Source organism: Lactuca serriola, chromosome 3 (genome assembly GCF_051521515.1).
Source record: "Lactuca serriola cultivar US96UC23 chromosome 3, Lser_US96UC23_V15, whole genome shotgun sequence".
NCBI lineage: Eukaryota > Viridiplantae > Streptophyta > Magnoliopsida > Asterales > Asteraceae > Lactuca > Lactuca serriola.
The window spans coordinates 65,984,301-66,056,389 of NC_136410.1; the positions used below are offsets into that span (position 1 = coordinate 65,984,301).

Here is a 72,089-nt window from a genome sequence, read left to right on the forward strand (position 1 = left end):
TATCTAAATCGAGCAAGCATAAATGTTTTTATATTTCTTTGTTAGAGTTTTTTTTATATTTAATATTATATATATATATATATATGTGTGTGTGTGTGTGTATGTGTGTGTGTGTGTAGGGGGAGGGGGGGGGGGAGGGGGTTATGTGGTTCATTTCAAATAAACATAAATAAGTTGCAATTTTTTAAAATAAACAATTCTATTTCGCAATATAACCATAAAATAACAATGTATTTTGAAAGTACATTGTCAAACATTGGATTATACTTGCGTAGACTCGTTTTTGCACATGGTTAACTATATGTAGTTGTTTCCGGTGTCATAAGTAAAAAAAGTTTGAAGGTACTTTGTGGCGATGAAGGGCGTTCAACGAATAAAATATAAAATGTTGTCTACAAAGAGGTCCTTCAACGACTATATATGTTTACCAACCTCAGTGTATTTTATATACATTTCAATAATATCAATAACCCTGATTTTTTTATAATTATTCTGCAATATCTATATACATTTATATTTTATTTATGCGTTCCCCGCGTTTAACGCGGGTCATAATCTAGTTATTTTACATAATGAAATCTAATCTAAACTATTTCCATATGAATTTAAAAAATTTGTTTTGACCTGATACTCACTTACCTGGCGCATATCTAATCTAAACCACTTCATAATCAAACATACATTTAATTTAAGACAGTCTTAATTTAATACTAAATAAAACCATTAGCTTGTAATATAATTAAGTGATGCAAGATTTTGAATATTTCTGGCATATTTTTTTATGAATTGCCTGGTTTTCAGGGAGTGTGGGAACCATGAGGTCGCATTCCGGGGGTCCATAAATACTTGTAAAAGATAGGTAAAGAGTCATGTGACCAGGGTTTTGTTTTATTTTTTAAATTATAATTTATGAGACTTAAAAGTTATGAATTGAACTCTTATGAAAGATATGAATGTGTATATACTTTATGTCCACATAAATACTAAGGCTATTTCAGATATGAAGCTTATCGTCAAACATATTGTTACTTTGTTATCCAAAAGAGTTATCTTCTTTCCAAATTTTATTTTTTTTAATAAAAAAGTCATGGTCGTAAAAAATTCAAATCAGTTTTTTTGTTTGGTAATCTGTCTTTTTTTTTTTTTCATAAATTTTGTCAAAATATTATGACTTTTCTAAATGTAATAACACAATTATGCACAAAAAATTTCAAAAAATCCTAATATCTTGACTAAATTTAAGGAAAAGTTATTATATAGAAAATGACATATTACCGGGTAAGATATATGAAACCGGACAAAATTGTTGATTTGAACTTTTTACATGATAATCAGTCTTTTCGATTAAAAAAAATAAAATTTAAAACTTTTCCATAAACTACGCCAAAATAATATAACTTTTGAGATTTCTCTATCCAAATATATAAATTTTGACATTAATTAATAGAAGTATTTGGTTAATAAGAAAATAAAATGAAATTGGAATAGGTTTTTGGGTTAGAAGAAGTACAATTTTTTAAATCTTTTAAGGAAATGATATAACTTCAAGAAATAATTCTTTATTATATAGAATATATTAATAAGTTCCATAATAATGTTTTGATGGTATGATTGTATTTTGTTTGAAAGAAAATGTGCATATCTTCTCAATATATTTGGTTTGGCATTTTTCTTTTGACGTCACTTTCACTTTGTACGTAAATTTTGGAAAAAATCAACTTGCAACTTTTTGTTAATTTTTTAATATATTTATTTTTTCTCTATGAAGATAAAATAAAAGGAACCGGCATCTTTGCCCCTACTTTGATTTTAAGAGGAAAGACAAGGGTAAAAACATGGAATCAATTGGTAAAAGAGATCCGATATTCAAATAACAAAATGTAAGTTAGGCCAAAGCATGTTAACACCTTTTCTTTTCTATTTTCCAAGGTTTCAATGTAGCCTTTATTTCTTTTTTAATTCTTTTCGTTTTCAACGAGGAGACCTTGTGATAAACATGAAATATCATATAAATGTTTCTGACAAATTTGATCGAATTGTTGTAAATATGCTGTAAACAAACATGGAAATAAAGATGGTGAATACCGAAAGAGTTTTGATATACTAATAGAGTAATAGGTAATTAACAATTGTTTTTTTTTTAACAGCGGAATGATTTTATTGAGAAGTTAGCAAACTGCTAATAAAAAAAGAATTGCTAACAACAGGTTTTCTATTTCTAACCATTCCAACCAACTTACACTTATCTTACAATTCCTATAAACAAACTAAGAATATGAAGATTCAATCAATCTATCCACAAGCACATCAATTTTAGGCTTTTTTATCACAAAAAAAGTTATCATTTCTAAAATTTCATACCACCCATCACAACGTCATAATAATAGCTTCCAAGACCATACGCTTCATTTTGGAAATCCGAATAAAATCAATCTACACGCACACATCTCCCAAGTCATTGAAGTGTGTAATATGCATGTCACACCACTTCCCTATAAACACAAACAAACCCACCACTACTTCACAAATACACAAGAATATGAAAGATACTATATCAATACCTCTTGCCTCTAAATTAACATAAGAAGGAAGTCTATTCATATCACATCTCCAATAAAAAATAATAATAATAATAACTTTTCTTGCTATGAAACTATTCCATCACGTCACCATCAAGCCATTTGGCAACAAGTCATCATTAATAATCCTTCGGACCTCTCCTACCTTGAATACGTCCAAATCCGCCAACATCCCACACCCAAAAGTCTTCTTTATACGTAAGATGTACACCATTAATGACATTAAGCATCTCATTCAATTGAGTTTCTTCAATTCCTCCTCTAATCGGACATCGTCAATGCCAAAAATAGTTGTCATATAACCCAACCTTTCACTAACGTAACACGCTTGAATCAACTCCAAATGCCTATGAAATTGAGTTATAATTAAAATGGTTCCCTCCAGCCTAAGTATCTTTCCAAAACCTTGTTAACAACACATCTCCTAATTTCTTTTTATTCACCTCACGATTTATAGTGCCAAATTCGTCTAAGTTATTAATAGTACCAATGATCTTTCTCCATGCTCCTTTAGTAACAATCATATCATCATGTGTACCGAGGGCATCCTCAAAACCGTTCATTGCTTTTAACACTCGAACCCATAAAGCTTTGTTCTCGTTTAAAAAACGCCATTTTCTTCACAGTGTAAAGCTTTATTAAAAGCCTCCAACGTACCAATCTCCAAGCCACCTTTTTGTTTACTTGCAGTAACTCCCAGGGGCGGACCTAGGGGTGGTCCACGGTGGCAACGGCAACCCCTAACTTTTCCGGCCGCAGTGGAAAAATTTTCGAAAATTTTCAAAATTTTTATTTTTTCTACTACCGTGCAACCCCTAACTCTCCCGTGCAACCCCTACTGTAAAATCTTGCGTCCGCCCCTGGTAACTCCTTCCCAGTGAATCCTACAATCAGTTGAGTCAGTACCCAAAAAGAACATTGCCCGAATAGACTGCAAATATTTATTCACAATGTTTGGCATGCGAAAAATAGACAAGTAGTAAATACCTCAAGAGCCCTAAACCTTCCTCCAAATGAAACAACTATAGTTAAAATATAGAGATTTTTTTGACAAAAATAGCCATTTTTTAACTATTGTCCAAAAATTAGCCAAAAATCAAGATTTTTCATCAACAACCATGCATTTTGTAAAGCACCGTACGAGATGCTTATGGGCATTGCGTAAAATGCCAAAACGACGTCATTTTTGGTATTTCATGGTACCCATAAGCATTATGCATGGCACCCCTACAAATTGCAAAATGTTCATCCCCTACTATTTATATAAGAAAAACTTACTTAAATAGGCCTATTTTCCTTTTCAATATTACGATTTAAAAGTGTTTCTCAGTATTGTAAAATGAAAAGGGAAAAAAATGTATTCCCACTAAAAAGATTAGCTTAAATATGGACAACTAGACCCGGCTCACGGGGCACTTTAAAATTCCAAAAACGTTGTTTTGGCAAATGCATTGTTGGTGGAAAATCCATACTTTTTTGGTTAATTTTGGGGAAGGTATTAAGGAAAGCGACAATTTATCATTATTTCTGAATAATATGGTTGAAAAGTAAGGCGTAGATTCAATATTCAATTATTTGTTAAATAAAATATGTTTTAACAAAACGTATACGCATGCACATCTAACACGGATACAGATAGGACAAATTGTATAAAATAGCATCCATAAAAAAAAAAACGTACTTATATTTCTACCCTATTAGCTACGCGCTACAATTTCTTCACCAAAAATACCAATATAATTTAATTTTTATCCACAATGCCAACAGCTTATATTATTGTTTCTACTCATAATAGCAACATACTTGATATTTAACACCTATATTGGCAATGTATTTTATTTGTTACCTATTGTTATTATCAGTAAAAAGAAAACATAGAAGTTTATTCATATTTTTAGAATTGGAAGTATGTTGCAATTACGTGTAAAAAAGTATAAATATGTTTGTATTACTGGTAGAAATATTTTGCATTTTACAAGTTTGAAATTTGTATGCTGTTACATAAAATTACCATACCCTTTTACATTCATGCTCAAAACAAACATTACATACACACTCCATCCCGGATAATTTCAATTCCACAAATACTTGAAACTTCCATGGCTTAAAAAACAATACGATCTATTTTACACAACTAGAATTTTTTTCTATCAACAAATAACAATTCAAAAAAAAAACATGTGAAACCTCAGAGCTCCTCCTTCTATCATGACAAAATTGAAAATTTCATTACCCACAATTCTCTTCTTAATGTACAAATCCAACAAGCTCTGAATCCTTTTACTAAGAATCTCGTTTGCTAAAAATATGATAAATATATTATCATCAAACCAAAAACTTTTGATAAAACACTAGAGATAGTGAGAGAAGATGGTTTTTACCAGAGTAAAAAATGTTATCATATCTCACGAGGGATGTTGCTGATTTGTCCTTCTTCCAACATGTCTTTGTTGTTCAACTTGTAACTTATTCTTATGCGCATAATGATTGCTTTCTGCCATAATAAACAACATTCATATCATGTAAACAAACATTTTTTTAAAAAAAAACACACACACACACAAGCATTTCATTCCATGATGATTTATTTTATAGTTACCTTGCCATGTTGAGTGTTGGTAACTCGTAATTTTTGTGTTATTGAGTCATTACCACTTCCAGGAAGAGAGTTACTGCTAGCAGGTTCCAAATGCAACTGAAGAAACTGTCGATTGAATGGCATATTCATATCACACAATATGTATTCAGAGAACAAGTAAATTAAGAGCTGAATAAACATGAAAGATATGATTATTAAAGTAGTAAGTAAATGTAAATGTTACCTTTGGTACTGCTGCTTGGAAAACAAAATCTGAATAGACATTGGAAGACTTGTTTGTGAAGTTTGCTTCAATCTCGGTTGTTTGTGGATTCCCAGGTTGTTTAGTAAAGTTGAACATTAACCTTAAAGAGCTGCTCTCAAAAGCAACTAATGGTGGATAAGCAGGAGCATCGTTTTCTGTTACATTAAAAAACAATGGTTAGAATTTAAAAAATAACTTTTCTTTTACCAAAGTTTAGTATAAAATAATAAATAAATAAACGTACTAGGTGGTGGAGGGGTAGGACCAAATCCGTCTAATAAATCCACCATAGGTGAAGGTGATGAAAGGCTGCCTAATGGAGTAACTAAAGTTTTATTTTTATTATTATCTTGATTTATTGATAATATATCATCATGATGTGGCGTAGATGAACCATTTTGATGAGGAGGTGATCCGATTGATAGTAGATCCAGCAGAACATCTGTGCCACTTTTTTGAGCTTGGTTTGCATTTGTAACTGAATTTGAAACAAACAAAAGTAAATATGATTTCAATTTTCAACAAGAGAGAAACAAATTGATATGATTTGAAACTAAAGCTAACCTGGTTGTGATGAAGAAGGGGACATGCCAACATCAAGAAGATCTTGAAGAAAGTTGCCACCTGTCATCATGCTATTTGTATTTGGTGGAGGAGGTTCTTCTCCTCCTCCTAAATCAAGCAAGTCCACTAAAGGAGCAGCATTTGTTTTAACAACTCCATTAGGAAGACTACTACTTCCCATTGAAGTTGAAGGAATAGAAGTAGAACCATTTCTCCTTCCACTGAAACTTGCTTCATCAAGAACTGGCATCCTTTCAACCAGTGCAGACCTTCACATACCATTATTAATTACTTCACTTCAATCTTTTTTATATTAAATTATATAACTTAGTATCCGTAGTTCCATTATACCTTATATTCTGATGCTTTTCGATTATAGAATCAAATTCTATGGATCTTTGTTGCAGTTCAAGCAGAAGGCTTCCTTTAGATTGAACAACCATATCCTTTATTCTCCTAAAATTGAACACCCATGACATGTTATCAGAAACTTCATATAAAACTAAACTTGAGTGGTTTTAACGAATAACAATCAAACAAGCAAAACTTACTGTGAGCAAACAGGGAAACGGGATGACAGTTTCAACAAAGCAATCAAACACATAGCTCTGGTAGTAAGATCTGATGCATGGTGTTTGATTGCAAGTTCAACAACATCAACCGCATCATTTTCAGTTACCTGTTCATAAAACATTTAAGAATATATATATATATATATATATATATATATATATATATATATATATATATATATATATGCATAATATGTGATAAGAAAGAGAGAGATAAAGATTTAAGAAAACTTACAGTTATAGGTTCCTCAAGATCAAGCGTTCCAATACCGTTTACCAACATGTCACCATATTCCCCTATGCACCATACAGCCACCCGAACAAGTGTTTCCTGATTTTCAAATAATAAGGATATGTATATGTATATGTATATGTATATGTATATGTTTAAGTTGTAGATATAAAGTAGGAAAGTGAAGGTACCCGGTCAAGTGATGTTTGGACTGCCTTGTAGAGGGAGCGTACTGTATATCCATGGAGATTAGAAGCATTGGTTATTACAACAATAAGAGCATGCCATACTTCATCTTTTACATGGTTTCCAGCCTACTAACAATACAACATCAGATTAGTAGTAGTATTGTGAAAAACTACTTCTAATTCTAATCCAAAACATCCATTAGAGATTCAGTAGGGATCCAAAATTCCAAATAGGTGGAAGTGGAATGATAACTATTTGAGGTGCAGGAATCACTGAGCAAACTACCTCAAAAACTATAGTATAGTTTTGACCAAATCTTAAGTCAAACAAACATCATGAAGCACAAGTGACTGAAACTATGAGGCGAACAAAAATACCATGTGAATTATAATGAACATGGCTTTAAGTTGAGACAACCACCCTACATGGATTATGAATTATCATGAACAAAAATACCAGGTGAAATTGTTTATTTATGTAAAAAAAGAAAAATCAATTTATGCAACAATGTTTGTTTTTATATAAAATATGCAACAACGTTTCAAAATTGAACCAATTCAGGCAACAAAGTAATGAAAAACTGGTTAACCTGTTACCATTTTAATTTTTTATATTTTAACTACTTATACATACATGGACATTCCGCTTGTAAAAAAGGTTAATATTTTAAAAGACCTTATAAACTGTGTTTATTTTTTCCGGATTAAACCTCAACTTTATTTTTTCCTGAAAAAGACCTTGCATTTTTCCATGTTTTTTGATTTGACACTTTTAGCAGTTTTTTTTTCCGAAAAAACTTGTCAAATGCGAAGGTTTTTTAAATAAAGAAAATAAAAACTTGAGGGTTTCTTCGGAAAAAACAAAAAGTCGAGGGGTTTTTTTGGGAGAAAGTGAAAATGCAAGGTCTTTTTCAGGAAAAAAAAAGTTGAGGTTTAAACCAGGAAAAAAAAACAATATATAAGGTCTTTTATGATATTAACCCGTAAAAAATCCATCACCAAATATAAAAAAATAATAAAGAAAAAAAATAGCAGGATATCTTCCCAAAAACAACCAATTCTGCAAATATCCAATAACATGGTAGAACCATCAATATACAGAACCAATGGTGGTGGTCTTGCAAAACAGAGTGGAGTTGAGGAATTGACATGCCATAAATCATTTATTTTTGTCTGTTAAAATACAACTAAGCAGCTGATGTGTCAAAAAATGTAAAAACTTATGCCACATCATACACATAAGTCGTAACAGGTTGCATGAATTGGTCGTATTTTGAAATATCATTGCATATTTTGTATAAAAACAAACATCATAAATTAGGGAAAATGTGAAACAATGTTGTATAAATAAGTAACTAACACTAAACAAGAATCAGGAGTCCCTTATAAGTCTTTAATAGCATACTAATAACTTCCATTCCACCAAGGTTTTTATAACAATTTAGAGGTCACTAGCAATGCATGGAAAATGAAATTCATCATTTACAAGAACCTACTACCATAACACATACCTCAGAAAGAACCATGAGCATCTGATCAATGTACCAAATCTTGTCAGGGGAAATCCTACAACACCAAAGAAGAAATGTTATTGTGTGTATGATAAGTTGAAATCATCAAAATATTACATTCACCAAATCAAAAGGTAAAAATGAAACCTTCAACTTACTTTTCTACAATAGAGCAAATTTTTTCAGTAAGATCTCCCTTGAAGTCCTGGTCACTTACATGTAGATAATCAATTAACTCCTTGGTCAAAGGTTTTACATTGGTCTCATTCACCAAAAGGTATACAAGTTCAAGAGCTCTTTTACGAATTGAAGCATCTGAATCCTGAATCATAAAGAAGCATTCAGAAACCACAACAAACTATATAACTTGATTAATATTTCTTTTTGTTAAGAGAGAAATTTTACCTTTACACATTCCAAGATTGTTGCACGATGTCTCTGAACTGCTTGATCATCTACTGAAATTGCTTTCATCAGCATGTTCAATGCAACATATCTGCCATATAACAAATACCAATATTTTAGACCATAAAAAAGGGAATACTCATAACTCAATTACTCATAAGACATATTAAGACATAACTCACCTGATATTATTGTCACGATTAGACAAGAATCTTCCCAAAATATTGATTGCAAGAACACGTAAACAACTACTATCTTCAATGCTCATAATGGTTTCTACACATTCATAAAGTATTGCATTCCCTGCATTCTTGTTTGACTCGGTTTTTGTTGCCACCTACACAAGGAATTCATTAATCATTATAATTTTGAATTATATATCACAATAAGCTTTAAAAAAATAAAAGCTAACCTGGGCAAGAATATCATTCATGGAATCACTAGCATCAGCATCTCCATGGCCCAAAACACGCAAAAGGCGAAGCAGTCTTATATGAAGAAAAGGGTCTGCAATACCTGAAACGTCATATTCGGGAGCATATGGGCTGTTCACAACATCCTTCAAAACTTTCACCAACACCTCTGTGCATTTCTACACCAAGAAAAGAAGAAAGAAAATATATCTCATCACTAAAATTACTAATTTACCCATAAAGAATCACATGTCAAACAATTCTTAGCACATAGAGGATCTTTAACAAGAGCAAGTATATTTACCTCCCTGAAAAATTCAAGAGCCTCTTCATTAAGGTTACAAAGATCTGTACAGAGTTGGATTGCTGTTAAAAGAACCCCATGATGCTTTTCTTTAAGTAAGGAAACAACAGGGTTGACAAAATTTTCTGCAAGGTCGGGGACCTTCTTTACAATCCTTATTGAGCACAATGCTGCCTGTAAATTGTAGGAGCTTATGTGAGTATGATTCTTCATATGAAATGTGAGAATTAGATGAAACATCCTTAAGAGATCATGAAATGAAATGAATGTTAACATCAGCTTACTTTCTTACGAATATTTGGATCTCGAAATTGCAGCAATCTTTCAACTTCAGGTGCAAGATCACGAGCCATTTCTGCAGAACATATATTACCCAAAGCACAAAGAGCTAGTCCCACAATGTACTGATTGGTGTGGTTAAGATCTCTGCAGATGATGACAAAAAAAAAGATTCTCAGATTCAACCATGTTGCTTGAACACAAGATATAGGAAAGATAAGATTGAAGAAAGACAGGAGCATACTGCTTTAGTGAATTGGTGACAAGCATCAAAACTTCTTGTCTTTCATCAAGAAGCAACATAAGTCCCAGATATCCTATTCTCTTTTCAGGGAATCCAGGAGCTGCTATAAGTTTCAAGCATTCCATTTGGCCAAAATATGTGGGGTATCCTAACATGTGAATGAACATGAGCTTTGCCAAGTTACGGTGTCTGTAATCATTGTCATTATCACTAACGGATGCACGAATAGAAGCACATTCTTTTCTAATAACAGCACGCTCTTCTGCAGCAGTTTTGCAGGCTCGTATTGCCCTAATCATGTCCCTACAGTAGACCAATAATATTTCATTCACAGTTTCAGACCCAACTAAATAACAGCAAGCTACGCATGTGGTATGAAATGTAATCAAATCTGTTGCAGATGAAGGATAAACGAAAAAGATGGAAAATCTTGAAGTAGAGAGACATATGGTTTGCGAGGGATAGTTCATGATAGAGTCCATGGATTATCTTCATACCCAGATTAGGATCTTATGAGTATTGCAGTTGGTGATAGTGTCTTACTCATTTGTGTGACCCGAGAAATACATGGATGAATTCCATTAAATGTACACAAATCAAATGCCCCAACTATTACGAACGCGAACTAACTCTCAATATAGACAATTTGAGATCACCTTAATACAAATTAGGTCGAAATGAAGAACAACTAGTTCAAAATTGATCACAAGGAAAAGCTTTAAAACATAAGATCAGTTGTAAACAAGCAACTCACCTCAGACGCGTCCCAGACGAAAAGGGATTCATGATTGGGTCGGTTTTGAAACCGCAAGAGAGCTCGATCAGATCCAGAGATGTTTAATGCAAAAACGAACTATATAACCGGGTCGTAGACCGGTGACTGCAATTATATGTATGTTTGATCGAATCGAGATCTGGGGAATGGTCAATTACGAGGATCTGAAGAGGAATTTGAGATCTGTAGCCTATGGATGCTAATGCAAACGCGATGATGATGACCAAAAATCTTGATTTCTCTCCCTAAATTCTTCCACTTTCGCTTCGGTGGGAGAGATGTAAGCGAGTATGCATCTATCTTTGTTTTCCCTTTTTGAAAAGCGGAAGACAAAGTATAGAATACAAAGCACTTAAATCAATTACAAGTATGCAACAATGTCTCATTTTCTTTCTTTCCTTTCTAATTTAAGGTTTCATGCAAACCATTTCTAAATATTATTAAAAGATAACATTTAATTCATTAATTCACCAATGAAATAATTAGAGCATTTGATTGAATTTCAATCCTGAAGTTTCTACCCTTAGATCTATTTGATGACATCACCTTGACCAAAATATACATGCGTGTCAAATTGTAACTTACAGTCTTTCTTTCAACACGTCGAAAACTCTAATCTCCTTTGCATGCCATCAGCCGAAGTCGAACCACATCTCATGTGTCGCTTCCCTTTCTCTCTTGAGTTCCCAGCATTCGTTTGTTACCACCACCCTCCGTACACCGCCGCTACAACCTACAAGAAGGTAACCCACCATCCCTTCCCCATTAACCCTCATGTGCTTACCTGAAACTTCTTCCCTCTCAATGGTATGATCGACTCCATGTAAAACCCTAGCCGAAGACACTGTTGTTGAGGACTTGCTCCCTTCCCTCACCCTATAGACGATCGGTACCATCATTCTAGAATCAAATGAAATATTGTCATCGAAAAATCTTCTGTGTGATTATGGCTTTAGAGCGCTCTAATTGGCTTAGACAGAACATTATAATTTTCTCCTCTTTGAGTTGATTTTCTTGCTGAAAATTAAATCCGAAGAATGATTACTCATATTTAAACTCAATTTTTATTGTATGGATGATTGTAGCATATTGCAAAACCATCTCCCCAATCGTAACTTGGAATCTTCCTGAAATCCATATAGGTAAGCTCTTCAATTGGATTTACCACGCTTTTATTTTTTGAATCGATTAACCCCTTTGGGCTAAAAGAAACACCTGAATTAGGCGTGAGTGGAAATTTGTAGCTTCCCTTCACCGCCCATTCGATGAAATGCCTCATAGGTCTCGAGAAAAGTTGTAAGTGCATCAATGACAGAAAAATGATCATCCAAAAGCTAAACTTATTTTACGAATAATAAATTTCATTGAAAGCTACATATCTTACTCCTTTCCTCCAATTTAGTTTTATTGTTATTCTGATTGGAAATTATCTAAACAACGAATCCTTGCAAACGTCGGACAAAATGTGGTGTTTTGTTACTACTCTTGAAAAAAATCAAAGAGTTTACTGTTAATTGTGAAAAGCCCTTGCATTGCAAGAATATATATATATATATATATATATATATATATAATGTTACATAAGGGACCCTACACTATACATAAAGTATAAAAACACATAATGAACTAACATATCCCCTTAGTTTGAGCATGGGGTTTACAAATGTTTAAATTGTCCCGAAAATCTAAAAATAACTGTATAGGTAGACCTTTAGTAAATATATCTACAAACTGATGAGCTAATGGCACATGCAAAACGCGCACATGACTAATAACAACATGTTCCCTAACAAAATGTAAAACTATTTCCACATGTTTGGTGTAACATCCCAAAAATAAAACCCAAAAATTTCATTTTTAATCTAATAAAACCAATATCCCAAAAACATTATCATAAAAATACAGATAAACAAATTGTATCAATACATCATCAATCATCAGAGTAAATCACAAAATGCAAAAACATGTGGTGTGTGCTCTGCAATCATTGCAGGCTCTTCCATTTGGAATCAGAAGTACCTGAAACATAAACTAAAAATTGTAAGCACAAAGTTTAGTGGGTTCCCCAACATACCATATACCATACATAAATAAACACATAACGGACCCCGCCCAATGAGTGTATCGGGCCCTGCCCACACTCGCATAACAGGCCCCGCCCAGACTTACATATCAGGCCCCGCCCACTGAGTATACCGAGCCCTGCCCAAACTCGCATAACAGGCCCCGCCCAACATACAAATCATAGAAGCACATACACATACAAGATTCACACAGACATCTAGTATCCTAGCATCACTGATCATGAGCCGGAATTGGTGCCTTATACCTGCTAAATATGGTGAGGAAACTCACCACGCACTGTTGAATCTCACGGATAAATCTCTGGTTGTTGGCCCACTAAAAATCTTCGCGCTATAATCACAAAACATCATCGAATTAGTAATTGGATCCTTACTCACCCTAAGAGTCCGAACTAGGGTAAAAGACCTTTTTACCCTTCCTTGTATTTGGCCTAAGGCCCAAGCCCAATCCAAATTTTCCAAAGGCCCAATTTCTAAAATAATCACCCAAGGCCCACTATGACCCAATTTTCCAAATTGGGCTCAAACCCCTTCATGGGCGTTAAACCAAGGTCCAAAAATATTCTTAGCCCAAAACAATATTCTTATGGCCCAAAATAAAGCCCTAGACTCCTAAAGTCCAAAATGAATCCCAATACCGAAAAGCCAACTTCCGCAGCTCACTGCTGAGTATGCGGGGCGTACTCGGCTTGTATGCTCAACGTAATCGCTTGAGGTCTTGTACACATAGTGTACATGCTTGTACGCCTAACGTACTCCACCCTTTTGCCAACTTTCACTTTTTAGCTTCTTTAATCGATTATGACTTCCATCCCAACTTATATTTGACTTCCTTAAGGGGGTTTATCATGTAAAGTTGCCAACTTTACGTGCATGGATGGCTTAATGAGGCTCTAGAGCTCAAAAGAGCTTAATAAATGACTTAATATGTAACACCCAGAATCCAGAAGACCCGGAAAGGAAAGAAAAACCCTAAGTCAAAGGGATCAACTCGTCAAGTCTAAGGAGGAACTCGACGAGTCAGCGCAGAATCTGTGTCGCAGATTAAGTGACCGACTTGGCGAGTCAGCGAGTGGACTAGGCGAGTCTGGTCTGGGTTGGGAAGGCTCTAATTATGGGACTTGGTACCCTATTTAAGCATCTTATTCTCTTCCCTAGGGTTCATTACATCCTCTCTCATCCAGAACCCTAAAACCCTAGCCACCCAACTTCATTTTTGGAGCTTTTGGTGAAGATTGAGGTCCATTGGAGTGGATTTTGAAGGCTTGGAAGAAAGGAGCAAGGAAGGAAGTGTAGATCCAGCCTTCATATCGTTTTGGAAACTGTTAGAAGGTAAAAAGTCTGTACCTTGAGCTTTCAATTGATAAATCCCCTTTCTAGTTTGCTTTTGGTCACATTTGCATCATTTCCAAGGTTAATCCGAGTATTAAACCCTTGAGGATGGATTTGGACAACAGATCTGGACACTCTTGAGCTTTAGGAGCTCAGAGTTGTTGGCTTTATCAAGCTAAGATCCCATTTCATGACCTAGGTTTTCTTTGAAGCTTGGATTAAGTGTTGTAGCCCCATAACACCTTGCATGCACGTAAAGTTAGAAACTTTACATGCAATTCTAGCATAAGTAGTCCAGATCTATGAGTTGGAGGTGTCGGGATGGACTATAATCGACAAAATAGAGATGTCACAAGATGGACTCGGCGAGTCAGTTCATGGACTCGACGAGTCGGGCCGCAAACCCAAGCCCTTCTGTTTATGAGTCAGATCAGTGAGTGGGTTAGATAAGGGCTTAGCCAGTCTGGTTCCATAATGGACCTGAATATCATAGTACTTGACGAGTTGAAGAGGAACTCGGCGAGTATAAGGCAATCTTCTTAGTTATGAAGATGAACTTAACGAGTTCAAGGATGAACTCGACGAGTCGGTTGAAGATGGTCCTGAATGTTAGTTGAAGGAGAGCCCGTCGAGTTGTTGCTAGACTCGACGAGTAGAGTCGAGGTCGTTTAGGGATTTGAGGAGCATGGACTCGATGAGTTGGTAGAACAACTCGGCGAGTTGAGTCAACTGGAAGTTGACTCTGACAGTTGACTTTGACCTTGAGAAGGACCTTGACCAGAGTTGACTTAGTTGGCTTCTTGAGGACAGTTAGACTATGTGTTGCTATTTTGGTATTAGTAGCTCGGGGAGCTAGAGGAACAACAGTTCGGAGAGTTATTGGATAGCAGCCGGAGGGTTATCAGCAATTTCAGTAGTTCAAGGTGAGTCTCCTCACTGTGTGCATGGGTCTATGGCCACAATGCCGACCCATTACAACCTCTCTCATCCAGAACCCCAAAACCCTAGCCACCCAACTTCATTTTTGGAGCTTTTGGTGAAGATTGAGGTCCATTGGAGTGGATTTTGAAGGATTGGAAGAAAGGAGCAAGGAAGGAAGTGTAGATCCAGCCTTCATATCGTTTTGGAAACTGTTAGAAGGTAAAAAGTTTGGACCTTGAGCTTTCAATTGATAGATCCCCTTTCTAGTTTGCTTTTGGTCACATTTGGATCATTTCCAAGGTTAATCCGAGTATTAAACCCTTGAGGATGGATTTGGACAACAGATCTGGACACTCTTGAGCTTTAGGAGCTCAGAGTTGTTGGCTTTATCCAGCTAAGATCCCATTTCATGACCTAGGTTTTCTTTGAAGCTTGGATTAAGTGTTTTAGCCCCATAACACCTTGCATGCACGTAAAGTTAGCAACTTTACATGTAATGCTAGCATAAGGAGTCCAGATCTATGGGTAGGAGGTGTTGGGATGGACTGTAATCGACAAAATAGAGATGTCACAAGATGGACTCGACGAGTCGGGCCGCAAACCCAAGCCCTTCTATTCATGAGTCGGATCAGTGAGTGGGGTTAGAGAAGGGTTCAGCTAGTCTGGTTCCATAATGGACTTGAAGATCATAGTACTCGACGAGTTGAAGAGGAACTCGGCGAGTCCAAGGCAATCTTCTTAGTTACGAAGATGAACTCGACGAGTTCAAGGATGAACTCGGCGAGTCGGTTGAAGATGGTCCTGAATGTTAGTTGAAGGAGTACCCGTCGAGTTGTTGCTAGACTCGACGAGTAGAGTCAAGGTCGTTTTGGGATTTGAGGAGCATGGACTCGATGAGTTGGTAGAACAACTCGGCGAGTTGAGTCAACTGCAAGTTGACTCTGACAGTTGACGTTGACCTTGAGAAGGACCTTGACTAGAGTTTACTTAGTTGGCTTCTTGAGGACAGTTAGACTATATGTTGCTATTTTGGTATTAGTAGCTCGGGGAGCTAGAGGAACAACAGTTCGGAGAGTTGTTGGATAGCAGCCGGAGGGTTATCAGCAATTTCAGTAGTTCAAGGTGAGTCTCCTCACTGTGTGCATGGGTCTATGGCCATAATGTCGGCCCATTACAGCCTCTCTCATCCAGAACCCCAAAACCCTAGCCACCCAACTTCATTTTTGGAGCTTTTGGTGAAGATTGAGGTCCATTGGAGTGGATTTTGAAGGATTGGAAGAAAGGAGCAAGGAAGGAAGTGTAGATCCAGCCTTCATATCGTTTTGGAAACTGTTAGAAGGTAAAAAGTTTGGACCTTGAGCTTTCAATTGATAGATCCCCTTTCTAGTTTGCTTTTGGTCACATTTGGATCATTTCCAAGGTTAATCTGAGTATTAAACCCTTGAGGATGGATTTGGACAACATATCTGGACACTCTCGAGCTTTAGGAGCTTGGAGTTGTTGGCTTTAAATCGCTAAGATCCCATTTCATGACCTAGGTTTTCTTTGAAGCTTGGATTAAGTGTTTTAGCCCCATAACACCTTGCATGCACATAAAGTTAGCAACTTTACTTGTAATGCTAGCATAAGGAGTCCAGATCTATGGGTTGGAGGTGTTGGGATGGACTGTAATCAACAAAATAGAGATGTCACAAGATGGACTCGACGAGTCTGGCCGCAAACCCAAGCCCTTCTGTTTATGAGTCAGATCAGTGAGTGGGTTAGATAAGGGCTCAGCTAGTCTGGTTCCATAATGGACTTAAATATCATAGTACTCGACGAGTTGAAGAGGAACTCGGCGAGTCCAAAGCAATCTTCTTAGTTATGAAGATGAACTCGACGAGTTCAAGGATGAACTCGGCGAGTCGGTTGAAGATGATCCTGAATGTTAGTTGAAGGAGTACCTGTCGAGTTGTTGCTAGACTCGACGAGTAGAGTCGAGGTCGTTTTGGGATTTGAGGAGCATGGACTCGATGAGTTGGTAGAACAAGTCGGCGAGTTGAGTCAACTGGAATTTGACTCTGACCGTTGACTTTGACCTTGAGAAGGACCTTGACCAGAGTTGACTTACTTGGCTTCTTAAGGACAGTTAGACTATGTGTTGCTATTTTGGTATTGGTAGCTCGGGGAGCTAGAGGAAAAGCAGTTCGGAGAGTTGTTGGATAGCAGCCGGAGGGTTATCAGCAATTTCAGCAGTTCAAGGTGAGTCTCCTCACTATGTGCATGGGTCTATGGCCACAATGTTGTCCCATTATGTTCATGTTCATGTTTATGCTAATGTATAGAAGGAAGACCAGGGGGTTAGCCCTAGGCACTTATTGATATATGTTCCGAGTTACGACCTGATGTCGGGCGAGGCCCGAGGAATGTTAGGATGCTAGAGGTCTTTGTGATTCATACATATGTCGGTATGATAGGATCTGGACTAAGGGTCCAATGTCGGGGTAAGCCCGAAGTACGTTAGATAATAGTATGCTTCCGGGTCGGGGGTCCGATGCCGGGGTATTCCCGAGGAAGATTCTTATGTAATGTGTTAGATTATACTTGTTGTCTTCGTGATACTTGTATGTTCCTGGTAAAGAGGTGAGTGTGGGCGAGGTCCCGTATCTCATCATTAGTTGGGTATGGATGGGGTTCCATATCTCGATATTAGCAGAGTAGGGGCGAGGCCCATGATAGGAAGGATGTGAGTGTGGGCGAGGGCCCGTATCTCACTACTAGTAGGAGTGTGGATGGGGATCCACTACTTTAGTAGCAGACCAGGAGCAGGGCCCAAGTTAGGCGAGGCCTTAGAGAAGGGTATGGTTAGGGAATGTTTATGTATGTTTCAGTATGTTATTTAATCGTATGTATGTGTATGGCGGGCGAGGCCCAGAGTCAGGCAGGGCCTAAAGGAAACAGATCTGTATACCGGGCGGGGCTCGATGCCAGGTGGGACCTGATGCCAGGCGGGGCCTAATGACGAACAGGGTCCGATGGCGGGTGAGGCCCAATGCAGCGGGTGGGGGGCCAGTATGTGGTTATGTGCTCAGTAGATATGTATGGTATGTGGTAGGTTAGGGAACTCACTAAGCTTCGTGCTTACGGTTTTTAGTTTGGTTTCAGGTATTTCCGGTAGCGGAATGAAGAGCTCGGGATGATTGCATGGCACACACCAAGAAGTTTAGCATGGGATGTTTACTCTGATAAAATGAATAAGTGTTTTGGAAAAGATACTCTAATTTGTCATATAACCCCTTTTTTATGATTGGCTGACTTAATGCTATGGATTAGTAATGTTTTTAAAAGAAATTTTTGGTCATGATTTTTGGGATGTTACATAATACATGCATAAGACCATAAACAGCATAAAATTTGCACCTTTTAAGCTTAAGGAACCCTCCAAACATCCAGATCTACAAGATTTAGCTTCTAAAATGGTCTTAAATCATCAATACCAACCAAAAGGGACCAAAAAGGACCATAACAAGCTAAAGAGTGGATCAAAGTAAAGAGTAGACAAGGTATCAACTTTATACCTCAAAAGTCACTAAAATATGGAGCTAAATCTGGATCTCTAAGCTTCCTTCCAATGAATGGGTCTTCCAACTATTATAAAATGATTTTCCTTGATCTCATTCAACATTACCTCGATACATATATACACAAATACATTGGGTTGTACAAGGCTAAACACAATGGGCTATACATTATGGGTTGTACACTAACATCCCCCTCAATTTTATCAGGAGGCATATGACGAACGTTCAAACTGGATCGAAAGTCTAAAAATATGCTTGTGGGGAGACCTTTGGTGAAGATATCGGCATACTGAGAGGATGATGGAACATGGAGAACTCGAACATGACCGAGGGCAACTTTGTCCCGGACAAAGTGGATGTCAATCTCTATATGTTTGGTTCGATGGTGCTGGATTGGATTGGAAGACATGTAAACTGCACTAACGTTGTCACAATAGATGAGCGTGGCTTTCTAGGTGGGGCAACGAAGCTCAAGAAGAAGATTTTGTAGCCAGGAGGTTTCTGTGACGGCATTGGCAACGCCTCTATACTCCGCCTCTACACTAGATCTGGAAATCATAGCCTGTTGTTTGGAAGACCACTAAGTTTTGGCTTTAGGGGAAATCACTAAGTTTTGGCTTATAGTTTTAATTTATTGTTTCAGGTATTTCAGAGGATCGTGGGAAACCGAAGGCCTGATCGTGCACATCTTCCTATTTTCATGATATTGATTTTTTGGATGCTCTGATATGACTTTACCTTGGAAACAATGGTTCTTTTTGTAAACAGTGATCGTTAATGGTTGTTTTGAAAATTTTAAATTTTTATGATTTTTGGAGTGTTACAACTACAATTTAGATGCTTTGGAAATACCGAAATAATGTGGTTTTCGAATCATAAAAATGAAGAAAATTAGCATTTTTGAAAACATTGTTATGTATTCGTTTGATTTGTGTTCTGATAGGAATGGTAGAAATAACATTAATTGAACCATGTGGTATCAAAATCCTTTGAGTTGTAATGTCTTGTAATTCTTTTTCCTTCCAGCTTCTTACTAGTTGTGTTTGAACAATTTTGGTTGTTCAAAAAAAATGTTAATTACTCATAATTATAACTTTATTAGCCTTTTATTTAACTATTAAGAATGCTAACTTTTTCATTGAAAGTTAAATGGAATTCTATTCAACGCCCATAATTAGTTGCAAGCAATGTTCTAAAAAGCTCGTCATGGCGCGTCATTTTTGGGTTATGAGCAAAACATCATTCCTATGGTGTACATGCAAACCCTAATAGCTTTTGGATCTAGTTTGTCTAATGAACATGCAATTGAATATCCAAAGCTATAAACCCTAGATCTAGCATATAATTAATCATATTAACATAAGAATGGGGTTTAGATCTTACCTTGATTGTTATGTAGCAATAACAATCTCAAATCCTCCTTGTAATGGCTTTAGAAAGCTTAGAGTCACAAGTGTCACTCCTCTAATGGCTCACAAACACCAAGAGCAAGAGGATCAAGAATGATAAGAGAGGAGGCTCCCAAAAACGTGTAGAAACCCTAAGGAATCAGTTAGCCACGTTTTTGGTACCTTAGGGGTCCTTAAATAGTGAGGCTATTAGGGTTATCTAACAAGGAAACCCTAATTTGATTGCTTAGGCCCTAAGCAACCCATGGACTCCCTTCTTGGAGACCTTGGACGATTTCTAATGGGTTTCCCCACAGAATTCGTCCATCCCTCTAATATGGAGTCATTAGCCCAATTCAACTATCATACAATTGACAGTTCTAGTCCCTTAAGTTTAATTAATCTCTTTTAGCCACAAAATTAATTATTGACTAATATTAATTAAACAATATGATTTCTCCTTTAATATATTATTCTCATAATATATTAATAAATCATAATTAATCCTCTATCTCCATAATTCATCCTATCAAGTTGTTTTGGTGAAGGCAACCCAAAATGACCATGCACCATCGGGTCAAGTACATACCAAAATAGTTATGGACTTAGACACTAATCCAACAGTCATGACTCCAATGCTTGTACTTGCCGCCAAGTTTTAACAAAATGTTACCTTAAGTCACATATATATATATATATATATATATATATATATATATATATATATAATGAATGATAATAGAAACTAAATATAAAATTATTCATTATATACAAAATTGTTGTCTTAAATTACACTTTACAAAGGATGTGGTTCGTCACGGCTAAATAAAACTTGAGGCTTGAAATTGTCGGCAAGTCACGTTTTACGTTATTTAGAACCATGGTTACAAGTATTTATATTTTTTGGTTCGAAAGTAAATATTCAATTTCAACACATCTTAAACTTTACCTTCGAACTTTAAAGTAATTCTTTTGCATTATGTATGAATTTTGACGGTTTTATTTTCATTTTTCTCTAGAACTTAAAGAATTTTAACTTCTTCATTTGAAATTAATAGTTTAGTTTATTATGTTGAAATTTGAACATATATTTAAAGCTTTATTAATTCATTTTATTCCATATGTTGATGCAACATATGGTGTTAGTTTTAGATGTCATATTATTCATGAATCCTTTGTAATAAATAAAGATTTTTTTTGTCACTTGTCACTTTATCAAAGCTTTTTTCATATGTCATTATATGAGATTTTACAATTATTTAAATTCCACACGATAGTATGTGGTATTTTTATTTTTTTATTAATCAATAATCAATTCCACTAATTAATGAGTCGACCATTATATATGTAAAATATTCATTATATTTAAATGTTTATTAATTTACACATATATATGAATTCAAATGGATGTTCTAATGACACAATTAAGGTCGTGTATTTGATGATATATTTGAATTCAAAACATACCTTTAATTTTTTGAACTTTTAATTTGAATTCTAACAAATTTATTATTTATTCTGATTTTATAAAGAAATATGTGTGTATAATACATCTCTATTTCTACCCTAATAAATGAAAAAGAAGACAATATTCAAAGTATTTGAAAATTTTGATTCGTAACAATTATTTACAATATGTCAATAATTTTTTCATTAGTATATATTCAATAACTACTTATTCATCATTTTGTTTGTATTTATTTCGAAAGTTAATTTAAAAAATATTTAATGTTTACACCTTAATTTTCAACATTATTATTTAAAATATGTCAATAGTTTTTTATTAGCATAGATTGAATTACTTACTTATTTATTATATCGTTCGCATTTATGTAAAAATATATATTTTTAAATATAATATTTATACATTGATATTAAACTTGTATTTTTAATAAACTTGTGTACTACTAAACGAGTCTCACACCTAGTCAAAAGGGAAGAGGCCATTTAATTTGGAAACCATATAGTTGTGATAAACAAATTCTAAAATTATTATTTGTCCTTCTATTAAACAAACTATTATACACATGACATCTTTTCTATCTGTATTTCAATTAAAATTTCCTACATATTAGAAAAGATACAAATTATTTTTTTCCGTTATTATATGTGTCAACAATATCAATTATTAATTTCTTCCAAACCTCAAATCTCTTAATATTAGATCATATATTTATATCTGTTTTTAATAATTATTTTGTTATATAATGTATAATTGTTGTTGTCATATTTAATATATCAAATTTAATATTTTTCACTCTACATTTTTATGTTTTTCTCATTAATCATGAAGTAAATAACATTATTTAAATTTAATTTTTTTGGAAACAACGATTTTATATAGAGCGGAAACAGAACAAAAAACACAAAACTAAGTCCAGACTAGGAGAAAAATGCAAGGGAAAAAACGCTACATATTTTTGAAAGGACAAAATATCCAATCCGCTCAATTACAAGTACCCAAATTACCCCTATAAAGTTCCCGATTGTAAACCATATTTATAATGCAATCCGCCGTCTTGGTAGGAAGAATGGACAACTTGTTGAAAATCTAGTAATTTCTCGCTTTCCAAACACACAAAATAGCACCATAAATAATGGATGCGAATCGTTTTCTCTTTTTTGTGCACCAGCCCCAATTGGCAGCATAGTCGATGATCTCCGAAATTTAATCAAAGATACGAAAAGGAATGTCACACCACCTAAAAATCCAAACCAGAACCTCCCGAATGTAAGGTCACGACGCTAAAAGATGGTCCCTTGAATCGAACCCGTTAGGAGAGAGAGAGAGAGAGAGAGAGAGAGAGAGAGAGCACGAGCACGAGCACGAAGCGATGTTAACCCTACGACGAATGAGCACCAAGGCAGAAGGAATGCGATCCATGCAAGCTTTCCATATAAAACTCGTGACCTTTGAGGGAACCGACTTCAACCAGATGGTAGGATTGCTCGCTGATATGGTGAGTTTGGAGTCGATTAAGTATCTGAGCTTGCAAATGTAAAAGTGACCATCAAGGCATCGACATCAAGCTTTGATCTCCACAAGTCTTCAACGTCGGACAAAGGGAAATTAGAGATGATTGTGATCAGATGTTGCAACTCCTGTTGTTCCTCGGGAAGCATGGGTCTTATTTCCCACATCCATGTAAAGCTATCAACAGAGATTCTTTCTGCCACCGTGCAAGGCTTCTTAGAATCCAAGGAAGCAAGATGGGGAAATCGGTTGTCCAGAGCACCTCCTCCAGTCCAATCATCAAGCCAAAACAAAGTATTGTTCCCCGAACCTACAAAACAAGATAAGATTTAATTGAAACTTACATCAATTTCTTCAAGGTCTGCGATGGTTTTGATGATGTTACTCCACACCCCCAGGATAGATTTTAAGGCGAGTTTGGTCACCGGTTTGCTATGAATATTATGAATTACGGAGATCACATGTTGCCATAGAGTAGAGTTGTCGTTCTTCGATCGCCAAATCCACATAAAAAGGAACGTCATGTTGATGCTTTTAAGAGAACCACTATAAAGCCCACCATTGTCTTTACACATAAGGACAAATTTCCATTTTACCATATATATATATATATATATATATATATATATATATATATATATATATATATATATATACTGTCGTTGTTGCCCCATAAGAACTGTCTTCTTAATTTCTCGATATCATTTAAAATTGTAATTGCAGCGCGAAAAAGAGAGAAGTAGTAAAGAGGAAAACTACCTAAGACCAATTTCACAAGAGTAAGACGGCCTCCAAATGAGAACGTCTTAGCTTTCTAAGCCGAGAACTTGTTGTCCACCCTATCCAGGTTTCCAATTTCGCTTCAAACACATATTTGCCCCCACCAGGATACCAAGGTAAGTGAACGGAAAGGAGACAGCCTGACAACCAAGAATATTCACGCACCTGGTAACCTCTAAGTCAGTCACACCGATCCCAAAAACACGGGATTTATGAAGTTTACTTTAAGACCTAAAGCAACATGAAAACATCTAAGAATCCTTGGAAGATTATTGAAGTTGAAATTAGACCAATCTCTAACAAATATCACATCATCCACGTAAAAGAGATGAGATAAAGAGGGCCCATTATTCGGGATTTGAATGTCATGGAAAAGTGAAGCATGCCGGCGAATTTCATGGCGGTGCTTAATCCCTCCAAGGCAAGAATGAAAAGAAAATGGGAGAGAGGATCTCCCTGTCGAACTCTTTTAGTGATCTTAAACTCATCTGTCGGACAACCATTAGTAAGGACCAAAGCCCTTGAAGATGCAAGACAACCCCTAATCCAAAAATGTCACATGTTCCCAAACCTCATATGAGAAAGCACACTATCCAGGTAATGTCAATTAACCGAATCAAACGTCTTATCGAAATCAACTTTAAAAATAAAAGCTTTCTTCTTATCCTTATTCCCCCAAGCCAAGATCTCATTGATGATGAGAGGACCGTCTAATATGTTGTGGTCTTCGATAAACCCGGTTTGAATATCGTCCACCACTGAGCTTACCACCCGCTTAATTCCGTTTGCTAACGCCTTGGCAATATGTTATGTATGGGAATAATTGGAGTTAGGTTTAATTTACAAAATTAGTTATTTAGTATTTCTGGTATTTGATTTGTTGGAGTTATCTTTTCCAATTATTTAGGATTTGTTGTTAGTAGCAGGACGTTATAAACATAACGCTCCATAGTTATTGAGGGCGAATGAATAAAAAGTTAACCTTTGGTTATTGGAGTTTGCCTGTACTCGAATTCAGGTCTTATCATCTTGGTATCAGAGCTGTACGGTTATGATGGCAGAGAAGCTAGAGGGAAAGGGAACTAATGGGGAGCGTTTGGCGGCATTGGAATCATCTGTCAACAGAATCTTGGATTCCACGGAGGCTCATAGGGTGGAGGTGGCGACGCAAATGGAAGAGTTCACCAAGGCAATGACTAATTTAACCCTGGCGATCAAGAAACCCATCAAGAAAAACCGGAAACGCAATTCTGATTCATCCTCTGATTCAGAAACTGATCGTGAAAATAAAGATGATGAATCCGATGATTCCGATCGAGATTCACAGAGCTCAAAGAAATCAAAAAAAGGAAACAAGAAAAGAAACGCACTCAAGGATTGCCGGAAATTGAAGACCCCAATCTTCAACGGTGAGGACGTACATGGGTGGATCTACCATGTTGAAAGGTATTTCGAAGTTCAAGAATTCAGTCAGAAGGATCAATTGAAAGCGGTGGCAATTTGTTTAGAGGGGGCTCCTCTCTCGTGGTTTCGCTGGCATGACTCAAAAACACCTTTCTGTTCTTGGAGGAAGTTTAAACGGAAATTACTGGAGCGTTTCCAATCCTCCCATGAGGGTAGTGTTCAGGAGCAATTTTTAGACATACAGCAGAAAGGGTCCGTTCGTGAATACGTGGATCGGTTTGAAGGTTTTGCGGGCCAACTGTCGGTTATACCCGAGTCGGTTCAAGAGAGTACTTTTATCAAGGGGCTCAAAGCGGAGGTACGTTCAGTTGTCCGAATTGCGGAACTAGAATCCCTTGCCCAGGCCATCCGTATGGCTATCAAAATCGATGAGAACAGGGCCGTTGGGGGTGTTAAGGTTGGTATAGGAGGGACCAGATCAACACGTGGGAACAGCGGTGTAACTGCTAAGGGGACCCCCATCTCTAACATAGAAGTTGGTGAGAAGAAAGGAATTGGGGTGGGACGTTTAAGCGTTTGACAGCAGCTGAGTTGGCAGAGAAACGGGCCAAAGGAATTTGTTTCCGGTGTGACGGAAAGTTCTCACCTGGTCATCGCTGCCCGAACAAGTCATTGTAGGTCTTAATTTTGGGTGACGTAGACGAGGACGAAGATGAGCCCGAGGGAAAAGAAGAACACCCGCACCTTGAAACCATTGAGGTATCACTTAATTCCGTGAGTGGGCTCACATCACCACGAACAATGAAACTGAGGGTAGAGCTCCATGGGGCACCAGTCGTGGTATTGATTGGCAGCGGGGCAACACATTCCTTCATCTCTAAAGAGGTGATTGAAAAGCTGGGCATGGAAGTGAAGGACACCGGTTCAGTGGATGTGACACTAGGAAACGGACGACGCGATAGGAGTCGGGGTACTTGCAAGGCAGTAGTGCTCAGCCTTACGGAATGTCAGGTGGTAGAGGACTTTTTTCCACTAGACTTGGGAGGGTCTGACCTGATTTTGGGCATGTCATGGCTTCAAACCTTAGGAGATATGAAGGTTAATTGGCAGGAGTTATGGATGCAATTTTGGAATGGGGAAAAGATTGGTTACTATCCGGGGTGACCCTAGTTTGGCCAAAACTTTGGTTTCATGTAAATCCTTGTGTAGGATGCTACAGCAGGAGGTGAAAGGATACATGATCCACGTGGGGACCATCGAAGGGGAACGGAAATCAGGAGGAACATCATAGTGGGTTCAGACCGTGCTGGAGTCGTTTGACGATGTGGTTCACATGCCGGTAGGCCTACCTCCAAAGAGGAGCCATAAACATGCCATCAATCTTCGGGAGGGTAGGGGACCGATTAGTGTTAGGCCTTATCGGTACCCGCACGCACAGAAAGATGAGATCGAGAGACTAGCCCGTGAGATGCTCGAGGCGGGAGTAATCCAACCAAGCACGAGTCCTTTTTCAAGCTCGGTATTGTTAGTTAAGAAGAAAGACGGGAGTTGGCGGTTCTGTGTGGATTACCGCGCACTTAATAAGGAGACGGTGCTAGATAAGTTTCCCATACCGGTAATTGATGAATTGTTGGATGAGCTTCACGGGGCGGTTGTATTTTCTAAACTCGATGTTGTTAAGTCCGGTTACCATCAAATACATATGAAGGCGGGGGACGTGCACAAAAGCACTTTCCGAACACACGAGGGCCACTACGAATTTTTGGTAATGCCCTTTGGGCTTACGAACGCACCCGTGACTTTTCAATCCCTCATGAACATGGTATTCCAGCCATTTTTAAGGAAGTTTGTACTTGTCTTTTTTGATGACATTTTAGTATACAGTAAGTCTGAGAGGGAACACCTAGAACATCTGGAAAGGGTTCTCATGGTTCTAAGGGAAAATAATTTATATGCAAACAAGAAAAAAATGCTTGTTTAGCCAGGAGCAGGTGGAGTACCTGGGTGACATCGTATCCAAAGAAGGGGTGTTGGCTGACCCAACCAAGATTTCAGCCATGTTGCAATGGCCGATACCCAAGACTTTGAAGGAACTCTGGGGGTTTTTAGGTTTGACCGGTTACTACCGTAAGTTTGTGAAGGATTATGGTAAAATGGTGTGGCCCTTGACAGAGCAATTAAAGAAAGATAATTTCAAGTGGACCCCGGAAGCAACCGAAGCGTTTAAAAAATTGCAGGTGGCAATGGCCCATGTACCCGTGTTAGCGCTGCCGAATTTTTATAAGGAATTTGTACTTGAAACGGATGCGTCCGGGTATGGTTTGGGAGCAGTGCTCATGAAAGATGGTAGATCGTTGGCTTATTATAGTCATGTTTTGGGACCACGAGTATGTCTCAAGTCGGTTTACGAAAGAGAGTTAATGGCCATTGTGTTAGCTATTCAGAAGTGGAGACCATATTTGCTGGGTAGGAGGTTTGATGTTCGAACCGACCAACGGAGTTTGAAGTTTTTACTCGAGCAACGGGGTGTCACGGAAGATCACCAGAAATGGCTCTCGAAAATTATGGGGTACACATTTGACATTGTTTATAAGCCATGAAACGAGAATAGAGTGGCTAATGCGTTATCAAGAATTAATTCGGAGGCGCAACTGGGTACTATCACAGCTATAGCTTGTGGGTTTGATTGGGGGGCATTATGGGCTGACTTGTAGTCAGATCAAGAGAATTGTTCCATGAGAGAAAAAGTCGAAGAAGGGACCACGGTATTCGGTGGACCAGCAGTGGTTGTTGTTTGAAGGCCGACTCGTAATTCCCAAAGGGTCGCATTGGGTATCGGTTCTTTTTAAGGAGTTTCACGAAGGTGTGATGGGCGGGCATTCAGGTGTACAAAAACGTATCAACGCCTTGCCCGTGAAGTGTACTGGGTGGGAATGAAAGGTGATGTGGCGAAAAGGGTGGCCGAGTGTGACACGTGTCAACGACACAAGTACTCAACGATGGCCCCAAGTGGGTTATTGCAGCCACTCAAGTTGTCATCTACAATTTGGTCCGAGCTTACAATGGATTTTATTGATGGGCTACCAAAGTCGGAGGGTAATACCGTCATTTTTGTTGTTATGGATCGTCTCAGCAAATACGCGCATTTTATACCCCTTAAACACCCGTACACAGCCATTTCGGTAGCAAATGTATTTGTAAGAGAGATCGTGAAGCTTCACGGGATACCGGAGTCCATTATTTCTGACCGCGACAAGGTATTTCTTAGTAATTTTTGGAGGGAATTATTTAAAGCGATGGGCACCAAGTTGAAAAGAAGTATGGCTTACCACCCGCAAACAGATGGTCAAACCGAGGTGGTCAACCGTTGTTTGGAGACGTATTTGCGTTGTTTTGCAGCATAAGCACCAAAGAAATGGGTCACATGGCTACCGTGGGCAGAATACTGGTATAACACTTCATTTCATACTTCAACAAAGACAACACCTTTTCGGGTATTGTATGGTAGGGATCCGCCTCATTTGGTGTATTACGGGAAAACAAAAACGGTGGTAGGCATGGTCAAGCAATATTTGGAGGAGCGGGATCGAGTGCTAAAAGAACTTAAAGTCCATTTGTTCAAGGCTCAACAGCAGATGAAGAAAAATGCGGATGCACATAGGAGAGAGGAAGGTTTTGATATTGGAGATCAGGTTTACTTAAAGCTTCGTCCGTATCGACAGCGCACTGTGGCGAGACGGGTTAATGAGAAACTTGCACCTAGGTATTTTGGACCTTTTGAAGTCATTGAGAAGATCGGACATGTGGCGTACCGTCTCCTGTTGCCAGAAACAGCTCGCATTCATGCTGTTTTTCACGTGTCCCAATTAAAAAGGGCCATTGGGGACCGGGTTGTTGTTCCTCATTTACCAGCTACCCTTACTGAAGGCATGGAGGTTATCTTACAGCCTGATGTCGTGGAAGGAGTTCGAGAGGGTGTCAAGGGTCGTGAAGTGTTGGTTCGTTGGAAGGACTTACCTAAGTATGAAGCGACTTGGGAATAGTTTGAAGTGTTGAATGGGCAATTTCCTGATTTTAACCTTGAGGACAAGGTTCAAAATTGGACGGGGAGTGATGTTATGTCAGGGAATAATTCAAAGAAGTTTGGTCTGGTGTACCGCAGGAGGGGATAAGGTCGATCATTGGAGTTAGGTTTAATTTACAAAATTAGTTATTCAGTATTTATTTAGTATTTATTTGGTATTTGATTTGTTGGAGTTATCTTTTCCAATTATTTAGGATTTGTTGTTAGTAGCAGGACGTTATAAACATAACGCTCCATAGTTATTGAGAGGGAATGAATAAAAAGTTAACCTTTGATTATTGGAGTTTGTATGTACTCGAATTCAGGTCTTATCACAATAATCTTGTATAGACTTACAATAAGACTAATGAGTCTACAATCATTAAGTGTAAGAGGATCTTTATCTTCGGAATTAAGGAGTTAACAATAATACAATATGCATCAATTATTATATAAAAGTTATTCTTTGCAATTGTATTATTTTTCTTATTATATAAATTATTTTATTGTTCTAATTACTAATATAATTAATATGACAAGCTAACAAAGTAGTTAATAGGCTTCATTCTATCGCCACATCAAAACAAACAGATTATCTTCATACTTCAAACAAGTCAGAGATCTTTGACTTGAGCATTTGAGCCATAACTTAACGAATAAATATAACAAAGAGAGCACCCTAACACATACAATACATATATCATACCATATATGTCATCCCAACCTGTATGATATTCATGTGCGGAACCTTCATCGTGGCAGCTCCACCCCTACAATTATTCCTCAAAAACGAATAAAAGTAATTAATCACAAGTTTCTTCAGAAAAAACGAATCCTTTCTCGCTCTAACATCACCATGTCCAAGCAAATAAGTAAACCCAGATTCCGTAGCTTCTCTAAGAGCCGAAAGCTCATATTCCAAGCTCGGATCATCATCAACGTCACCCATCACACTCGGTGGCAACACCAAATCACCCTCTCCCTCTCCCTCTGCTTCCATCATCAATGGCACACTCAATTCCCCAGAATAGCTTCTTGGGCTTCTCGGGCCCACACCCACCGACACACTTTCAAATTCAGCGTCATTTACCTCACTCTCCAACGCAAGTTCTAGAGCTTCTTTCCTCATAAACTTCTCCAAACTCTCAACCAAAAGTTGCTCAAACGCATGATGATCTTCCTTACGTACATCTTTATACCCATATCTCGCTACACATTGAAACATATGGTAATCTTTCGGGCAGATCCTTCTGAAAAGAAACCGTTCATCTTGATTGACTACGGGCACCGGAACATACTTTATACAGACAAAAACGAGTGTGGAGTGAATTGCGGGCAGCTCTAACAGGAACCGCCCGAGAACCCCGGGCACCCCGTGGACCAGCTCGTTGTAGACTAGTCCGATTCCCGGGACCCGTACAGTTCCCAGAGTTGATCCGAGGTCGTTCATGAATTCCATTGAGATTTTGCCTCGGACTTCACTTTGGTATTTTAAGACACTTCCGTAGTTCCAAATGTACATGACACAAAGAAAGAAGGATGCGAAAGCAAGAGGAAGCCAACCACCTTCGGTGATTTTGGAAAGGACTGCTGACATGTATAGGAGCTCGATTGATCCGAAGACGAGAGGGAAACATAGGGCTATGTATACGTTTGTTTGCCATATTAGAAGCATCACTAGGGTTACTAATGTCGTGCTAACCATCATTACACCGACTTCCGCTATCCCTGCACAAATTATAAATCTTTTTAAAGCTTCTGTGAAAGGTTAAAATGGTCATTTACTAATAGTTTATGAAACCGAACCGTATGCATTGGCTATGTCGGTTGTGCTTTGAAATGTGGCTACAACGAGAACACACATAATCATCAAGAACCAATTGATTACAGGAATGTAGATTTGACCCATGAACTTTCTTGATGTATGAACAATTTTCAACCTTGGGAAGCATCCAAGAGCCATGGATTGCTTAATGCAGGAGAATGAAGCCGATATCATAGCTTGACTAGCAATCACAGCCGCAATGGTGGCAACCACAAAAACCGGCCAAAAAAGTCCATCGGGAATGGAATCGTAAAAGATTCTAGCGGCGGAATCAGGGTGTTTCATAAGATACGCAGCTTGACCCATGTAAGCTAACAGAAGACATGGAAACACCACAAACGAGAAAGCAATCTGAATCGATGGAACAGTGAAATGCCCTAAATCGGCAAACATGGCTTCTGCTCCTGTAATGCATAGAACACAACCACCGAGAGACGACCAGGCTTTGACGGAATTTTTTTTGAAGAACAGGTAAATGTAAACAGGGTTAATCGCCTTCACGACTGATACATCGTGTTTAATTAGGTTATATAATCCAATCGATCCGAGACTAAAGAACCACAAACCGAGCATTGGAGCAAACGTCAGCCCTACTTTACTAGTCCCAAATCGCTGAATCCCAAACAATCCCACGAGAATCACAATTGAGACGATGACCAAAGCGTTTGTGCCAAATCCTTCAATTTTACCTTGGAGACCACTCACAGCCGACATGACTACAACAAGGTAAAGATTACGTTTCGATTATGGATTTCTAAGTGGCGAAATGGAGAAGATGATTACTAATTTACTATTGTTACCTGAGATAGCAGGGGTTAGAATGCCATCGCCGATGATCATAGAAGTTCCCATTAGAACGAGTAACAAGAGAAGGGTTTTGTAAAACGAATTGTGTTCTAATTTCTCTTTGATTTTCAATGCCCTTTCGAGTTCTGGGGTTGGCAATTTGAGCCTGAAACTTGATATACGTTCATCTGCAACTTGACGATTTGGTAGAAGATTGATCTTTGCATATCTGCAGATCAGTGAATACAGTGCAAATGTTCCTCCTGCAAGTAAAAAACAAAACTTTGCGTCAAGTAAAGTCAACCAATGAATTGGGTGCTTCATAATTCATACCTTCGCCATTGTCGTTTGCTTTAAGCACTATGAAAACATACTTTGCTAATGGAACAAGAGCAATCGTGTATATAACAAGTGATAAAGCTCCCAAAACATCAATGTCTGACTCGACTTTGACCTTGCTGAAAACATCTGTAAACACATACAAAGGACTCGTCCCCATATCACCATACACGACTCCAAGCGTCTGAAAAGCCAATCCAAGAGTCTGCCATATCGACACCTCCTGGTGTTGTCGTACGATGAAGGTTTCTAATTAGCGATTAAAGTTCGTAACAGAGTTTGTAATTACGTTTGAGCTAACCTTGTCATGGTGGCCATGGGAGCCAGAGATAGCCATGGCTTCAACATCAAAAGAGTCAACTCTTTTCGCCTTCTTCACCAACCTTCTTCGAATAGATCCATGTCCTTCGCTTCGATTTTCATCATCGTTAACCAATGACCATGGTGGTGACTCTGAATCAACTTCACTACCATCCACCCACCGTGAAGTTGAATCACCACCACCGCTCCTCCTTCTTAGTAACCTAGCACTAATGCTACTACTAACCTCTTCGATCCCATCGTCATCCATCTCTAATTTCTTTCAAACAATCGAAAACCCACAAGAACCCTAGTTTAAAAATCTTGAAAGCAATCAATTTTGGGTGTCTTGAAATCAAGTTAAACAACTTCGGAATCTTGAAGGAATATATTCTGATGATTTCTTATCGTTTTCATATAATATTGAATTATTGGTAGTTCACTAGGTGAAGAAGATAGAATGACGTGTGTGTTTGATAGAGAAATAGAAATTAGAATGGGAAATTTGTTGTGACATGTATTGGGGTGGGGGCGAGGATAACATGGTTGGTTCAGGACAATGATTCGAGTTTGTAGTCCTTGAACGAAGAACTTGTGATTTTAAATACTTGATCAACATCCATTAGCGGCGGTTTTGTATTGGTTGATTACTTGGTGTGTGACTCTAAGATGATTGGTCCATTTTGTAACCATCCCTAGTCCTACGTGTTCGCTAAAATAACTATAAAATGGAAATGTATTTTATTTAACGAATTTTGTTTTTACTAATTATTATGTAGTAGAATGCACAAATCTGGACTACAGATGGAATAAAATCAATGATCAATGATCTGAGAGTTTATGATATGACGATAGGGTAATATATATCATATAATCACATAAATTTCAGCATAATGGTATTTTGGACAATTAAATATATTTAAAAAAGAAAAAAATTTCAGATTGTTAGGGATAATTAATACTTCAAATTTAAAAAATCTGAATTTTTTAAATTAATTCGGTTTAAATCTAAACATAATTTGTAAACATAACCGATTTTATTCTGTCAGAATGTTTTTTTGTTGGATTGATATTCTTTCAAAGTTTTATTCTATTAAAATATTAATGAAGAATAACAGAATTCTTGAACTCTCCTTTGAAGAATAACAACATTTTAATATTTTCATATACATTCGAACTTAAACACAAAATTATACATATACTAACATACTAATAGCCTTATACATTTTAATATATTTATACGTATTCTAAAAGAATATCACAAAAAATCAGCATTCTTGAATATACAATTAATGAATAAATACAAGTGTAATTCTTAAAAAATAAGAACATTCTTAAATTGTATATGTGATCAATCTTTGACTCATTCTTCAAGTCATTTTTTATCAGGTCTTCAAGTCATTCTTCCGACCATTCCTATCAAAAATGCAACAAAAACTAAGAATGGTTAAAAGCATTGCAATTACTATCAAGTTATACATTCTGACAGAATACATAGAATACATTCTGGTAGAATATATAGAACACAATCTTGCATAATACATATAATACATTCTCGCAAAATACATAAAATAAAATATGTTAGTTATAACTTTACATGCCACTATAAAGAATTAAAAGCATGCGATTTGCCATTATCAATCGTGTGTATATATATATATATATATATATATATATATATATATATATATATATATATATATATATATATATATATAAACATTCTAAAGCATAAAATGTATAAATGCATTCTGTCAGAATTACTAGAATGTTACTTGCAATTCCTATCACTTTATATATTCTGGAAGAATATATAGAATATGATAAAATACGTAAAATACATTCTGACAGAATCCATAGAATTTGCTAGTAAATCAAGATTATAAAATTGTTGGAATAGTGGAACACGTTAAGTTTAATATTTTGCAAATATTAGACGGTTAGATTTTGATATTTTCCACATATTGCTTATTTAATCAGGTGATTACAAATGTTTTTGAGAAGAGTTTTCTCATTCATACAATATTTAAGTTCTAAACTTACTCAAATTTGTGAAATCTCTTATAAACCGTTAATCAAATCATCAACCTAAATTGATTAAAAAATCAAATTCCAATAGCAAAGATTGATGCTACTTAGGTAATTAACAAATAAGGAATTAACAACAACAAAAAAAAAACATATCAAAAGGTTTAATGAAGAAAATAAAAGAAATACTCTTTTAGGAAATTAATAAATAAGCATACCACATGTTAGAACCAAGTAACACAAATAACCAAGTTAAAAATATTTTTGTGTTCTTCAAGAATTTGAACATCAAATTCTCTTTGAGGCATTTCTACAAACACCTGGCGTGCAACATAGTAATCAAATTCTCTTTCATGTCATTTCTACAATGAAGCTGCCAAATGTGAAAAAGTAAAGGTTGGAACAGAAAAAAAAAAACACCTAATGTAAATGAATAATGTAATTTACCTGTAAAAGAGGAGAATAGAACGAGATATCTGGGAGAGTCGATCGACATATACTTTCAGCGTCATTTTTTCTCTCTGCCCATAAGTTGAGTTGTTACTTTGATCAAGCTTTGATTTGGATAATCAAAGAATCGAAAATCAAAGAACAAATCAAATGGAAAATTCATGTGAAGAATCGTAAATCAGTAGCATTCAGAGGAAGAATTGCAAGAAAATGGCAATCAAGAAGTAGAAGAATCAGAAATCAAATAAACATACATTAGTGGTAGAGGCCAACCTTCAAACCATTGATTCAGCAGTTGGACTTCATCAGCGAATTGCAAAATCAACTTGAATGGTGGTTCAATTTTGATGTCGGTGGTGATTTTTGGAGCGTGAAGATGAATTCCAGAGAAAGAGAAAAAGAATTGGCTATGGTTTTTTTCAACAGATTTTAACTTTGACATCCCATATTTAAAGGAATAATGAACATATTAATTATCTACCATAATTAATATACAAAGATTACTATAATACCCTTAAATGATTTATTTAATTATTTATTTTTTCCTAAATTCCTATTGGTGCATTCATGCACACAATAGTTGCTAGAAACAATTGAACCTAGCTCTTTATATATATATATATATATATATATATATATATATATATATATATTGAAGGGTTATTTGAAAAAAAAAAAACCCTAAAATGCATAAAAATGCATAAAAAAATACTTACAGATTAAAAAACTTTTTTTTTATTTTTATATAAAAAAATCATAGGTTTTTTAATAAATTCGCTGTAAAAAAAAAATAAAAAATCAATTTTAAAAAAAAATTCAATTTTTTTTCAAAAAAAATCAGCGAATTTATTTAAAAACCTTCGATTTTTTCATAAAAAAAAGTAAAAAAAAAAAAAGAAAAAAAAAGAAAGTTTTGTGATCACTAAGTTTTTTTTATGCATTTTTAGGGTTTTTTGTTTTCCATAGAACCTAAACCTATATATATATATATATATATATATATATATATATATATATATGTATATATATATATATATATATATATATATATATATATATATATATATATATAGGAGTAGGATCAAATGAGAATACCTAAAAGGTTGAGAACGGAAGAACAGATCTGGACTATTTAAATACTTAGATCTAAGGTTATTATTAAAGGGACGATTTATGAAAAAATCTAAAACTAATGGTATTAAAGTGTAAGTTTTAAATGATCAGAAGGGCATAATAGGAATTGCAACTATACCTATTTCCTATAATTTCTCTCCCTTTCACCCCTTTCCTTTAAATCTTTCTCGTATCTATATTCCCCCTTTCTATTCTCTCTCTCTAGGGTTTCAAAATAAAGTTGCCTTCATCTTTCTCGTATCATCACCTCACGCTGCAACCACTATTTTTGTCCAACACCGGTGTCACCAGAAGAGGCGCCGCTAAGTCCAGATGAGGCGTCTACCTTTCTCTCGATTCCTGGGCTACGAATATACACAGACACGCAAGAGCAAAAACAAAAAGAAACACTTCTGCTCTTCGTGTTCTTCATTCTTCTTTTCTAGACCAAGACCTACAGGTTAATTATTGCAAAACAAGTGCTCTTCAATCGCTATCGGAGCCATCATCAACCTACATGTTTACTAGGTATTTCTTTATTCAATTTTTTGAACCGTCATCTGATATTCAATTGATACCGGAGCCTCCTATTCCACCGCCTCTCTCCCCTATTTTCTTCTTCTTTTTATATCGCACTCCCTACAAAAACCTAATCGGTTTTTTAACTTAGAACCGGGTTCTGACCATGCTTTGAAATAACATCAGGTGATATGAAAATGATTGTTGTGCATAGTAAGTGTTTGATGAAATGTCTAACTATTATTTTCTTTGAATTTGCATGATTCTGAAGTATTCCATTTTATGATTAATCAGTTTCTTGTTTTATAGGCTTATGGTGTTTTGTTTAACTGTTCTATTGCCTTCCAAGCATTGCTTCTGCATGTGAGTTATTTTTTGTTTTCCCTTCACTTCTTCTCGGTTGTTTCTCGATTGATATAAAGATTTAAGGGAATCAAACAATTTTAGAACCTAATGTAATTTGTACTATGATATTAATTTATGATTAGAAGTGTATTCATATTTTATTAATGATATGTATGTATGTGTGTGTATATATATATATATATATATATATATATATATATATTCATGTATGAATATAATTACAATTATAGGAATTCACATGTATTTTATATTTTTTTTTCATGTCTCTTCATTTATAATTTGACGACATATGTGTTTTTCTAAATCCTTTTCATTTAATTGATTGTTAATTGTATTTATGTCTTTATTTGACGGTGTGTAGAGGAAATCAAGATGCTTCTACAAACGGGATGTTGGAGTGCTAATATACAGCCAAACAATACAAAGTGGAAAAGATCTCGCCTTATTCATTTATGATTATATAATAATAGTTAATTATTTTTATTCAAATTTTTGTTTATGTTGTATTTATACGTGATTATAGAAAAATAGATATGTATTACATTGTCACTTTTTGTGTTATTATTTATAAATACATGTATAATCTAGATATATATATATATATATATATATATATATATATATATATATATATATCAAATATGTTTTATTATTTATGATTATAGTTGTATTGTAATTTTACTTTATAAATTGTATTATATTCGTTTATTATTACAACTTAGTTCTTATATGATTACAAGTACGTTTTATTTTTATATGATTACACATATTCGGTGAAATGATAAATTCATCAATCTTTTTGATATACTGGTAAACAAAATGTTAATTAATCATGGTAAAAAAGTTGTTTTTTTAAATAACCTATTTGATTAAAAATAAATTAAATTCATTTCTAGTATTTAGGTAAAAAAGTTGTTTTTTTTAAATAACATGTTGCGTGTTGGCATTCCTCGGATGACTGATTGGGCCAAGGTATTCCAGTCTGATGAGTCTGGGTCTGTTATGCATGATAATACGTTTGTTGTATTGGGTGTTTCGGGGGAAACTCACTAAACTTTGTGCTAACCCATTTTTTTTATGTTGTCAGGTTCTATCATTGATCTTGGGAAGGCGAATGCATGAATGTACACACTCATCAACAGTATTGAGGATTTCACGTTTCTTATATTATTCTGATATTCGATAAATTTATTTTGGAATAAACTTTTTTCATAATAATGGATTTATAATTAGGGAGTTTTGCCTTATTTAAAAATATATTTTTTTGTTGTGAAAAATGAGACGTTACACATAAACATCAACAACTCCACACACTTCATCAATGATTGTCCCACGTAAGATGTCGTGAGAAAAACCTAAAGAAATCATTCATAAGTACTGAATGAGTACAAAAACAAAAATGATTTATTTTGAAACAAAAAAATATTAAGGACTAAATGTGTACAAAAATATTAAGGAGTAAATGTGTACAAAATGAGAAATATATTACCCTATTAAGTCATTTTCCCTGCTAACCTGGAGTAACCGGGCATAAAGATTGAATGTGTACAGTTTAACAAGTTGAAGGGATAAATGTAGACGAAAAAAAAAACTCAGTGACCAAATGTGTACAAATCAAAAAATATATTACCCTTTTAAGTCATTATCCCTTATTGATATCTTTTTTTTGTACATATGGCAAGCTAGGAAGAAGATTATCTTTAGAAATGTTGGAAATTTTAATAAAAAATATGTTTTTATTAAATTTTGGACACATTTAAAAATAAATATAATGTAAAAAAATTATTTTTCTATTGACAGTTTATGTGACCATCATTGGATGTATAATCGGTTTACAAGCTTTTATACATAGTTATACTCTATCTAACACATATGCACGTGCATGATGATGCGAATCATAGATTTTGTAGGCAAAAATCAACAAACTCATTTGTGGGCGTGACATAGAGACACAGAAGTTATAAGTTTCAAAAATAAAAATGAAAGCACCAACTAATATCTTCCAGTCTTTGTAAATAATTTTCATGGAACAATAAATATATTACTCGATAAACTAAATATTATTTGTTTCAGTCTGCAAGTTTTATCCATACTTTTTATTTTTCAATCAAATCATAGCTTTTATGTTACACCAGTGGCGGAGCTAGATGGGGCGTTGGGGTACTACAGCATCCCCAAAAAATTGTTTTATGTATATAAAAAAATTCATTTGTAAACATGTTATATGTTATTGTACCCCCAACTTAAGATATTGTGCTATGTTTTTTAATGTCCGGGATATGATAGCTACATAAAATATATATTGATAATGTTTGTACCCCATATAAAAATTTATGGCTCCATCACTGTGTTACATTGTCGTCCTCTGTCAAAATCTAATTTTATCCTTAATAATATTTTTATTTTTTTTATTTCTTTTATTGGAACTCATCATCCATCATTCGTATTAAAAGATCTAGCTCATCCAATAACCACCACGAGTCACCTTTGGCAAGACAGAAACCATTACCCATGACAGAAACTATTACTCATAACCTATGGTACGCCGCCGCCAACAATATTTAATGCCTTTGGCAAGACAGAAACCATTACTCATGACAGAAACTATTACCCATAACCTATGGTACGCTGCCGCCAACAATATTTAATGGAATTGAAAGTGGAGCTCAAACCCAAAATCTAATGAAACTGAAACTGATTTTCAAATCTATAAAATTATAAAACACAAATCACAAACGACCCAAATTGAATTAAAGTATTAACCCACAAAAGTGGATGAAAACACAAATCAAAACACTAGATTAAACCCAAAAAAATCTATCTTTTTTACTTGTTAAAACAACTATTTTAATGAAATTAAAATCTAATGGATGTTGACTCCAAAAAAAATGGATGAATCATAATCACAAACTAGCCCAAATCTAATAACATAAAAATAGATTTACAAACTTCAAACCAAGAAAAATATGATGAAAAAGCGTTGCATGTTTGTGAATCGACAAACAACTGACAAAAGCATTGTTGGTTAGAAGATCTCGAAGATAACTATGTCAAAAAGTCTCGTGGGATCCCGATCCTGTATGAGGGGTAGTGGTTTAAAAAAATCGGGGGCGGAGGCGGGAGCAAGGACTAGGTTAACCCTCGTTTTAATTTCGGAGACAAGGGCGGGGAAGGGCAGTCCCTTCCCGAAACCCCTATGGGGACACCATTAACATGTTATATATTTATATTATTATGTGTATTAATTATATAGATTTAATTAATCTTTTTTAATTGTATTTGAGTTATTGAGGTGTATCCTTGTACCCTGGTTGTGTAGGGGTTAATATCCAAGTGCATCTTTTTAGTTTTGACGTAAGGTCGTAAGAAGTAATGACGTTTCAGTTTCCTTTCCAGTTCCCGACTTCCCGTTGCTAACGTCGATTCTATTGAGACGGACCATAATCAAGAGTCAAGACAACCTCCATTATCTCGTTGGTTTAATTTCCTTCACGTCGTCGCCTCCGGCAAGGCTGAACTACAGTGTACACCATCGTCGCCTTCTTCCCCTTTCATCTGTTCATCATCAGCAACACACGTATACAAGTCAGGTACTTGGCTTAGTCAAGGGGATTTTAAATACACCATAAATAAAACCACTAATAAATAAGTCAATACCAGTTGTAACTAAGTCAAATAAGAAACTATTAAAAATAAATAATTCTGGTTTAATGAATATGATATCGTGACTGCGGTTATTTTTTAATACTATTTTCATTTTTACATTTAAAATATTTTTTTTATACTAGTGTTTAAAATAATATAATTTCGGTTGTTAACTATTATCAATATATTTTATTTTTTATTTATATATACTATAATATTTAAATTAAATTTTCTTAATTTTTTTTATAAAAAATAGGTTTGTTATAATCTAGACTAAACTGCACAAATGGTCCCTGTGGTTTACTTAAAATTGACACTTTGGTCAAAAAATGTTTGGACTAGCACCAGAAGTCCAAACTTTTCATTTTGTTGCGGGTTTGGTCCAATTTGCTTTGAACTTTTTTATAATGACGGATTTTCCCTTGCTTTTCAGTTTTTTTATTTATTTAAATGTTTTTATAATTAAAAGAAAATAAAAAACCAATTAATCTCTCTCTCTCTCTCTCACAGACTGTACGAAGCTAACCCAACTCATCTTCTCCAAGCAAACCATAAAAAATGATAATCAGAAATCGATGAAACCAACAACATTCATCGTTAACGCAGATGTCTTCCCAACAAGCAAGAACACAACAAGATTCGAGCACTACAAATTCAGAAGACAGACCCTGTTTTTGATTTCTTTTGGGGTATAAAAAAGGCACAGAAGACAGAAGCCCTTGGGGTTTACATTTTCTCTGGGGATCCACTATTCGTCATCTTCTATGTGAGCCACAATCAATCCAAAAACAATGAGAGGTCTGTTAATTTTTTTGAAAAACACATCCCCTTCTTCATCCACCTTCAGATTTTCTACCTCAATCTCTTTGTTTCTGATTTGCAGGTGTCATTAAAGTTTGAACAAGAATACCCATAAAACCTTAACAAAAAATAACTTAAAGCTTGAACGATGCTCAAGAACAGGGGAAGAAATCAGCATCGATTACTGAAAATCATAAATCCCACATGGAATAATTAAGAAAAAGAACTCATGAAGACCTAATTCACAGGTCTAAAATTCAAGATCAAATGGTTAAGAAACAGAAGAATACATAAACATCCACTTCAAAAATCCCCAATCAATCGATCAAGTAAGAATCAAGAAAACCCACAAAAATCCAATCGGAAGATCAAGTACATCGCATCCTCATCTCTCTCCTTAGAAAAAGACATCACACTTAGATTCCAGTCAAAAACACGAGACCCATTTCCTCCAACCCGATTCTCTATGAACACTCCTATAATCTGGACACGAGAACCATTTGAGACACCTCTTGCAAAAGGTTCTTGTACATGCCTACACAATCGTCCCTTTCTCGAATATCTGCGAGCAGGCCTTCACAAAGAAGCAGTCAGTACCTCCCGTATCTCTAAAATCGTCTCTAGATCATAATCGATTTCCAGATGAAGATGAGGGATGGACACCAAGAATCAATTTCCAGAAATTTAGAACACGCACACACACTCTTAAATTGATTTCCAGATACACAAACACACACAATTTTAGTTTTTAATTCGAATTTAGGAATCTGATTCTTAAGTTACCCTTGAAAAGAAAAACTCACAAATGATTTCCATTGAATTATGATTTAGAAAAACCCAAATGAAAATGAGATTGGAAATATACCAAGATGAGAAATTTTCTTCAGAGAGAGAGATTTGACTTTTTTAATTTTTTTTAATCAGAAAAATATTTAAATAAATAAATAACTAAAAAAGCAAAAAGGAAGGGCAAAATCGTCTTTATAAAAAGTTCAAAGCAAATCAAACCAAACTTGCAAAAAAATGAAAAATTTGGACCTCTGGTGCTAGTCCAAACCTTTTTGGACCAAAGTGACAATTTTCAACTAACCACAAGGACCATTTGTGCAGTTTTGTCTATAATCTATCATAATTATTGTTTGAGTAAATTATACGAATGGTCCTTATGGTTTGGGGTAATTTGCATGTTTGGTCCCTAACTTATTTTTTTAACTCGGAAGGTCCCCACTGTTTGTTATTGTTACACGCTTGGTCCCTATTGTTTGTTTTTGTTACGCGTTTGGTCCCTATCTTACATAAAAATACCATTATTTAAATAGAGAAAAAATGATAGGGTAGGTAAGATAAGGTGAGATGATGGGTTGGGGTGTGTTTGTAACATCCCAAAATTCAAGGCCAAAAATTTCATTTTTAAATAAGTTATTACATAAAACCATCAGTAAAAAAAACATTCATAATAATATCTCGTGTCAAACCAAAGTGTCAGTAATCAAAACATATTATCATAAAATAATATCATAGTGTAATCCCAAAGATCTCATGTGTGGAAAACATAGTGTGATGCGCTGCAATCAAGCCGGTTCCTTTCCTTTGAAAACGAGTACCTAAAACCAAAATTGTAAACCGTAAGCACGAAGTTTAGTGAGTTCCCCCATCATACCACATACCATACAAACACATATAACATACATACTACCAGGCATATTTGGGTGCCCGACCTACCCCTTCGGCCCTCTCGACCGGTGACCTTGCCTAGCATATCTGGGTGATGGCCTACCCCTTCGGTCCTCTCGACCGGTGACTGCCTAACATATCTGGGTGCTGGCCTACCCCTTCGGTATCTTTCAACCGGTAACCGGGAGTTGGCCTCCCTTTCGGTATCTTTCAACCGGTAAACCCCTACCACTACCACATAAAACCCTAGCATATAAACATAAATCACATACTGCCTAGCATATCTGGGTGCTGGCCTACCCCTTCGGTCCTGTCGACCGGTAACCGGGGACTATTTCACCCCTACTACTACCACATAATATCATATCACATATATTGGCTAGCATGGCTGGGGTACTAAACTACCGATTCGGTCATATCGACTAGTAACTGGGGACTATTTCACCCCCTACTCCCACTATCACATAACATCATAACATGCTAGCACATAAAACATACCAGGTAGCAGCAAACCTAGATGAATATCACAAAGACAAATATCTAACATACAACTCCTACTAGTGGGCCGGCATTGTGGCCGTAGACCCACCGTTACTGGAAGGTAACTTACCTCACACTGCTGAAGTCCCGTAGACACAATCCCACGCTGCTGAAGTCCCGTAGACTCAACCCCAACTGTTGGATGACAAATTCCCGAATTGTCAACACCAAAATAACACCCAATTAATAATTGGGTTCCACTACATAACCATAAGTAGGTACTTGGGGTCATTACTCCATTACCTAATGCTTGGCTTTATTCAAGCCCAAGGCCCAATCCATAGGCCCAAAAGTCAACTATGAGTCAAAGCCCATCATATGGCCTCATTTTCCAAATTGGGCCCAAACCCTTACAAGGTCTTACCATAAGGCCCAACCATTTAGTCCAGTCCAACATTCAACATTCTAATGGCCCAATATCACATAATCATAAAGGCCCAAACTATGGCTCATCTATGGAAAATTGGGCCCAAACCCTCATATAGGTCTTATCCTAAGCCCATCAACATATTCTAGTCCATAAGATTATTCTTGGATGGCCCATTAATAATCCAATCACCAAAGCCCAATGGAAAGGCCCAACTTAAGGCCCAAGTGAAATTAGGGTTTCAAATATAATGACGATTAGGGTTAAGTGTTTCTCACTTAACCCATTAAGGACTTTGTGACATCCCAAAAATCACAGCCAGAAAAGACCGATTTTGTTTATGCTTTATAAAAATCAGAGTACTTCATTTTATAAAAATGCTGCAGAATTTGTTCCCAGAAAAACATGGTAAATACGTTATTAAAACATTTTCGAAGAAACGTATTTATTTCATTTTAAAACGTTTGGGATGTCATCGTTAATACAGAAACATAAGCATAAACAGAACTTACAATTATTTACACTAGTGATCTACATCTCTTTAAATCTCTCAGTGTAATGTCACTTCATATCAACACCTGTGATATAAATAAACTGAGTGGGTCAGGTTGGGAAGCCTGGTGAGAACATAGGGTTTTCAACCCACAATAATATAATTATTATGTTTAAACAATCAAACAATCAACCCAATTACTCATCCCTATTATCTTCTTTATTCTTAAGGATCTACCATAAGAATAAGCTATTTCTCATTCATTCATTCCTAAGGATCATCCTAAGGAAACAACATGAAGTCCATTGTTGCCAATGACACATGGGTCAAGCGCAGCTGCTAATCTTGTCACTTAGGCGCAACTACCAGAATTGGGACATTTCATATGGGGCACTTCTGCCGGTATTGACCTTTAAACACTACTGTCATGGTCATAAGGCTCCCTATTAGGCGCAGCTGCCGATACTGTCCTTAGAGCGCAGCTGCTAGGACGTTTACTGTAGATCTAAAACATCTACGGGTTATGGCGCAGCTGCCAGTGCTCATCTATAGGGTACTAGGTCCACTGTTGCCAATGTATACCTATAGGGCACTAGGTCCATGCTACTAATGTTCCTCTATTTCAGCTTTTATCCCTCATCATTCATCTACCCATGTTTTACCCAACATATTTCGTAGATATAAAATACTTTATACAGCTTACATCATTTAAAACATGTATAAAAATCTTTCACCAGCATAGACAGCAAGTATTCAAACAATATGCACACATAACACGTAATTTATAATAAAATACTTCATATCTATGTGTAAGATGAAAGGGACCATGCACTCACCTGATTAGGTGATGACTCAGTACTCGGACAGTGCTTCGATACCCTCAAAACGATTTTCCTTCGATAAAACCTAGTACCAATACCACTAGGGTTTAGTCTAACGATAACTGCGACAAATTAATTAGTCTGACTATTATTAAGCATTAATAACACTTAATATAACTCATAATAATCGCCCAAATAATTATTTTAAGGACCTAATAACATTCCTATAATTATTTGAAAGCTATATTAAAAATTGCATAAGCGTAGCACACTTACAGCGAATTTTATCGAAAACCGGAACTTAATTGAGCAGCGGTTCGAAACCGAAAAACTCCTTTTTCTCGGGACTCCGGGAGCCTCGGGGCTTCCCTCGGGGGCTAAGGGGCTTAACTAGGGCTTAGGGGGGTTTATAGCACTTAGAGAGAGAAATTTTGTAGAGAGAGAAATGAAAAATGGTGTGAAGAATGAAGAACTCTCGGCCCCCTTTTATAGTGTGCGAGGCCTCGGTACGCTGGGCGTACCTCGGACCTATGCTAGGCGTAATGGTTCGGATAAAAGCGCCACCTCGGACCAGCTGTCTTGCACTCCGGAAGAGATAAGGGCGAGGGTACGCGGGGCGTACTGGCTTCGGACGCGGGGCGTAAGCGAGGGTGACGTGTCCTTCATCCGATGCGAGATCTTATCAGCGATGGACGACCCACAACGCGCCACGCCATCAATTCCTTATCAGCCTTCGCAAACTGCATTCTCGACTTCTAAAAATCATAACTTTCGCATACGAGCTCCGTTTTCTACGTTATTTATATCCACGCGAAGGTGGGAACGTACTCTACAAGTTTCGTTTAGAATCCGTCGGCTAATTTGGTTCGATTTTAAATTTTATATTATTAACAGGCCGGGACAGGATTGGTCCGTTAAATCCTCATAACTTCTTCATCCGACATCCGTTTTTGCCCATCTTTTTCTCGTTACGCTACTCTTAACGATATCTTCGATTCTCGTTCAGGTTGTGTCGGCTAAAAACCGCTCGATCTAATATTCGAATTTCGGGTTGTACACTGCTAGTCCGAAACTTCAAAAAAATCATAACTTCTTCATACGAAGTCAGATTTGGGCGTTTTTTTATCGATGTTCTTAGTTTAACATATTCTACGACTTTCGTTTAGATCGCTAAGGCTAAATCTTGCTCTATCGTAAATTCACTATTTACGCTTCCCGGTGTCGTGCTGGTTCCGTCGTGAAACTTCGACGGGTCATAACTTCTTCGTTATAACTCGGATTTCGGCGTTCTTTATATATACGGAAACCTTGTGACATATTCTACAACTTGGTTAAGATTATTTATTCTAAATAATCGTTTGTCGAAAAGTCATTTTCGACTCCTATTGCCTCTAAATTGACTAGCCCGGATCTACGGGCGTTACAATTATCTCCCCCTTAGGATGATTACGTCCCGGAATCATCAACGAAACAGGGCTCGTATAATGGCTCCATACGTCATCTCTTCATCCTAGGTAATAATTTATAACTTCTATATTCCTTCAAGTCTATCTCTTAGACTCATTGACTGCAAGCAGTACTCGATCGTGCACCTGCTCTCTACCTAAGGTTAGACTCCAAATTATGACCTTCAAGTCACAATCTCGATCCTTACTGGATACGAACTTGAGATGACTTCTTTTATTACTACTATGGATCGATGTGTCATATTCTAATGACCTATCATCGTATGTTGCAACTCTTAGACTTCGGTCTCTTAGAGTTAAATTCTAAAACAGACTATGCCTTCCTTCATGTTCTAATGTGATATAATCACACTTCCAACTTCTTTAACAACGAGTGCGATACTTCTATTGATCGCTTTGATTTCAATCGTTTGGTTTAAGTCGGACGCTACGTCGAACTTGGTTCTCTGAACCACACAACATACTCATCGTAGTCGGACTCGATTCGATATGACCACTAGGGTCGGAATATCAACAATCTTCTTAGTCATTACCGAAACAATGGTAATGACATACTTGAATAAAACGAAATCAATTACTAGCCTCTTAGTAACCTTGTGAATTTCCCTGATCTAAGTGTGAGTCCTGTGCTTCCGGTAGTATAGGCCTCTACTACCATTCACACCTACTCATACTCGTCCCAAGTATTGTCCCGTAGTTTTTCCAAGTTACCATACAAGAAAACCACACAACAACTTAACACATCAGATAATAAAACAAAGGTTTTATATTATTTCTTGAAACGATTACATAGGTGTTCAAGTTCACCCTAGATTACGCCTCCAATAGGCTACATCATATGACACTATCTATATGGCTTCTTCATAACTCGATCTCTATATATCCATCCTTACTCCTGATTCCTTGCATCGCCGGCTGCTTCGTCAAGGATCATTTGAAATGCTCTTGCCTTTGGTTTTGGCGGCACATTTGGCTTTGTAGCCCCTTCCCTCTTTGGGCAATCTTGCTTGAAGTGCCCTTCCTCGTTACATTCGTAACACACCCTTTTGTTGAATTTGCACTCGTTGGCGTAATGCCCATGCTTCCCACACTTGAAACAAGTCACCTCCTCACCGCATTTTCCAGAGTGTTTCTTTTTGCACTTCTCGCACCATCTTTCTTCACTCCCTCCTCCTCTAAACTTCCTTGTACTGGTCTTGCTTCTTTCATCGGGCTTTGCAGATCCCTCAAACTTCCTCTTTTCACCAACCTCGGTCTTGTTGGCGGCTCTTCCCTTGATCATATCCTCCACAGACTTGGCAGCCTAGATAGCTGCCTCCAAGGTAGGTGTCTGACACACTGGGACCGCGTACTCCCATGGCAATCCCTTTGCGTACTTGTCGATTTTCGTCAGCTCATCCGGAACAAGGCGCAAGGCGAACTTCATCTTCTCTGGGAAGTTGCTGGTATATTCATCAATTGACATGCTTCCCTTCTTCAGGGTTAGAAACTGGTTCTCTAGCTCGAGCAGGTTTTGAGCTGAGCACTACTTTCGTTTAAATTGCACCAGAAATTTTGCCCATGTCAGTTGCAGGGGCTCATTGGGGCTCAGAGTCTTCCCCAAGGTATTTGTAACGACCGAAAAATACAACCAATTTTAAATTTTTCAAAAACAACTCGATTCCATTAAATCTTTACAAAAAGTTTTTCAATACAAAACATTTAACATATTCCCAGAATCACATTACTACAAAATCATGAGGAGCGGTACGATCACGCCTTCGCCTTGCCACGGTCTCCTGAAGAACCTGAAAAACATAAAACCACAACTGTAAGCCCGAAAGCTTAGTGAGATATCCCCAAAATACCAACCACTTATACCATACATGCATAACATGCCACAACATATCTGATCATAGAACAGCCATGCACTTCGGGTCTACTGTGTGACTGGTCCGCTGCACCGTCCTACAGTCCACCTGGTCCACCCTCTGAGTCTAGCCACATACATCGAGTCTACAGTGTGATTGGTCTGCCCGCACCGGGCCTTCAATCCACCTGGTCCACTCTCTGAGTCTACAGTATGACTGGTCCGCCCACACCGGGCCTTCAGTCTGCCTGGTCCACTCTCCGAGCCTCGGCACGTCTGGTCCGCCCTCTTGGGGCCTACAGCCTATCCGGACCGCTCGCTGGGCCTTCGGGACAACCGGTCCGCCCTGGGTATCTTGGCCTACAGCACAAAGCAGGACCCGCCTCAACCCAATTCCAGTCCAAACAACCATGTGCACATATACATACAATTATATAGAAATTCACAGTCAACAAGTAGATCAAACAGATCACATAACATATCATCATCCTAACTAGGATACCGACCTAACAGGTCACTAGCATAGCATCTCCCTATCTCTCAGGATACCGATCTCAATCAGGTCTCTAACATATACCATCCTAGCTCTCAGGATGCAAACATATCACAGCAACAACATAACAACAACTACTTGGATCTCAATCCGATAAGGGCCGGCCTTGGTGCCTTAGACCCTGTTGATATAGTGAGGATAACTCACCTCGAAACTGCCGGCTGAAAGGATAAGATCCCGCTGCTCCAAGCTCCGACACGAACTCCTCCACTGAACACCAACACACTCAACTCAATAAATACCCTTAATTACCAAAATACCCCTGAAAGACAACTGGTCAACCTTTGGACAAGGTCAAAGTCAACCCCTAACTGACTCTACTCGCCGAGTCAACCCGATGACTCGCCGAGTCCCCATACTCAGAACTTCCCTCAATCCGCGACCTAACTCGCCGAGTCACCCCGAGACTCGTCGAGTCCAACAACTCTGAGTCCACTCGCCCACAACTCATCGATTCATCCCTTGACTCGTCGATTCTCGACTCAACCATAAAGTATTGGGACTCTTCGACAAGACTCGCCGAGTCCAAGAACAGACTCGCCGAGTCTAAGGCTATGTTCAACCTACTCGCCGAGTTGTTCATACAACTCGCCGAGTTCCAGGCCATCTGCATCCAACTCGCCGAGTTGTTCTTCCAACTCGTCGAGTTCCAGCTCATCTTCAAGCAACTCGTCGAGTCCACCCATGTGACTCACCGAGTACCACCGGTCTGAATCCATACAGAAACATTCCAGGCCACGCAATTGATCCAAAACATAGATCTAGCCTCCTACAACCCATCCATCACGTAAAGTGGCAAACTTTACGTGAATCCAAAGAGATCAAGGCCTTTAACACTTTAGGGCTAGGGTTTGGGACATGATAGCTTCACTACACACTTGAACACAAGGACTTTCAGGCATTCCAACCCTTCTCCATTCCAGATCTGAGGTAGCAACCTCAGATCTAACCTCTAAACTCCAAAACACCAAAAGATATGCTCCCCAAAAACCCCATAATGAAGAATCCATAAGAATAAGAGCCCAAGGACAAGATATTACCTCAAAAGAACGCCCCAACTGCAATGAAACTCGAATCCAAGCAAAGCCCCTTGCTCCAAGCGTCTTCTTCTTCAAGATCTCTTCAACAACCACCTCTCCAAGCTCCAATTCACTCAACAATGGGGTTTCTCCATGAAACTAGGGTTTCTGGGACTCAAGGGGTGATAAGGAGGCTGGGGAGGAAACATAATGTTCCTTATATAGGGCTCAACTTCCGGATATAGGGTTTTCTCCATTCAGCGCCTACTCGCCGAGTCCAATACACTGACTGGCCGAGTCGGCCACTTAACACGCGACCAAGTCGCGACTCTACTCGCTGAGTCCACCCATGGACTCGCCGAGTCTATCTTTCCTATATTACTCTTTTAGCCCTTCAACTCTACTCTTGATATTTCGGGATGTTACAGTATTCCACCAACGTACAGTGCCTCCTCGAAACTGACACACTGCAAATGTGGTCTGTTGTTTTCCCTTGCAACCGCACGTCATGAAAGCTAATTCCATCTCCGAGATCCAATACATGACCCCGATTGGATCCTCCTTTCCAGTGAAAGTCGATGGCTTGCAAGTCATAAAATCCTTGTACTTGCATCCATTCCTCTCGACTTCGTCATCTTGGTTGTTTTGTCGAACTATTGGTGGGTTGACTTGACCAACAGTCCCACTGTAGTTTCCTTCCTCAGTCTGCCCTTTGTTTAACTCGAGTTGTTCAATCTGAATGGTCGCTTCCTATCTATTTTGCTGGAGCAAACGCCTGGTTTCCTCCATTTGACGATCCAACATCGCCTGGATCATCGCTTGTACTCCGGCCATCGTTATTGGCTCAGCAGCGGCTACCACAACTGGTATTTGCTCAATCACTGGGGGTTGGTTTCTGTTCCCATTTGCATTTACGTTTCCGCTACGGGTTCTTGCCATCTTGATCTATACACCGAATAAGGTGAATCTAGATCTTTACTTAGGATTGACGGTTAAATCATCCTTATCACTCCGAAACGTTTATATGCTAGTTCTAATATCGTAGTCGTACATTTAGAATCCTAAACACATAAGGTTTCCAGATCCGGTCGGCAACAGACCATAGATCCAAACAATTAACAACATATCATGCACAAAGCATTTAGCACATAAAAGCATTTTAGGCACAATTCCTAAAATAATCTAGTGCTCACACCTCACAATCATCGCTTAGCATTCTAAGTTTAAGTCTAGAAATAAATCCATATTTCTAGTTCGCTTAAACTAATGCTCTGATACCAACTGTGACATCCCAAAAATCACGGCCAGAAAAAGACCGATTTTGTTTATGCTTTATAAAAATCAGAGTACTTCATTTTATAAAAATGCTGCGGAATTTGTTCCCAGAAAAACATGGTAAATACGTTATTAAAACATTTTCGAAGAAACGTATTTATTTCATTTTAAAACGTTTGGGATGTCATCGTTAATACAGAAACATAAGCATAAACAGAACTTACAATTATTTACACTAGTGATCTACATCTCTTTAAATCTCTCAGTGTAATGTCACTTCATATCAACACCTGTGATATAAATAAACTGAGTGGGTCAGGTTGGGAAACCTGGTGAGAACATAAGGTTTTCAACCCACAATAATATAATTATTATGTTTAAACAATCAAACAATCAACCCAATTACCCATCCCCATTATCTTCTTTATTCTTAAGGATCTACCATAAGAATCAGCTATTTCTCATTCATTCATTCCTAAGGATCATCCTAAGGATACAACATAAAGTCCATTGTTGCCAATGACACATGGGTCAAGCGCAACTGCTAATCTTGTCACTTAGGCGCAACTACCAGAATTGGGACATTTCATATGGGGCACTTCTGCCGGTATTGACCTTTAAACGCTACTGTCATGGTCATAAGGCTCCCTATTAGGCGCAGCTGCCGATACTGTCCTTAGAGCGTAGCTGCTAGGACGTTTACCATAGATCTAAAACATCTACGGGTTATGGCACAGCTGGCAGTGCTCATCTATAGGGTACTAGGTCCACTGCTGCCAATGTATACCTATAGGGCACTAGGTCCATGCTACTAATGTTCCTCTATTTCAGCTTTTATCCCTCATCATTCATCTACCCATGTTTTACCCAACATATTTCGTAGATATAAAATACTTTATACAGCTTACATCATTTAAAACATGTATAAAAATCTTTCACCAGCATAGACAGCAAGTATTCAAACAATATGCACACATAACACGTAATTTATAATAAAATACTTCATATCTATGTGTAAGATGAAAGAGATCATGCACTCACCTGATTAGGTGATGACTCAGTACTCGGACAGTGCTTCGATACCCTCAAAACGATTTTCCTTCAATAAAACCTAGTACCAATACCACTAGGGTTTAGTCTAACAATAACCGCAACAAATTAATTAGTCTGACTATTATTAAGCGTTAATAACACTTAATATAACTCATAATAATAACCCAAATAATTATTTTAAGGACCTAATAACATTCCTATAATTATTTGAAAGCTATATTAAAAATTGCATAAGCGTAGCACACTTACAGCGAATTTTATCGAAAACCGGAACTTAATTGGAGCAGCGGTTCGAAACCGAAAAACTCCTTTTTCTCGGGACTCCGGGAGCCTCGGGGCTTCCCTCGGGGGCTAAGGGGCTTAACTAGGGCTTAGGGGGGTTTATAGCACTTAGAGAGAGAAAATTTGTAGAGAGAGAAGTGAAAAATGGTGTGAAGAATGAAGAAATCTCGGCCCCCTTTTATAGCCTGCGAGGCCTCGGTACGTTGGGCGTACCTCGGACCTACGCTGGGCGTAATGGTTCGGATAAGAGCGCCACCTCGGACCAGCTGTCTTGCACTCCGGAAGAGATAAGGGCGAGGGTACGCGGGGCGTACTGGCTTCGGACGCGGGGCGTAAGCGAGGGCGACGTGTCCTTCATCCGAAGCGAGATCTGATCAGCGATGGACGGCCCACAACGCGCCACGTCATCAATTCCTTATCAGCCTTCACAAACTGCATTCTCGACTTCTAAAAATCATAACTTTCGCATACGAGCTCCGTTTTCGACGTTCTTTATATCCACGCGAAGGTGGGAACGTACTATACAACTTTCGTTTAGAATCCGTCGGCTATTTTTGGCTCGATTTTAAATTTTATATTATTAACAGGCCGGGACAGGATTGGTCCGTTAAATCCTCATAACTTCTTCATCCGACATCCGTTTTCGCCCATCTTTTTCTCGTTACGCTACTCTTAATGAGATCTTCGATTCTCGTTTAGGTTGTGTCGGCTAAAAACCGCTCGATCTAATATTCGAATTTCGGGCTGTACACTGCTAGTCCGAAACTTCGAAAAAATCATAACTTCTTCATACGAAGTCAGATTTGGGCGTTTTTTTATCGATGTTCTTAGTTTAACATATTCTACGACTTTTGTTTAGATCGCTAAGGCTAAATCTTGCTCTATCGTAAATTCATTATTTACGCTTCCCGGTGTCGTGCTGGTTCCGTCGTGAAACTTCGACGGGTCATAACTTCTTCGTTATAACTCGGATTTCGGCGTTCTTTATATGTATGGAAACCTTGTGACACATTCTACAACTTGGTTAAGATTATTTATTCTAAATAATCTTTTGTCGAAAAGTCGTTCTCGACTCCTATTGCCTCTAAATTGACTAGCCCGGATCTACGGGCGTTATAGACTTAACCCACTAAGGACTTAATTCACTAAGGACTTAATCCATTGAGTCCAATATTGCTTAGATTAATTTCTGCCAATGATTATTATTTAATATGTCAAGTTATTAAATAATTCTCGTGTGTCCCGACTAATTCCCCAAATTAGGGTTTTATTGGCATTAGGGTTTCCAACCCAAACACTAGCCCATTTATCAATTTGTTGGGCTTTTAGGTTAATTAGGGCTTTATTGGGCCTATTAGGCCCACTAGAATATCATTAAGCCCATTAGGGTTTTATTGGGTCAATTAGGTTCCATTAGGGCTTTTAAGGCCCATTAGGGTTTCAAGCACCCTAAACGAGTCAACACAACGAGGCAAGGCACACCGCCACCCGACACAGCAGCCGGTGGCGGCAACCACCACTTTAAGGTGGTGGTTTTCAGTTTCTTTCCATTATTCCATTTTTGTGTTACAATTTACTATTAAAATACCAAAGCAAAACACACACTAACTAAGCTAAACATACACACACATAACCACCTTGTGGTGGCCGGCGGTGGCGCATGGCGGCAGCCACCACCTCACGGTGGTGGTAGCGGTTGATCTTGATTTTTCGGCAAGGCTAAAAATTCTCTAACAAAAGAAATGCATCCACACACACACAACAATAAAAACACACTACACTCTTTCCCCAAAATAGTAACACAACCACCCACCTGGTGGCATTTGGCGACGGCAGCAGCCGCACCGGCGGCACAATGGCGACAAATGGCGATAGATTCCGATGATAGCCACCACTTGACGGTGGTGGCGAGACTTTCCCTTGGTCCACTGCCCAACAGTACGCCAACATACACGATTCCACGCCAGAATGCACCCAACACAACCACCCTCACGGTGGCACCTAGCAGTCAGAGGGAAGTCGATGAAACAGTAAGCGAAAGAAAAGTGGTGGAGCAACAACGAACCGAGGGAGGAGAAGCGAAAATGAAAATAACAGCAGAGCAACAACTAACTCATCGGTGGTCTTCAATGGAGTGAAAACAACAACGGTTCTCATCTTAGACATCAACGATGCAGCAACGGAGACGATAATAGTCGAGCTTGACGATGCAAATGGTGGCTAATGGCGGTCATTTGGTGGTTTCCGACTTCAATAATGGCAAAGCAGCGGCGGCGGCGACCGGATGGAGAGGTTGTGGGTGGCGGCTGGAGGTTAAGGGATATAAGGTGGCGGCTAGAGGCATGTCCCTTAGGGTTTGGGTTTTGTTATTGAGTTAAGATGCATATATATATATATATATATATATATATATATATATATATATATATATATATATATGTGATTTAAGTGAGGGTGACGGGAGTTGTCCCGTGTCCATATTCAACTTTGCCCATTTAACAATTCTAGTCCCTTCCCATAAGATCTTTTTCTTATTAAGCCCATAATATACAAAACAGCCCCCTACATTCTAGATTCTTAACAATTCAAGTCCCAGAAGTTACCATTTAACCCTCAACATTTGAAAATTCTTTTCAATCTAAGTCTAATAATTACCAAACACCCCTCGACTTCTGAAATCTGTACAAGACCAATCCGAAACTTACACCTTTAACCCCCAATCTCTAAAATTATAACGATTAGCTCCTCGAGAGCAACACCTTACTATATAATTATTGATTTTTGGGCTACTATACATTTATTTATTTATTTATTTATTTATTAAATAAACAGGGTGTTACAACTCTCTCCCACTTAAATTAGATTTCGTCCTCGAAATCAATCCTTACCAATCCTTACGCGCCCAACCACTCTAGTAACATGGTCATCATCCTGAGCACACCCTAGGCTTCCCAGGGTTGCTGTGACCAATCTTCACAAAGCCCTAAAATCCGTAGGTGAACGAATTCCTCGCAACAAGATCACATCTACTCCGTCTGAAATCTGTTGTCTTGAGATGGTCTGATTACGTGGCAGACCACTCATACTGAATCATTATCGTTGAATCCAGTCCGTTTATCCCTCAACTATCTACTCAACTTCTAATAGCTCGAGGTTCCCACTATAAAACAAAATCACAGGCCTAATTATCCCTGTAGATCACTTACACTTGGCCAAGGTGTCACACCCCCAAACCGATGGCGGAAACGTCCAGGGGTGGAGGACTTCATGTATAGTATCACAACAACGAGTATAATAGTGCTCAAAGTAAATACAACCATCATAAATATAATTGAAAAAGTTACACCAAAGTATATGTTTACATGATTCAAATTAATTACATTATGATGACAAAATATACTGTTTGACGATTTATCGTCCCATCCTTAAAATGTTGTTGGTTTTCCTGTTTCACTAAATTCTTGAGAATACAAGTAGTTTTGAAAAAGTGTCAACAATTAAGTTGGTGAGTTCATAAGAGTTTTGTTTGAGGAAGAAACCGTTTTCCTTGTAAAAGCGATAGAGTATGATTTCCAGAAAATCCAATATTTTCTTAGTTAAGTGTGGATTGAATGCTCCTATGTTATACGATAATGAACCCTAGAAGGACCCATAGATTCCTTCTATGATCACTCAGTGTATATAAGTTATATATAAATTGGAGTTAAATAAACCGTTGAAGTCTAACAATTCCAGACGTGATGTAGTGTTAATAGAAATATGTTTCCAAAGAAAATCCAATATTTTCCTTATAAAAGTTTTGTAGTCCTAAATCCTAGGACCGAGAGTGAACAAGTATTTTTCCATACTTAAAGTAATTCATGCAAGTTTAAATCGACATAAACTCGTTTAGTTTAGAAGTAAAACCCCTTTTCAAAGAAGAATTTTCCATGTAAACTTGAAGGATTGTTAACTACCTATGTGAGTCGCTATAACCATACTATGACAAGAAATAACCTGCACAACGTTTTTCAGACGTTTAGATACTATGACTCTTGTCACCCGTAGACCTGCAGGTCCCACTATAGCTAGCAGCAAGGTGTGGGGTGTCAAACCCAATATAGATCTATACACAATTATCACGCTCTCCCTACAAGAGACTCTGGTTATAACTGGTTATAACTTACAGGAATTGGGATCCCGTACTCGAACGTACGGGGAGAGAATTGCCTCACAGCCTAAGTTAACTAGTTTACACATAGTTTGATATTAAAACCTCTTCCGTGAAGGAAGTAAAGTCACCTTTTCTGAATAAATTAGTGATATGAGATCCTCAAACTATTATTATTATAGTTTATCACGTAGGATACGAAAAACCCATTTGTTTTGAGAGTAAAAACCTTTTTCATGTAGTAAAAATCCATAAACTATGCTCATTGAAGTTTATTATATGTGTTCGAAATGAATGAGTAAACCTTATCATGAATGTCTAAATTTCAGTTTATAATGATAAAATAACAAGGAGATACATTCAATATTTAGAACTTATGGTTTTACACTTTGCTCAACATACTACATAGTGTTATGGAAGTTATAAGCTGTTAACCAGTTTTTAACCGTTCTGCACTGTTTTAGAAAAATCATACGAAGTCGAAAACTGAATCTGTAAATTCCAAGAGTTCATAAAATGTGTCTAGTATGATCATAATTTTTATTATGATTTTTGGAAGTCTTTAACTTGTGTTAAAATGTTCGTATTCACAGACTGGTCCAGATTTGTTCTTGAAATGATAGGCTGTTTTGTAAAAATCACCATAAATTGTAGAAAAATCGTATGGAGATGTGCAAGTAGTCATTTTAAAGGTATAAACCTGAACTATTTGCATCTAATACAATTTTGAAAAATAAAATGTTTAAGTTGACCAAAACAGTCCGTGAATGGAGTTAAACTTTCCTGATGAAAGCTGTTGGAAAAGTTTAGTTGTGTTCTTGGTGTTTTAACTTGTATTCCCCCCCCCCCCCCCCTAAAACTTAAGAAAACATTAAAAGATACGGGTATGAACTCACCTTGAGTGATTTCAGTAGATGGATGATGGATAAAAGAAGCGTTCAACTCAAGAACACTTGGGAGGTGCTTGAAGATTTGAAGGTCTAACACAATTATGACGATATTTGTGTAAGCAATCTATGATTTGGATGAAAGATAGTAAAATATCTAAGTGTAGGAGGAAGATATTTACCAAATGTAGAAGGAAAGCTTGGAAACAAGCCTTGAATCTCGAAATCTAGAGAGAGGAAGTGAGAGAGAATGAAGTTGTCACTTGGTGGAAAAATGGAGTAATGTGAGGAGAGAGGAGAGTTTTCCAGCTCTTGACCACGTGTGTGGCTGCAAAATGGTGGGAAAATTACTATGGAATGACTAGGTATGGTGTAATAGTGATTGGGGGTTGTACTATGAAGGTATGGGGAGGTTGCTTGTGTCCTTGTCCAAAGGATAAGCCAACACTCCACCTAAATATCTCACCAATTAGATTTTATTCTTAGGTAAGGATTTCCCCCCAAAATATAGTTAAAATATGAATATTTAGGGTTTATTATGTTAAAATACGAGTTTGGGCGAAAATCTCGCGTTAAAATAATAAAAAATGGGCTAAAAATGGAGTCGTGGTCGAAAACCGGGCAAAAATGCGAAATTCCGAAATTCAGGCCGAAGGTGCGAAGGTTCGGCTCCTTAGGAGCATAGGACCGAAGGTGAGGCTTGATTGTGCATGGGAACCGAGAGTAGAAGAGGAACCGAGAGTAGAGGGGTTCGGCTGCGCAGACTCGCTCCTCCGACAGAAGGTAGAGTCCTCTCGGACCGAAGGCAGGAAGGGATGAGCTGAAAGTTAGGTCTCGGTTCAGCATGATTAGACGATCGAAATAGACCGAGTGCTTGGTCCATTTCGGTTGAGAGGGTTTCGGTTCTCAGGAGGTTCGACTCTAAGAGGTTCGGTTCCTAAGAGGAGTTTCGACTCCTTAAGGCTGTTTTTCGCGTAGACTTCCGTTTTCGAGCTTTTTTCGTCAAATTCGAGGGTCGGGATGCCCCGAGTGATTTTAAGAAGCTGAGAGAGATTTCGAGAGAGATTTGGGAGAGATTTCACATACTTGGAGAGATTTGGCATAGATTTGACATTCTTGGAGAGATTTCTCATACAGAGAGAGATCTGGGAGAGATTTCACATACTTGGAGAGATTTGGGAGAGATTTGACATTCTTGGAGAGATTTCTCATACAGAGAGAGATTTAGGAGAGATTTCACATACTTGGAGAGATTTGGGAGAGATTTGACATTCTTGGAGAGATTTCTCATATAGAGAGAGATTTGGGAGAGTTAGAGTGAAAGAGATTGGGAGAGACTTCTTTTGTGACCTATTTGAGTGTTTGGTTTCGCAACGCAAGGTTTGTAAACCCCGTTAAGCCATGTTTAAGGATCTTACACACTCCCGATGAGTATGCAACATTGTTTTATCGATTTGGTTCATTACTTACCACAATTTTAGGTTAAGGAAATCTAGATATACGAACTTTTCACTTGATGCTTTCTCATTAGAATAACGAGTGGTATAGTAATTACCTAACGTAAGCCCTAGTACACAAGGCTTAATTGAGTTGACCGGTTCGACTTGTTGACTTTAGTTGACTTTGACTTGACTAGAAATGGACGGTTGTCACACAAGGCTCAGTTGATCCTGTTGTGAGTGACTTGTCACTTCCCAATCAACCAACTATTCCGTCCATATTTGCAACCTGAAATGCAAATACTAACGCTGCCCAAACGCTAAAACTGTCCGAATCCTGAACCGCCTGAAGCAGTACGTTGCCACACGGCTGCTTTCCAGAATCTACCGAGACCTGCCTGGTCTCGATTCATTCACCAATCATCTGTAATACCGGGTTCCGGCCCGATTGCGGAGCCAAAGGACTCCCACTTAGTCGCCTCACATGACTTCTAAACGAAATCCTTCTATGTAACTAGTTGCAACTAGTTATCATGCCACTGTGACTCAAAAAACTTTTTGATCTAACCGATCGGTTCCATGTGTCGAATCCTGACGTCACCAAACCCAAGGATAAAAGTGATGGATCCATGACCAACGGTAGCCTTATATCATACACGAACCTAAGCAGTCTATTGCTTCCCTGATCCCATAACTGTAGTGACGTTGCAACTGTTGTATCGCTGAATCAACCATATCTAATCCATTTGGGTAATCCCGAAATCCAATCCGTGGATTTCCATATCCTCACTGCTGCACCCGAACTGGTGGGTACTACTGTTCCTTTCGCGTCCAAACAACACACTCATGCTATCTACCAACCTAGTGAGTGCTACGGCTACACTCGCAGACTTATAACACTCTAACACTATCTGGCTGCTAGCGAATGCTACGGCTACACCCGCAGACTTACAACACTCTAACACTATCTGGATGCTAGTGAATGCTACGGCTACACACGCAGACTTACAAAACTCCCCATATTGGGTCAAACACGCACTCGACCTAACACACAACTGAACTTGAATCCTAACTGGAACTCTAACCTAGTTCCCGAAACTTGCTATCACGTGACCCCACAGTATCAGTACTGTACCCATGTCCGTGATCAAAGCGTCATAGCAAACCACGAAATCATCTGCACCCTCTGGCAGGCTGAGAATCGGTGCCTCACACAACCGCTTTCTGAGCGTCTTGAAGGTTGCCTGCTGCTCAGGCCCCCAACAAAAGGCCACAAACTTCTTGGTCAGTCAGGTCAAAGGAACCCCAATCTCAGAGAATTCTCGTATAAATCTCTGGTAATAACCTGCTAGACCTGGGAAACTCCGAATCTCAGATGGAGACCTCGGAATCTCCCACTGCATCACGACGTCTATCTTGGCCGGATCGACTAGAATACCCTTCTGGTTGGCAAGGTGCCCAAGAGATTGTACCCCGCGTAACCAGAACTCACATTTGGAGAACATTCTAAAAAGTCTCTCCCCCACTCAGATTCAACTAAGTCTTCAAGACAAGCGAGAATTGAAGGATTCCCAATCCTTCTCACTTTCTAGTATCCCACTGATGACAACCTGATGCTAGCGATCAATCATTGGTTAAACCTTAAGTTCGCTCATACTTGGAAATCTTGATGAGTACTCTTGAAATCTGGTACAGTCTAACACCTCAATCCACCTTCCAATCTTGCAGCACCACTGAACTCGAACTTCACTGGAGAACTATCGCTTTAATGTTTATGTATATATATATATATATATATATAAGGATGTATGTTTATGTTTTCCGTTCTAAAAAAACTTAAACACTTATTAATAAGTTATTTTTTATATATTTATTTAAAACTTACCGGTTTTGCTTAATATAGTTATGTAGTTACGAAAAATACAATATTACATTTGTTTATACTTCAAAATAATATATATATATATATATATATATATATATATATATATATATATATTATTTTTCCAAGCTTTCCACCCAAGAAGGTGTCGGGCCATGAAAAGCCGGGTGAGGGTTAGGATTTGGGACTGGAGCCACTGGGGGTAGATTCTGAACTTCTGGCTCGAGATCAAGATCCTTTGGAAGGTCTTCTGCCAGATCATCATCTAAGGGAAGTTCAGGTTCTGCTTCTGGTTCTGCATTTATCCCTCCTCCATTCTCTTGGCCGGGAAAGTAAGGGTCGTCCGGGAGGTGGAATTCAACCATTTATCTAGACGAGAAATGAGGGTAAGAAATTTATCTAACAATTCCTAAATGCAGCAATCAATAACTAAAAAGTTTCTATAAGGGAAGCTTACTGCTACTCCTAAGAAGTTTGTTCTTTGAATGAATAGTGTCTAAAACGCTCCCATAGTATTTTAATTTATGTTTTGTTCTCATGATCTTCTGTATATGAAGATGTATAATTTGGTAAGTTTTAGGTTTGTTGCAACACCCTAATCGCTCCCTGATACACGTTCACCGTATCTCAAATAAATATAGTTGATCAGGCTATATTTATCCTAGATACGATTACATAACTGCTAAGGTTTGACTGTTGTGTCCAATCATTAAATACTTTTGTTCTGTCCTAGTGACACTGATTTTAGTATGAATGCAGGTATGTATACTTGGTTAAATATTTTAGTATTTAAAGTATAAACTGTTGATCAAAGTATTTTAAATCCCACTGTGTTTATAGTTTGTATATCTTTTATGGGTTGATACACTCGATTCACTATAAACAATGCTCTGATACCAATCTGTCACACCCCAAAACCTGAATGGCGGGAACGTTCGGGGGTGGAGGACGTCATGTATAATATCACAACAAAGCATAGTAGTAAACAAGAAAAAACATCATCCATTGCATTAATAATATAATTTAATACAAGTGTGCTATGTGAAGTTTATAAGACACCAAAAATGTAAATCAAAATAAAAGATGAGTCTTGAACGAGTTCCATATTCTCAAAACCTGGCATCAGTACCTGTCTACTGATGACCTGAGAATACAAGTTATTTTGAAAGAGTTGATCAGCTTTAAAGCTGGTGAGTTCATAAGCATTTTAGTGTCAATGTTTGTAAGTGTTTGATGTATAAGTTTGTAAATGTTTGTAGTAAATGTTTGTATTTCCTAGAAAATCGTATATTTTCTACTAAACGTAGTCTTCTACCATGACATCAAATATTCTGTATGTTTGTTTCTTGTAAGAGTGCGTATTTTCCCAAGTGTGACTATTATTAACCAAAAATATAGTTTCTACATTACCGTTTATGTGAGAAGATCACAATTTGAATGTAATGGGGAAATAATAATAGTATTATAGTGTTGTATTATAGTAACTACTGTTGTACTATCTACCTTAATCCGTTCGTTAATTAAGGTGTAATGTGAAATGCTTGCACCATACTATCGACTAATAACACGACGATGAAAGACGTCGGAAGAAATGACATTTGGCACCCGTAGACTTGCAAGTCCCGCTGTAGCGAACAACAAGGTGTAGGATAGTCAATCCAGTATAGATCTATACACTAATTCACGCTCTCCCTCCAGAAGACTCTGGCTACAAAATGAGACATGGCAGTGATGCCATGCCGCGAAATAATGGTTCACATTTATGTTATAGTATTCTTGTATATGTATTGTATGTACTAGTGTAATGTATGTTCTCTCTGTCTAGCGTGTAGTGTGTTCTCTTTGTTTCTCATCATAGTATGTTCTCTTGTATAGTGTATAGTATGTATTGTTTCTCATAATGGTATGTTCTCTTAGTTTCTCATAATAGTATGTTCTCTTAGTTTCTCATAATAGTATGTATTAACTCATGTATGAACTGACTCTTTATAGTATTCTCTGTTATAGTATTCGTATATGATAGTATTCTCCTAAACTATACCTATTATAGCTTACTAGTAATTCCTGTAGTTTGAATGAATGAAGGTATACCTTTGTTACCCAAAGGTATTTAACTGATTGATAGTACTTTTATATCTACATATGTATACATAATATATAACTAATATTTAAACGACATTCAGACAAATAACTGATACTCTCAGGCCACATGCAAACAAGGAAAATGAAATTAAGCGAGTTATCGGTCCTAAGTCCTTTAAACATTACTTATATAACTATACATATATAGACATGCATTTGACACTATATAAGTTATAAAAAGAAGTTTTTTAAAACATTTGAAGAGTTTAATAATAAATATTGATGACTTGATGTCAATTTATAAAACGATTCAAAAGCAGTTTGATTGATAATACAGTTTGAAAGTATAAGAAATCCTTTGTTTGAAACACATTTATTAATCACATGTGATTGATTATATAACTTACATGTTTTCTACTTGTATTCCCCCCCCCATAAAATCATTTAAAATCATTTAAAAAGATAGATTAAGGGGGTATAAGCTCACCTGTAGTGAGTAACTCGAATGAAAGATCGATATAAGATTGTTGGGTGTCAATTGGAGTCTTGAGCACAAATGAATCCTATTTAACATATAATTACACATATATGAATACAATTAGTGCTTATAACAACTAATTATTGAATTGGGACCAGCTTAGGGACTAGCAAACACTTATATTGAAGTGTTACAACCATATATGATTGTATATAAGGGGTATATGGCTATACAAGGGAGTGTATGGTCAATATGCACCATATTTGCTTGTGTGCGGCCAGGGTGGGTGTGCGGCCGCATACTCCCCATGAAATGTGCCAAAACGTATTTTAAGGCCTTAGTACTCATCTAGGAAGGTTTCTTACTTCATGCTCTAGCCTTATATGGAGTTCATTGTCATTTTAGGACCTAAAAAGGGTGCGTGCGGTCACCATGATGTGTGCGGCCGTACACCCTTTATGAAGATGATAAATTCGTGTTTTTCAAGCATATCATCAAGTCTTCTTGGCATATAACAAGTTATGACAAGTGTATACACGTTATAGAGGCTTGAAGGGGTGATTAAGGTCCAAAACTAGTGTGTGTTCTTGGTGTTCTTAACTAAAAATGGATGTTTTCATGGATCAAAGCAAAGGGGAAGTGTAACGCCCGTAGATCCGGGCTAGTCAATTTAGAGATAATAGGGGTCGAAAACGACTTTTCGACAAAAGATTATTTAGAATAAATAATCTTAACCAAGTTTTATAATATGTCTCAAGGGTTCCGTACATATAAAAAACGCCGAAATCCGAGTTATAACGAAAAAGTTATGGCCCGTCGAAGTTGTACAGCAAAATCGGCACGACAGCGAGAGACGTAAATAGTGAATTTTTGATAAAGGAACTTTTAGCCTTATCGATCCAAATAAAAGTTGTAGTATATGTTAAACCGAGAACATACAAAAAAAGAACGCCCAAATCTGACTTCGTATGAGGAAGTTATAAATTTTCTAAGATTTGACATAGTAGTGCACAACCCGAAACTCGAATTTTAGTTCGAGCGGTTTTTGGCCTATGCGACCTAAATGAGAATTGAATATCTCATTAATAGGAACTCAACGGTAAAAAGACAGACGAAAACAGAGTCCGTATGTAGAAGTTATGAATTTTACACGGACATTTAACAGTATAATCTCCTCGTACTGTTAAATTTAAGATCGGTCGAGAATTAGTCGATGGAGTCAAAATGAAAGTTGTAGATCTTATTTTTACCTACGCGTAGATATAAATAACGTCAAAAACGGAGGTCGTATGTGAAAGTTACGGATTTTAGAAGTCGGAAGTGTGCTGTGCGAAAATGGATGATGTGGCACAATCTTGGCCATTGCTTTCTCCCCAAGTCTTGCCACTAGATGGTGACATGTGGTACCAAGTTCAGCCATTTTCACCCTATAAATAGAACCTCTCTCACCCTTATTTTCTTCACACCTTTCCCATTCTTTCTTCTCTTTTCTCTCTCTAGAACCTTTCTCTAGCCCCGAAACCCCCCGAAAAGGCTAGGGAACCTCCCTAGCACGAGGCGGAACCCCAGAGTGCTCGACGGCTCCGAGAAGAAGAGATTTTCGGCTCGGGAACGTTGCTCCAAGCAAAGCCCGTTTTTCTATAAAACTCGTTGTAAGTGAGCTACGCCTACGCTATTTTTAATATAGTTTTTATTTAATTATAGTAACGTTATTAGGAACTTATAATAAGTACTTGGACTATTATTATGGGTTATATAAGTATTGTTTAACGTTTATATAATAGTAATAATAGCTAGACTATTAATTAGTCTCAACAAATAATAGACTAAACTCTAGTGGTAATAATACTAGGTTTCGTCGAAGGAAATTATTTTTAAGAAATGAAGCGCCGTCTGAGTTCGGAATTACCACCTTTTCAAGTGAGTGCATAGTCCCTTTCATGAACATGATTTTAATACAAGTATTAATTAAAGTATTAAATATATGTTAAAGAGTTAAATATTTGTTAAAGAGTTTATGTGTGAGTGCATAGTCCCTTTCATCAACATGATTTTAATACAAGTATTAATTAAAGTATTAAATATATGATAAAAAGTTAAATATTTGTTAAAGAGTTTATGTGTGAGTGCATAGTCCCTTTCATGAACATGATTTTAATACAAGTATTAATTAAAGTATTAAATATATGTTAAAGAGTTAAATATTTGTTAATGAGTTTATGTGTGAGTGCATAGTCCCTTTTCATGAACATGATTTTAATACAAGTATCGATTGAAGTATTAAATATATGTTTATGTACGAATTATTTGATGTTGCCTGATATACTTGTTAAAGAACATATCTGATTATATATGCTGATTTAGGATAAAGAGTAAATCTAAATTAATTATGAGGAATATTGGGTAGTGTTTTCTTACGAGTACGAGTGAATTATACTCAGAGAATAAAACCTTAGTATATGTAATTGATCCGGGAGCATGGATTAGACATAGTCATTGTCCCTAGTCCGAGAGTATGGATTAGGCATAAGCATTCATCATTAATCCTAGAGTATGGATTAGTCATTCGTCCCTAGTCCGAGAGTATGGTTTAGGTAAAGTCGTTCATTTCTGATCCGGGAGTATGGATTAGGTAAAACGGCTAATCTTAGGTCCGAGAGTATGGATAGTCTCGTTGTGAGGATCGACGGGGTGAGATAAGAGTTGTTTATATATATGGTGAAATTGTATATTTTGTGAGTTTTAAACTATATATATATGGTATAACATTGTGGGATTGAAATCCCTATGTACTCACCAGGTTTCCCAACCCGACCCACTCAGTTTATTTATACCACAGGTGTTGATATGAAGTCACATTACACTGAGAGATTAAGGAGATATAAATCACTAGTGATAATGAATGTAAGTTCTGTTTATGCTTATGTTTCTGTATTGACGATGACATCCCAAATGTTTTAAAATGAATAAAAATAATTTTCTTCAGAAGTGCTCTGATAACGTATTTATCATGTTTTACTGGGAACAAATTCCGCAACATTTTTATTAAAAAAAAATACTCTGATTTTTATAAAGCATAAACAAAATCGGTCTTTTTTGGCCGTGAAAATGAGGATGTCACATGAAGGCTAGTTAAGGTCATGTATTAACTAATCCAAGGATGAATCACTTACTTGATTGAAGATTGGAGTGAAAAGTTGGATGATACTTGAGAGGATTTCGAGTTCTAGACTTGTAGAAGTGGAAAAGTGATTCAAAAAGGCTAAGTGTTGAATATATAGGTGGGAGTGTGTGGTTGGAATGGGTGTGTGGCCGTACACTCAAGTGTGCGGCTGCACACTCCATATGTTGGAGTGTTTGGCCCGAGTTTGCTTGATATGCATCTTGTTATCCCATTTCTAGGCTCCTACCTTGATTGTACTAGGTCTAGAACTCTCAAATAGACCCTAAACAGTGTTAAAAGGTAGCAAATCGAGTTTAACTTTGATATGTACATGATAAAAATTTCGGGTCGTCACAATTCCTGTAGTATGGAACTGCTAGAAGCAATAGCAATCGAAGCCGATGACTTCAAATTCTTAATAGAATTAATTAGAGAAGTTTGTTTATCTGTAGCTCCGTTGGGTTTACATTTTTTTTTGCTTTACTTAGCCTTTTAGGTGAGCTTTTACTTGCATAAACCCTTGTGTTAGCTTCAAATCTCCCTTTGTTTCATGAAAAGTTAAAAACCTTAACATTTTTGTTATTTGGTTGATTTCTCAAAACTGATTTGCATTCCATACAAACTTAGGATATATATAACAAAGAATTGGTATCACTAACACAAAAATTGCAATTCGATTTAAATTGTAACAATTGTTAATATTTTCTGTTGTTGTGAATTCAATTTCAGGCTTCAAATATCATGACTTCTACTGATCAAACTCAACTACATGAACTTTAATCGGATAATAGATTTGGATATATTGTGATTTTTTTGGAACTTTATGGTAATCGTTCATGTTTCTTTGAATTTTTTTAGTTTGTAACTTTAAATTTATTGTGTTTTTTTTTTCCGGGGGCGGGGGAATGCGAAAATTTCGAGGACAAGGGCGGTGGATGCATTTTCCGTCCCATTTGTCCCCGTTGACATCCTTAATGATCACCAACCATTTGAAGGTGGTGTCTGGGATTGTTTTAAAAACAAATTATTGATTTGTTGACTTTTTGAAAAGATAGTAAATTTAAAAAAAAATGGCTAACTCAAAACATTTTTCAAAATAGTTTTTTCATAAGTTTTAAAAATGAGATTTTAAAAAACATGTAAAATTTCATATTTTGAAACTCATTTGACCTATTTGAACCACAATAGCTTTAAAAAAGATATTTTAAACCAAAAACTTTTTAATTTATTAAATTATTGATTTTTATCACCACAAAAACTAATTTAAATATTTAAAAACTCATGTTGTCACCACAAAAACACAAAAGCTAATTGATTTTTTTTTTTAAAAAAACTTAGTTTTCCACCAAATGAATAATATTTTTGTCCAAAAATTAGTTTTAAAGTTTAAAAAGCAATCTTAAGCTGGAGGGAATATAATGCGGTTTGGTCGTAACCCTTGCCACGGTGACACGAGTCACCACCTCCTATGTTGTTTTGGGTGCGGTAGAACCGCACAAAGCTACTTTTGGCCACACCTTTTTTTCTCTCTCATTTTTTTTCATATTTCTTTTTCTTTAGAAATCCATTTTTCATATTAAAACAAAACCCTTTAAGTATAGTTCCAATAAATATGGGTATTTAATTTTCTTTTTCTCCATTTAACTCTTTTCTCTCCTTTTTATATCTTGCTTTCTATTTTTTTCACTTCTTTTTCTTTTCATTTAATATATAGATATATGAATAATATGATTTTGACTGATATTAACTATAATACATATACATAAAATGATTATTTTCATATTATATTCTTACAATTAAGAAAATAACATCCTCGTTTAATTAAATCGAACCACCAAGCATATATATATATATATATATATATATATATATATATATATATATATATATATATATATATATAAATTTTCATGAATCTTTTTTAATATATAAACTATACTTTTTTTTTAATATATAAACTATATGAAGTATAGTTTTATGTTAATATGTTAATATGAATAATATTTTTTTTGAAATAATGATATGTTATTTTTTTTATTAAAAGTGAAATTTTTATTTAAGTTAAATTGTTAAAAGAAAAGAGTATGACAATGTGGTCAAGAATCATACTTTTATGTGACATCTTCAAAAAAAAAAAACTTGATGGAAACCTTCTGCAACTTGATGAAAACCTTTAACGAATTTCAATATGATTTTCAATTTTTATTTAGAAAAGTGACATGAGCATAACCGTTTTACCGGAACCAAATACATTTCCTATTCTAATAGGTAATATAAAAATTTAGGGACTACCGGAACATCAAACAACAACCAACCCCACCAGACCCCCCTTTCTTGTGACAATTTTGCCCCTTACGGCTGCTATAGGTGAAGGGGAAGGCGCCGTTTCCATTGATCGACAGAAAGCCAGCAAATATACACCGTTGACTGCCGTCGGTACCAGTGGCGTGAGAGAGATGAAGGAATACGTGGGCATGGTGGGAGCACAGATCGCCCAAGTGCTACTGATTATAGTAAGCAAGTACGCCATAGCAGATGGCATGTCCAACTACTCCTTCATTTTCTACTCCAATGCCCTCGCTTCACTCATCCTTCTTCCCCTTTCTCTCATCTTCCACAGGTAAATTAGGTCAATCTCCTCAAAATTTTCACTTCATAGGACTACGTTGATTCGCAATTTAGTAAGTTTCTATGGTTGGTTGCAGATCGGCAAATCGTCCTCCACTTACCTTCATCGTCGTCTGTGGATTTTTCACTATTGGCCTACTAGGGTATGTAACCTGTAATTTAACCTGAAATTTGTGGTGTTCTTGTGTATTCGATGACTACATTTTCGAATTCAAAAACATTTCTGTTGATTCGTGGGAGGAAGTGTTTACCAACACCGACATCGTGTTTCTGGAGCCAGAATGAACATTCTAACTAGATTTTTCTCATCGTTTGACCTGATGTTGCTCAAATTCTAGTCTGATCTGCTCTACCAAATCGGAAACACTGACTAGTTAGTTTTTGAAGTTTCTTCGCACAGGTATTTGGCTATTCTGGTATCTCGTTATCCTCTGCTACTCTTGCCACAACCTTACTCAACCTCATCCCAGGTTTTACATTCATACTCGCCATCTTATTCAGGTAAAAATCTCTTTATGCTTCTGCTATCTAATTTCCCCCTCATCTATCTTCTTTTGTAATGTTATACTTAATGACGCCATCATTGTTCTTTACCTTTATTGTACCTTGAAACATCAAGTCTCATTCGATTCAGATTGGTGGTTTCAGGATGGAAGCAGTTGACTTAAGCATAACCACACAGGCAAAGTTCATCGGCACTGTAGTGTCAATTGCAGGAGCTATCATCATGACTCTTTACAAAGGCCCCACAATTCTATCATCTCTCTTAAAATCAGAAATCTCTCAGAATCTTCTTGTGCAACCATCAAATTGGGTACTCGGAGGCATCTTTCTAGCAATTGACTGCGTCTTTGGTTCAATGTATATGATTGCACAGGTATTATGATACACTTTTGCATAATAACATATTAACATGTTCTTTCTAATTACTTGTTTTATAATGTTTCCAGGCATTTATCCTTAAGAAATACCCTGCAGAGATGATTGTAATGTTCTCATACTGTTTTGTCTGCACCATTTTAGCAGCTCTAGCTTCTTCCATTGTGGAAGCTGACCTGAGTTCTTTTAGTTTAAAACCTAAAATAAGGCTGATGTCTATCCTCTACTCAGTAAGTTTTAGTTTTTTTGGCTCAATCTATTAACTTTTTTCCAAACATAATTCACATTGAAACGAAACAAACAGGGGATTTTTGGGTCTGCTTTTCAAGTCACAGTTCAATCATGGTGCATAAAAAGGAGAGGTCCAGTTTTTGTTGCTATGTTTCATCCAATAGGAATTGTGATCGCAACTTTCATTGGTGTCATTTTCTTAGGTGATGGTGTCTATCTTGGAAGGTGAACATATTTTCTTTTTATATTTATGTGTATAAATTGTGATTCTACACATTAGTAATCCAAAACCCTAATTTTATTTTATTTGCAGTTTGTTGGGATCAGTTATTGTTGTTATTGGGTTTTATTCTGTGATGTGGGGAAAAGCTAAGGAAAAGAGTATGGTGGTTAACAATGGAGGGAGCTCAAAGTTGCAGAATGAAGAGGCACCTCTCTTGCAAGATGTTGTTGAGGAGCATATCACATAAAACAAACCTTTTTTAAAGTTTATTCTCTTGGAAAAAAAAGGTATATTCTTCATGTAAAGCCACAGAGAAAACATTGTAATTTCATTTATTTGTGTATTATAGCATTCTATTTTCATTTCTTTTTATTACAACTTTAAATCTACCCATTCATAGCATTGTACTTTCAGATTTAATCTTATTAGGAAATTATACTTTCAAAAATCTATCCAATTAAAGCTGGGAAAAATTACTTTGTATTTGTATGAAATTGCTATAAATGTGCAAATTTTTCAAGGGTTATTGTCACTATAGCCCAACAAACTTTAGTATATTAGTTTAAATGGTCCCTCATGACTTTTTTTGGTAGTTTAGGGGCATAAAGTATATTTTTACCTGCTAAAAAGGCCCATGACTTTTTATTACTGGTATTCTTGATGACATGGCATTGACTTGACTTTTTGGCATATACTCGTACAATAATAAATTAGTTTCCTGGTTAGAGCAAAACCCTAATAATCTCACGATATGTCGATGTATGATTCTTCCTAGGGTTTGAATCTCGACATTGAATCCATGGTCGTGAGAAAAACCACGACTCAGGGTTGGCAATCTTTTCACTACAACAAGTTCATTGTTGGGCATGGCGCCTTTGTAAACAATCCTGACTCCTCCTTTTCCGATGATGTTATCTTCCTTTAAAGAATCGAGAACATCATCGCAAGTGAAATCTAGGTGTTGGAAAGTAGTAAGCTTCCATGATCGAGCTTTGCAAGCTTTCTTGATAGATCGAGCTTTGATGATTGCTGCAATGGTGAAGGCAATGGAACAGAGGAGTATGCCAA

The 72,089-nt window shown here is 36.9% G+C and overlaps 4 protein-coding genes across 5 annotated transcripts; 2 read left to right on the forward strand and 2 right to left on the reverse strand.

Annotated features, from left to right (window-relative positions):
• Window positions 1–4,567: 4,567 nt before the first annotated feature.
• LOC145094489 (AP-1 complex subunit gamma-2-like) lies at window positions 4,568–10,920 on the reverse strand. Its single transcript, XM_079032663.1, has 19 exons — window positions 10,889–10,920; window positions 10,135–10,437; window positions 9,896–10,037; window positions 9,612–9,785; window positions 9,307–9,486; window positions 9,077–9,231; window positions 8,895–8,985; window positions 8,648–8,811; window positions 8,490–8,544; window positions 6,982–7,104; window positions 6,794–6,889; window positions 6,538–6,665; window positions 6,338–6,442; window positions 5,987–6,255; window positions 5,667–5,900; window positions 5,402–5,577; window positions 5,179–5,283; window positions 4,961–5,073; window positions 4,568–4,878 (listed from the first exon to the last, which is right to left on the reverse strand). The coding sequence occupies exons 1-18, from the start codon at window positions 10,918–10,920 to the stop codon at window positions 4,978–4,980; spliced, it is 2,628 nt and encodes an 875-aa protein (XP_078888789.1). The 3' UTR covers window positions 4,568–4,878; window positions 4,961–4,977.
• Window positions 10,921–28,909: 17,989 nt separating this feature from the next.
• LOC145095344 (uncharacterized) lies at window positions 28,910–29,395 on the forward strand. Its single transcript, XM_079033244.1, has one exon. The coding sequence runs from the start codon at window positions 28,910–28,912 to the stop codon at window positions 29,393–29,395; it is 486 nt and encodes a 161-aa protein (XP_078889370.1).
• Window positions 29,396–29,964: 569 nt separating this feature from the next.
• LOC145092507 (Potassium transporter family protein) lies at window positions 29,965–33,254 on the reverse strand. Of its 2 annotated transcripts, XM_079030446.1 has the most exons (5): window positions 32,667–33,254; window positions 32,360–32,588; window positions 32,041–32,289; window positions 31,222–31,956; window positions 29,965–31,143 (listed from the first exon to the last, which is right to left on the reverse strand). In XM_079030446.1, the coding sequence occupies exons 1-5, from the start codon at window positions 32,934–32,936 to the stop codon at window positions 30,116–30,118; spliced, it is 2,511 nt and encodes an 836-aa protein (XP_078886572.1). In that variant the 5' UTR covers window positions 32,937–33,254; the 3' UTR covers window positions 29,965–30,115. The 2 variants fall into 2 exon arrangements, with proteins under 2 accessions (XP_078886572.1, XP_078886573.1); XM_079030447.1 differs by lacking the exon at window positions 32,667–33,254 and having other exon boundaries at window positions 32,041–32,308; window positions 32,360–32,502.
• A 36,120-nt stretch (window positions 33,255–69,374) lies between these two features.
• On the forward strand, window positions 69,375–71,423 carry LOC145092508 (WAT1-related protein At5g40230-like). Its single transcript, XM_079030448.1, has 7 exons — window positions 69,375–69,680; window positions 69,766–69,831; window positions 70,076–70,189; window positions 70,337–70,565; window positions 70,639–70,797; window positions 70,872–71,023; window positions 71,112–71,423. The coding sequence occupies exons 1-7, from the start codon at window positions 69,517–69,519 to the stop codon at window positions 71,266–71,268; spliced, it is 1,041 nt and encodes a 346-aa protein (XP_078886574.1). The 5' UTR covers window positions 69,375–69,516; the 3' UTR covers window positions 71,269–71,423.
• The last annotated feature ends 666 nt before the right edge of the window (window positions 71,424–72,089 follow it).

Excerpts from the sequence above, each read along its gene's own strand:
- LOC145094489 (XM_079032663.1), bottom strand. The coding sequence starts at position 10,920 with ATGAATCCCTTTTCGTCTGGGACGCGTCTGAG. Across the intron at positions 9,786-9,895 it reads ATCCAAATATTCGTAAGAAA|GCAGCATTGTGCTCAATAAG; the intron begins GTAAGCTGATGT and ends TACAATTTACAG. Across the intron at positions 5,901-5,986 it reads CCCTTCTTCATCACAACCAG|TTACAAATGCAAACCAAGCT; the intron begins GTTAGCTTTAGT and ends TTTCAAATTCAG.
- LOC145095344 (XM_079033244.1), top strand. The coding sequence starts at position 28,910 with ATGGTCAAGCAATATTTGGAGGAGCGGGATCGAGTGCTAAAAGAACTT.
- LOC145092507 (XM_079030446.1), bottom strand. The coding sequence starts at position 32,936 with ATGGATGACGATGGGATCGAAGAGGTTAGTAGTAGCATTAGTGCTAGG. Across the intron at positions 32,290-32,359 it reads AGCAAACGACAATGGCGAAG|GAGGAACATTTGCACTGTAT; the intron begins GTATGAATTATG and ends TTTTACTTGCAG. Across the intron at positions 31,144-31,221 it reads CGACATAGCCAATGCATACG|GGATAGCGGAAGTCGGTGTA; the intron begins GTTCGGTTTCAT and ends TAATTTGTGCAG.
- LOC145092508 (XM_079030448.1), top strand. The coding sequence starts at position 69,517 with ATGAAGGAATACGTGGGCATGGTGGGAGCACAGATCGCCCAAGTGCTA. Across the intron at positions 69,832-70,075 it reads TTCACTATTGGCCTACTAGG|TTTCTTCGCACAGGTATTTG; the intron begins GTATGTAACCTG and ends TAGTTTTTGAAG. Across the intron at positions 70,798-70,871 it reads TGATGTCTATCCTCTACTCA|GGGATTTTTGGGTCTGCTTT; the intron begins GTAAGTTTTAGT and ends CGAAACAAACAG.